General features: G+C 36.3%; 1 protein-coding gene and 1 long non-coding RNA gene across 2 annotated transcripts; both read right to left on the minus strand.

The window, feature by feature from the left end:
• Positions 1-49,665: 49,665 nt before the first annotated feature.
• LOC113339947 lies at positions 49,666-50,417 on the minus strand. The gene is made up of 3 exons (XR_003355194.1): positions 50,205-50,417; positions 50,045-50,063; positions 49,666-49,730 (listed from the first exon to the last, which is right to left on the minus strand). It is a non-coding gene; the product is annotated as an uncharacterized LOC113339947 (long non-coding RNA).
• A 4,167-nt stretch (positions 50,418-54,584) lies between these two features.
• LOC113339860 (probable WRKY transcription factor 41) lies at positions 54,585-57,355 on the minus strand. Its single transcript, XM_026585084.1, has 3 exons — positions 56,789-57,355; positions 56,546-56,674; positions 54,585-55,321 (listed from the first exon to the last, which is right to left on the minus strand). Exons 1-3 carry the CDS (start codon positions 57,121-57,123, stop codon positions 54,721-54,723), a joined length of 1,065 nt encoding a protein of 354 aa, XP_026440869.1. The 5' UTR covers positions 57,124-57,355; the 3' UTR covers positions 54,585-54,720.
• Positions 57,356-72,089: the final 14,734 nt, after the last annotated feature.

Genomic DNA, 72,089 nt, shown 5'->3' on the forward strand with positions numbered 1-72,089 from the left:
AATATTTCTACAAATATGCTTCAAATACACAAAACAACAATTGAATGTGTTGACACACTCTGTGTGCTAAATATTTACATGTAAATTTGTCAAAATAGAAAATAAGAAACCAATAAATTTCTACATAGATGAAAAAAAAGTACACATACACATGTACTGAAGATAACAAGAATTTACAACAGTACATATTTGATATGTACCGACAGAAAAAACAGTACGTATTGATATGTATCCAGCGAAAACACAGTATATATTGATATGTACCAAGTGAAAATGACCGTGTTTTCGCATAATCCAGCCGGCGATTACACAAGAATATGTCGTTAATTTTCTATGAAAGGCACACAACCTCAAGAAATTACGGGAAAGACATCCCTAATAAATAAAATGTATACTGATATGAATTTGACACCCAGCACCATTGGTACAAAATTTTAAATATCAAGTGATTCCTAATAAAATGTTGTTTCCTAATAAGATTTTAGACACCCAACACCATTGCTGATGGATGTTGTTATGGGCTTACAAGAAGATGGATGTTTTTTACATACATCATAACCATCCATCTTCTTATTTTTCCACAAGAGTGGTACTACTGCTTACAACACTTCCACCAATCCCTTGTTCCACAAGAGTGGTACTACTGCTTACGTAATACCAATCCAAAACATTTTAATTGGAGTAAATCAACAGTTATTCCAAAACCTGAAGGATGGATGGAACATTCTCTAAAATTAGCTAATTAACATTCACATTCGATAAAAACTAAAGAGATCCATGTACTGGTGATAGAGATTGTTAGGTATTTAACATACAATCTTCGGTAAACGACATAAGCAGGGAAATGTTTGATCAAATGTATAATCTTTTGGGATGAAAGAACCATAATGTGATGGCAGAAACATTATATCAATCAATTTAAGCATCCACACAGCATGAACACTAAGCATATGAAACAGAGTATTTCCATCCATAAAACAGTGCCAAATTACTAGTAAATCTTAAATTCTTTAGCCCTAAAATCTCATTCTAATTATCCGCAATTTCAACGAATCAATAATAACTCCTAACTAGAACCAATTCCAAATCATACTAACAAGTTTCTACAAATGAAAATTATCAATTTGAAAATGACCAATTTTAAGATCAAAAGTGGGTTCAAGTATCAGATTCTAAGATTCCAAAAAAAGTACAGAAAAATAAACTCTACCCAATCATAATAAATTAGGAAACAAACCAACCAAAAAAACCAAAATAAGCCCTAACCTGAAAAATGGAGGTTGAGTTTCAGGAAACAAAGGTTGTTATTTATGTGGAATCAGGAGATTTGGATCTTATATTAGGATGATACCCAAACGAACCCTAAAAAAAACCATCAGATGAAGACACTAAAGAAAAAAACATAAATTAAATCAACTTACCCATCCAATCGTTCGAACTTGAATCGAAATTCGTTGGAGCTGAAAAATGACGATTCACCATTATTGCCTCTTCTGGTTTTAGTTTGAATCGAGAGTTGGAATTCTTCGGGTTTCTTCCACCAATCGCCATTGCCAAAGCTCTCTAATTTTTGATGAACGAACGAACTGATAAAACAGAATTAGATCCGATTTAAAAAGGTGTTTTGGCCAATTAAAAAATACACTTTATAACTTCCGCACGTGTACTGGACGATCGAGTAAAAAATCTGGTCCAAAAACATGTTTTTGGACCAGCGATTAAATTTGTTTTAGGACTGGATTAACCACTAAACGGGTCTCCTAAAACTGGATTAACCAGTAATTCCTAGAATAGGAATTCTCTAGTATTAAATTCGCTAGTATTAAACCGGGTAAATCAATGCATGATGATATTAGTGATCTGGTTTCGGAATTCGCTAGTATTAAATTCTTTACCGATAAAAATATCACATGAACATAGTAAATAAATAAGAGCTCATACTAACAGATAGTAAAAGCTTGCTCACATTTTGGCTCTGCTTCCGCTTACACATATCCGGCTCTGTTCCTGCGGCTCATTGCATACTTAAAAGAAATGAAGAACTCGTCAAATCTTTTCCCGCGTCAAAGAAAGGGAACTGATTGGATGGTGACGACAAGGGGGTTACGCCATCGATTCCGCCCGCCATTGCGTACGTTGGACATTGGTAGGTCATCCTCCATGTGAACTTCTTCATTGACATTACCCCAATACTTAAGATTTAATTATCTTTTTTTGCATTCTAAACTACGATTAAAAATTAGCTCAAGTTAATAAATTACTATTTAAATTAAGCTAATCACCCGACAGAAATTAGTTTTGATGTTGAGTGACATCCCTTTTTTGTTCTTTTCATTTTAAAGCATAAGTGATATCTTGTCTTACATGTTAGAATATATTCTATGATGTTCATTTTCATAATTTTCTGTAAGTCGGGGGATCGTAATCTTCGAAAAGGAGTAAAATAAAACAATAAGAAGAGAATACTTAAAGAACATATACTACTTTACCGTGTTACCTTAAAGATCCTAGCGAGATTGGGGATACTCAAATATAAATGGACCTAGTGCCTTTGCTATGGGGTGGTTAAAATGGGTGAGTTTATTTTAATATCCTTGAACTAATTAAACTTAAAAACTAAACCCTAAAATTAAAACTTAAAACTTGTTAATCTTCTATAATCTTCCTTCTTTGCTCTTCCCTTCATCTTCTTCCATCAATCGAAAATCTTCTACTTTGATTTTCCACAAAAATGGTTGACTCTAAACGATCAAGTAGCGATACAGATTCAACAGGTAATATCAAAAGATCCAAATAAGAGGAAAGGGTAAGGGAAAAGTTGGAACCAGTGAAATCCCTGAACCCAAATATCCAATCCTTGAGCATGTTAAAAAAAAACCCTCGAAACTGTAAGTGATGTCTAAACTCAGACCCATTATTGTGTTGTGTGTTTTGATTGTTAAATTAGGTTAGAAATTGAAAATTATGATTTCTCGGTCTTTAGTCGGCAGTTTATTTTAAAAAAACTTAGATGTCGGCCTTAGGATGTAAGTAGTAGTCGGCAGGGTCGTAACATGAATAACATGCCGGATTTTCATAATTGCCATGGCGACTGTGAAACATTAACCAGGGCCAACAGGGTTATCAATAACCAACCATACCAACTTTTCTTTAGTCGTCATCTTCTTAGACTTGTAACGTCACGACTTTATGTCACATAAACTTGATTTTCCTGAGTTCAGTTTGTTAATAGTCGGCATCTTATAGGAATAGGACCTTGGTGACTTTATATTAATTAGTCGGAATTGTAGATGAATACAACCATGTCGATCAATACTAGTTGGCATTTTTCTAGATTATCGACAATGCCTACTAGGTGACCAGAACCATGTTTCGATGTGTAAAATTTTTATATCTTTTATTTGTGTAATGTTTAGGTTCCCAGAGGAAAACATAGAAGATATCCCATGTCCTACCAATGCAGCAGATCTATTAGAATGGATTGACAAGTTTTATCTTTCTTTAGAGGATCCTGGTGATGAAACTGAAGAGAAGTAACCTGTAAAAAAGTTACTTCTGACGGGTAAGAAAGATCTTGAAGAATTTATAAGTTTTATGAACAGTCTTAGCAATCCCCTCAACTATGTTGAATGCACATCATCAGAGGAAGAAGAAGAGGAATTTGATCCAAGAACTTTTTTCAAGCCATCTGACTTTTCTGGAGTGAACCACTACTACAATGAGAATGGTGACTACATAGGCAATAGCGAATCCAGAACAAAATTTAGTGGAGGCATAGTTTCTTCGATTATAATAACTAAAATCTTAATTGGAATAACGATACTAAACCTCTGTCATAATAAACCCAATATCATCAATCAATAAACAAGCGAGAACAAAAAATAAAAAATCTGAGTAACATAGAACCCTTGAAAATGGGAGTAATTAGTATTTACATTGTTCATACTTCTAAACTTAAGAAAATCAATTTATTTACAAGAATATAGGGATTTCATCTATGCATATAATACTTAGTTTTACGGTAGTTTCGTATTGCATGAAATTAATTTCGTGGAAGGCACAAAGTAATTTTGCATGAAAATTGCATACGATTTTTTCTTTCTCAAACATCTTATGGGGGGCCAGTAACCCTACTGGCCCCACTGTGGATTCGCCTCTATACATAGGTCCAATAAAGGGAAAATCAAAAATTGATGCCGGTGAAACAGTTGATGATGTGGAGGAAGATAAAAACAATGAGAAGGATCCATGACCCGTTTGTTTTATTAGGTTTCTAATATTATGTTTTGAACTCTTAGATTGTGGTTTTAGACTTGTCAGTAACTCTTAAGCTTATGTTAATTTTCAGTTTCACTTGTTTTAGAAACTATGTTTTTTTTATGCATATTTAAAAAATATTAGAGCTGTAGTAGGTCGGCATGTTTTAAAATGCACGACCTTGCCGACGGTCCCATGCTCTCTTTTACAGTGTCAGTGATATGTAGTCGGCATGTTTTGAAATGCTCGACCTTGGAGACTTACTATAACATGTTAGTATTATAAAAATATTACTTTAAATGAAAAGTACAACCCATTGAATGCTCAACTGATAGAATTTTCAAAATCAAGACATCAAGTGTGTTGCTAGAGTATATCAAAGAGAAGCAACTAGACTTTCAAGAGAATCAACCTCATCCAATATTTCGCTTAGCAATATGTATGGAATAACTCCAATATACTTTCAAGAGAATCAACTGGACTCAATCTTAATAAAGTATATCAAAGAGTTATATCTTTCTTTCTCGATTTAATTCTTACTCAAGCAAATAGAAATCTGCGAGTCTAATTGAATACAAGAGAAATCACTTGAACGGTACCAAAGACCAATGTTCACGTATCAATCAATGTAAATCAACAACCAAGGGTTGGATATTCTAATTGATTGATTCAAATGCACAACCTGTGATATTTCAATTATAACAAAATATAATGCGGAAAAGAAATAACACAGACACCAGAAGTTTTGTTAACGAGGAAACCGCAAATGCAGAAAAAACCCGGTACCTAGTCCAGATTGAACACACATTGTATTAAGTCGCTACAGACACTAGCCTACTACAAACTAACTTCGGTATGGACTGTAGTTGAACCCCAATCAATCTCACAGTGATCCAAGGTACAGTTACGCTCCTACGTCTCTGATCCCAGCAGGATGGTACGTACTTGATCCCCTTAGCTGATCTCACCCACAACTAAGAGTTTCTACGACCCAAAGTCGAGGACTTTAATAAACAAATTTGTATCATACATAAAAGTCTACGGTAATAGATAAATCTGTCTCTCACAGAAATACCTACGCATTTTGTTTCGTCTTTGATAAATCAAGGTGCACAGGAACCAATTGATAAACCAGACTTATATTCCCGAAGAACAACCCAGTATTATCGATCACCTCACAATAATCTTAATCGACGCGACGAAAGAAGATATTGTGGAATTACAGACGATGAGACGAAGATGTTTGTGATTACTTTTATATCTTGCCTATCGGAGATATAAATATCAAGCCAATCGTTACGATTGTACTCAATACGATAGAATCAACAAGATCAGTACAAGAAAGTAGTATCGGTCTGGCTTCACAATCCCAATGAAGTGTTCAAGTCGTCAACATACAGGGTCTCGGTAGAAATATAAGGTTAAAGGAGAATTGACTCTAGATTATATAACTAGTATCACACAATAGGTGTGGGTATTAGGTTTCCCAGTTGCTAGAGTTCTTCCTTATATAGTCTTTCAAATCGGGGTTTGCAATCAATATTATCTTAGTAACAAAACATTCAGTATTCACCGTTATATGAAAACCTGATTAGATATAAACTAATATATTTCAACCGTTAGATCGAAAACTTAGCTTGTTACACACAAATAAAATGCACGTTTTAGGTTTGTGTAGCCGTACCCAAACATGTACAATCGTTGGTTCAACAGTAGTTAACCAAATGGTTAGCCATATGAGCACTTTCATATCAACCATGTTTTTCTTCACTATAACTAGTTCAAATGACTCAAATGAACTAGTTAGAGAGTTGTTAAATTGCTTAGATATTATAGAAGTATACAAGACACAATCAAAGCAAAAACGATTTGATTCACTCGAATCAATACATGAACTTTATAGCCACGTTTTGCAAACTTGCATTCCTTAGTTAATATAAGTATAAGTTCACGAATAATCATTTTTAGAAATAACCAACCTAAGTACGCGGACTGAGTTCGCGGACTTAAGTACCCGGAATAAGTTTATAAAAGAATACAAACTCCAGTAGATTTTCTCGGGAAGAGAACCTCCGACAGTTCGCGGACTCTTGTTCCGGTTTTCCTGATCAAAAAAGTATGCATACTTTGGTTCAAGGAATAATGACTTATACATGTATGTTTGCCACACAATGCTTATATCCAACAATGGTTATATAATCTAAACTCTCATTTCAATTATTGAAACATTTTTAGAGGACGTTATATAGTTGTTATTCACAAATCATTTTTCGTCAAAGCCATTTTCAAGTGAATGAAACATAATACGACTTTCGTCACTACGTAAGTATGAACTTGGCCAAAGCGAAAAATTACCAACACATATTTTGAGAAACAGATAAGCGAGATAAACTCGACTCGAAATAGCAAATGTGTATAATCAAAGTCTATATAGCAAAACGACTTTTGTCTCAAGATAGGATATAGAGTAGATAGACTTTTGAGTGATAGATAAGTTCAAGTCTCCGCATACTTTTTAGTCTATGAAGTTCCACCAGTTCCTTTAGTAGTTCTCCGTCTTGTATGATGATCGCCATGGAGATCTTGAGCTCAACTACACTTTCTATCGTAGTCCTAGACTTAGCTATAGTAGACTAGAAATCAAGACTTATAGTTTTGATCACTGACATTGACAAACATGCTTGAGATAAAAAATCATGCGAGTTCGACCAAGCAGTGCTCTAACATTGTTATTATAAAAGCACTTTATCTTCAACCATGCATAAAGAATGGAAGGTTCAAGTGCAACACAACCAAATATTTGTAGTCTTCGTACACTAAGTGGTCATTTCGTAAATGATTGTTTCTTTTAAGGAATAAAATGCACCATTGATAGTTGTAAGGGGTTCTTATATCTTAAGAAAGTTGTAGTAGGAGATGTATATCAACCGTATGCTTCAAAATGCACCTACTGTGGGTTTTTCTATTGGATAGATGAGCGCCTAGCTCCGTATGAAGATGAAGTTGCTAAAATAAACCTTTTACCATGCACAGATCCATGTTTCGACGGTAAGATGAAGATAATTACCTCTCCTAAAAAATTGTGTAGCGTAAAAAGATACTATCTATGTCCCAAATGTGTTAGGGTTAAGTTTTTAAGGTTTGTATGCTCTAATTAAGTGTTGAGTGCATCTCAATGTACTAAGAATTTTACATTCGGCATGTTTTAGTTTATATAAAATGAAGACTTCCTCATAGTTTTCAAGGTTGATCCATATTATTATAAGTTATTTAATTTCAATTTAGTCGGCACTATACAAAATTCTAAGCGTACCGATGGCAGCATAGTCGACATTGTGTTTATCATACTATAATGACGACTATTGTGTGAAGAACATACATGAACAATAACATTTGTGTCCCTTTTAGTCGGCATTGTACAAAATTTTAAGCGTGCAGACAGCAGTACAGTCGGCATTGAGTTTTTATAATACAATGACGATTAGTGCGTGAAGAACATCCACGAACAATAGCATCTTTTGTCCTTTTTAGTCGGTAAGGTTTTCTTCTTCAACACTGCTTCCGATTAATTGTTAGTTAGCATTGTAGGAGGACCACGACAGTGCCGACCATCCCAGGCTTTCTTTTCCAATCCTGTCAGGCATATGTAGTCGGTAACCTGACAAAATTATAACCTGCCGACCCTGGGGAAAATTCAAACTAATTGTTTCATACTGTATGGTCGGCAAGGTCTTATCAAAATTACAGTTCCGAGTTACAATAAAACACTTAATTCAGCTGGTTAGGAAATACAAAACAATGCCGACTTATATAAATTGGAAGGAGTAAACACCAAAAAAACCCATATCCATTTCATTCATTTGTAGTACTCCAAGTACATTACACAAAACATGAATGAGATTACAAAAAGATTCTTCATTTCCTAAGCGCAATTACCCATCGTCCAAATCTATTGGAGGGAGTTCATTCAAATCTATTACACCTCCTTGAGTCAAATCTATGGGACCTTTGATAGAGTCATCTAAAGCATTCCAAAGGTTCATGCAGTCCTCATAAAATTTCACCCATTCCTTTCTTTGTTGTTTATGAACTTTTCCAAAAAACTAAACCTACAAAGAAGAGGTAATGGACATTCCTTGTTCAGTTCTAGACCAATAAAATGACTGTTATCCACCAAAGCCATAACAATTCTTCTATACTTGAGCTGCTCCACACAAACCACATGTTTCGGTGCAAATCCTACACAACATCTATTACTAAAAATATGTATTACGCCTGACCATGTATCCTCCAATAGATGGACACACTCCGACATTCTCATCCAATTCTTCCATTCAATCGGTGCATTTCCCTCCGTGCCTTTAACACTAATAAGAAATTCCTTAAAAGTCGCTTCTTTGTCCTCCATCGAACCTTCTAGCATCATTGAGATAAAAATCCTTGTCTTTTTCTAGTCGGGCTGCCATCTTCTTTCTTATGTATTGACATTGGGTGAGATTCTCCTCAACCGCTCCACCTAGATGTCCCAATTATTGGAAGGAAACGTGAAACCCACAATTTTCATCCTTTGGGATGTCGTCGGTACCAATAATGAACTCTCAAATAATTTGATGGAGTTGTACGCGATACTTTTCCAATACCGGGTTTACTACCTTCCTCGGGCGACCTCTTTTCTCCACAACATCTCCTTGACTTGCTTTACTCAATAGGTGTAATGTTTGGCTCCATGGGTTTTTCTATTGGTGTAGTTGTATTCTTCCTCGGTCTACCCATTTACTTTACAACAACTTCCACACTTGCTTGACTCTCAAGAGGTGGAGTGCAATTTGGATTCAAGTTTGAAACCGTTGGTGTACGTAGTTGTTTCTTTCCTCGGACGACCTATTTTCTTTTTAGCCGACTCCTCTTTGTATTCCACCTCAGTATATTCATGTCCAGATCGATCGCATGTTGTACTCAAATACTCTTTCAATTATTCCCTTTCTTCCGCCCTTATCTTTGTGGTAGGTGGTCGACCCGTTGGATCTTGTTTCAAGGGTTCTTGAAGTTCTTCAATAAAAGGGTAAATAATCGGCATCAACTTGTGCTTTATAGTTTGTTTATCCAACCTATTCAATGTGGGGTACTTGTCGAGGATTATTCTCCCAAGTTCCGCCAAAATCTTCACCGGGATCTTCTCTTGGAGCCGGATGAATATAGTTGCTTCGAATAAGGATCAATATCTTCAATCGGAATCAAAGTTTTAGACCTACCAAGCATATGATGACACAGAAGTCTGAAATCCTTCATTATCCTACAATTACAAGGAGTGCTTGGGTCATCATACTTTTGATACATCTTGAGATGTTTTATCATAAAATTTATTGCCCAATGCGAGACATTGAAATGTACGTATACCAACAAGCAAGCAACCATCCTCCTTATAATACTTCAACTTCTTGTACCTACTTTCTTCGAATTGCTTTCTTATCTTGTTGATATCATTATTAGTGTACTCATGGATAGCATATTGCACCGTCACAATATTTTGACTCGTGAAAAAGTAGACCTTTTAGTCTCCCATGAGATTTCTCTGCCATACTTGTGGACTCAAGTTTTAAATGTTTATAGTCGTAAGTAAAAGAATACACAAACCTCTATCCATGTGGCGTCAACCATTGTATCTTGCAATATTCCACTATTTTAGGGTAATTAGTGCCTCAATCATCCTCGAACTCTTTCAAGTTTCTCTCATATCTTTCCACACTCATCGATCAAACCAATTTATCCCACGCTTTCATGAATAACCCAAATTTAATCTCACCTTCTTTAAATTCTTCGTCTTCTTTCTTTTTCTTTTTCTCTTTCTCTCTTTTTCTCTCTACTCTTTTGTTAGTTTCTAAGACGTTCATCTTTCTCTTTTGCACGTTTAGTACCTTTCTTTGCCTTTGGATTTTGGATATGTATGTGCCACGTGCAAAACAAATTTTTTGCGTTGGGAAAAACTATCCTCACGGCGTTCGTTATTGCTTTCTCATTGTCAGTCACTGCAACCCCGGAAGTTTCTTCTTCGTGGTAGAAAAGCTTCAAAGTTTCCAATGCCCAAATATAGCTCCCATCCTTCTCATGATCCATAAAAAACCATGCCACCGTAAATGATTGCTTGTCCGAGGTTTGTCCTACAATATTTAACAAAGGCATGTTGTACTTGTAAGACGAACAACACTTGGTAGAAGCACCTTACCAATTGAACCATATCCGGATGCGCAAAAAATGTACGATCCACCCTCCCCTCCAATGACTCACATTGTCTCACCATGTAGTTGCATTTGTGGGAAAACCGTTGGGATTCTTCCATTACCTTTATTCCATCCCATTCAACTCTTTTGATAGTTGCATTGGCCGCAAAAATTGTAGACAATAAAGAAAGGTTATGCGGGTCATCCCTCCTGAGCATACTAAGGAGCTTACTTGGTTTAATTCCCCAACTTTTTCTTATTTATTCGCACTCGTGCGGTTTCAACTTGGCAACTTAGGGGTGTCCAACAAGAATTTCCGGATCTTTATGGTTATTCCAACGAACATCAACTCTATTCATTCTCCACATCTTATTGGTGTGTTTGCTCCTCCAAAAAAATAATCTTGAATTGGGATCCACACTTCTTTGACTTTGTTTTGTACACCCTAGTCGTCTTTTTATCTTACGCATAACCCTTTCTCTTATGACTTACGTCTGACCCACTACACTCGCGTACCATTTAAAACCGCGAATCTTTTTGTTGGTTGTTTTTCACTAGAACGCACATCTTCTGTTTTGATTTCTCAACAACCCAATTGATGGCTTCGTCTTTCTCCAACCATTCCAAATCATTAGCATAATGTGCGGAAGTATCAGGACCCCTAAGATTGTGAGCTTTAGGATGATCCGTCATCGGTACCAATACAATCTACAAAAACATCACAACTTAGTTGATATATACTAATATAGTCGGCAAGGTCGATATAGAAAACAACAACGACCAAAGAACAGCCGGCAGGATCGAAGAATACAACAATGACGACCAAACTATAGTCGGCAGGGTCGACATAGTTCAAACAATGCCGGCTTAAGCATGTTCCACAAGCCAGTTCTCTGTGCTGCAAAAATCATATAGTCGGCGGGGTTCGTATTTTCGACCTTGCCGACTAAAATACTGCTCATGAAAAGTCGTGGCATTTGGTAATAAAAACCATGCCGGCTCTTATAGTGGGTACGGTTCGACCATCGTCGATCTTGCCAATACTTGGAAGCAAAAGTGGAAAAAAAAATATCCATCATTTGCATGGACAAATCACAATATTCACCACGTAAGTTGTGTGCCTGATTATTTTCAGCTTCCTTTTCTTCTTTTGGGTCGTTAGATTCTACGTTTGGCTCAAGACATTCATCACTTCAATATCCGTATTGAGTTTGAGGAAAATAAAAGTGTTGATCACGCATATAATCCATTTGATCATGATTTGGTAGATCATCATATAAGTATCCATCTGTAGGAGGAAATTAGAACACTCATCTCACAAAAATCATGATTAGAATCACTCATCTCACAAAATCACAAACCCCCCCCCCCCCCCCCCCCCAAAACTTCTTCCACTACTTCGTTCTCTTTCGTACTCTCAATTATTTCCAAATACACTCATATAAATCAACTAACTAATCTAACTAATTTAACTAATCTAATCATATCAATTAAATTAATGTTAATCATCGTAGGGACAATTTAGCCATTTAGAAAATGCATGATTAAGAGATATCATGGATATACCCCATTTTGGCCACGTTAAAGATAAGTCTTTTCCCTTTTCAAAATTTTAATAATTATAACGAGTACCAGTAGTTAAAAGAAAGTGAATTCAATTTCAATGTATTTGGGCTCGTATGACGAATTTGATTATCATTTTCGAAGATACATAGTGTTGGCTGTGAAAAAAATGGGATTTTAGCATCATGATACATAAAATCTTCATGAAAAAAAAAAAAAGAAAAAAGAGGAAGAAAGTCTCCCGCGTTGTGTGCGGATAACTATTGTCTCATTTAGCATCTATCATCGTACTTTTTTGAAAGAAAATACCCTACATCAAATTTGATAATATTGTTTTAAAGATAGAAATAGTTTCCCAATAATACATACATGCACTAGCTAACGGGGCATCTAGCCAAGAAAGCAAAAGTAAAGTGCAAAGCAAAAGTAACGCAAAGACAAAGGAACTCTATGACCTTAATGAGCAATGCTCATAAAATTTGACTGGCCTTCCAATAATGGTTACACAAAATTAGGCCACGTTCTAATACTATCCGAAGAAACATGGAAAACATTTGAAATCCAAATTACTATGTCACAAAAAAGTAAATCATTTTAATACTAGAAGAAGCCAAATTTAGCCATCATTTTAATTATGTCACAAAAAAGTAAATCATTGGTGATTTTCTGATTCACACTTGTCCATCCAAAGCAGTTCCTCCTCAAGTGCAGGAAACTGTGGTTAACCACTTTAATCAACAAACCAACAGACGATTCACACTTGCACTGAAGTAAGAGGAAGACGCTAAGCACACTGAATTTGACTATCTTGTGGATATTTTTCTCAAAATGCATTCAGATTGCTAGTTAGTGATTATGCCCGCCCTTAAAGAGAGAGAAGAATATGGAGTATTATGAATAACGTAGGGACTATCTTAAGTAATGCACTGCCAAGTGCTCCTATATTCATGACATTAAAAGATTTGGGTTCAAAGGGTATTAGTGCCGCATATTGCTCACTCATAAAATCTTATAAATCAGTCCCGAAAAATAAAAAAAAATCATGACATTAAAAGATTTGGGTTCAAAAGGTATTAGTGCTGCATATTGCTCACTCATAAAATCTTATAAATCAGTCCCGAAAAATAAAAAAATAAAAAAAAGAATCCTTGGAACCCTTTGAAAGGGTTTCTAGTGGCATACACATTGAAAATAATGGTGAATGAATCAAGTCCAAGTATGTCAGTGACAAATACTAGTGTTTTTGTTCTTTTGTATACCAGTCATAGTCCAGTGACTGGTATACTGTTCACTGTTGATATAACCCAAAATGGGTCATTTGTCGAAATATTTTTAAAACATGGTTCTAATGGATGAGTAAAAATTAGTATGGGTGAAATGGACGCCAAAAAAATTGTAAGGATGAAACTGGATTCATACTGGTTTAAACTTAAAGAATATCGAGGATGAAATTGGATGCATCTTAATGTAAATTAAAAATAAGAAAAAGTATTGAAAATGGGTAGGATGAAACTGTTTACATTCTGACTATTTTTAAATCTTTGTCCATTTAAACAGTATCAAAATCAAGATGTCTTTTTTATCCATAAATTATTAATTTTTGATCGTTTTAACCAATTTTGTGTTGATATAAGTTTGCAACGACAAGAATATAACATTTTCATGATCGTATTTCCCCTTCACAAATTTGAACCTGAAAAACTAATCCATGTTTGACTTAAGTGTAAGTAGGATTCAAAAGTTCATTACACACTCTTGTATGCAGTTTTCCACTGCTCAAGCTTTTACCAAACAGAATACCATCAGCTGGGTCGATCTTCTATTAAGTATCTTTAGTAACTCGAGCCATTTTTGGTGCAGTTTTCCACTGCTGCACAAGGATCAAAGATTTACGTGTCCAACTGTTGAGTTAATCATGCACCAGCTACCATTTAAACGAGAATAAAAAATTATTATACGTAACTTCTGAGTTGCTCAAGCACTTGTTAATTTTATCAGGGAATTTCAAGGTTGTTACAGGATCGGGGAGTACCAATCCTGCATGCATCATAACTTGATGTGTACCTATTAGTTCACCCAAATGGTAAAATGTACATCCAACTCACGAACAGACAAATCTTTGGATCCACAATGGAACCCTCAACATGGAGGATTTAAATAGCTTGAGAAATCCAAAATTCCTTTCCCTCGTTGAGAGGGAATTAGACGAACCTCTCAAATAGTGTTTTGTCGAGAACAAAATTACTAGTGTTGTTCCTAGACAACTACATGATATTTCCAAAAAAAAAAACAAAAAGGACCACTATTGTTAGATTTCTAGGATCATGTTTATATATCCTGCTTTTATCAGGCCACAATATCAGATGTCACTGTGAGGAGCCATACTCACAATAATTGATCTTGTTGAGTTAAAATATGATCCAGGAGATTTTCAAAACAAGTCGATATAGTAATAAAGTAAATTGGTCTTAACAAGCTTTCAGATATAGATGGTTCTTTTGGATCTTCAAAAGACTCACAAAAGTATTACGGGGCATTTTACCTACGGCTGACTCAAAGAAGTTTGCAACATCTATATTTTCCATATGACCCATATTCTAGGGTACATTTAGTGAATGAGATGAGATGAAGTTTCATCTCAATTTTGTGAAGCTTATTCTGGAATGCATGCATATACAAAGATGCTTATTAGTGGAATGCACCCATACACAGGTGCTTCATGTGGCTTCAATTATGTTATGACATCATTAATCTTGTTCGTTGCTCAAAGATGCTTATTAGTGGAAGAATCAATTATGCTACGAAACCATTATACTTGGCCCTTACCCAAAGATGCAACATTGACAGATATTGCTTACCGAAGGAAGCATTTTGGTGCGACTGCGCTATTATATTGCGGTACTAACCCAAAGAAGCATCACTGTTACTATATACTCCCTCCGTCCAACTTTATTTGTCTGAATTGTGTTTCTTTTAGCAAAATTATACCAAAAAATTGGTATATTTTTTATTAAAATTTCCTAATTATCAAGAAAGAAACAAAATTAGGATATGAAAATTTGTATATTAAACAAACAATTTAGAAGATCGATGGTGTATGTGGGAGTAATTTGAATTTCTTTCAAATTTTTGTAAAATCCAAATTAGGCAAGTAAACTTGGACGGAGAGAGTATGAAGCTTACCCAAGGATGCTTACTCAAAGAACCATCACTATTCTGATAACCAACAACTCCCTAGTTTAACTCGTAGAAGCGGGTGGAAATTAGTATATGACCAACAACTCCCTAATTTATTTATATAGAAGCAAGAATAATAAGATATACTTCCTCAATTTCAAAAAGATCGTTCTCTATTCCATTTCTGTCAGTTTCAAAATTGTGTCCGGCTTCTATTTATAAGCGTATTATTTCAATGAACTCTCTATTATAGCCTATAATTTTTATATTCATAAATGCATATTAATGGGACCTAATCTAAAATATTAAAGAAATTTGTACAATTAAGGAAACAAATATATCCTTCATACATTTTAAAAGACAATATATTTGGCTCCAAGAATTAAATTCCCTAAAGAATTTACAGGGAGGTAGTCAATTGAGATTTATGTAGACTTTCATATATGTTATATTTGAGTGACTCCCGGAGATTCTCTAAAAGTATAGAGATTTCTAGTGATTCTATGAAAGTATACTAGAGAGTTTTTGTGACCTGTAGAGACAAAAAACTGATATTCATAAAGAGTCTCCGTGATTTGTAGAGACAAAAAAAAATGTATAATATCTAATCAAATATTAAAAACATCTACCATTTACTTTATTATGCACGGTATATCCAAAAAAAAGTACCATGAATACCTAGTAAAATACGTGTTAATTGTCAAAATAAATCTCGTTGTTGCCTTATGCCTATGTTTTCATTTTTTTTATTTCACTCATCCCACATTCATTTTATTTTTTATGGAATATCGCTACTGGTTTACTCCGCAAATAGCCCGTTAATTGGTCATCATCTCAAACAAAATAAAAATAAAATTGGTCATACTCTCAAAAACAAATATTATCCAAGTTTCCAAGTCTCCAGAAATATCTCCTCTTGAGGAGAGATTTCTACCATGCCTATTTTCCTAACAAAGTCTCTCCAAATCTCTGAAAACAATAAATCAATGACTTTCAATTCTCATTCAAATAACAGGGATGTTGGAGTGACTCTTATGAAATCCTAATCCAATAACATGGAGTTCCAGAGAATTTAAATGACTTAAAAAAATCTCTAAGCAATAACTAGAGACATCAGGAGACTCACCAAAAGTCTCAATGGACTAATAATGGATTTGAGAACTCTCTGAAAGTCATTTGAAATCTCATTTGACTAACCCCCTATTATACTCTATAAATTCGATATCTTTTAATTTTTCTTTTTTTATTTCAGAAAATGAGCTATTTGGCAAAAAGGGTAAGTCTCCTGGTTTAGATGGATGGGTAAACTTTTCCTCTGGGTCAAATGGATGGGACATATTTTTAATGGGAACAGACAGAAGTTCCCTTACAAAATATCTTCTCACTAGGAAACAACATAGAGAATATCGATCTCCCTCTCTCCACAACGTTCTTCAACTGCTTTCCACCATCTCAAGAAGAAATTGATTTCTCTACCGTCTCTTCAACATCAAACCCTATCATTCGAAATGGTTTAATCACTGTTTCTTCACCCAGAACAATATCAGAAACTTGTTTTCATCCACCGTCTCGTCGCCATCAACTAGTTGAAATGGGTTTCTCCACCGTCTACAAAACATCAACACCACTACATCAACTTGGTTTCATCATATTAAAGAGGGTTTCAATCGATCATTTCAAATTCTTCTAAGAAATTGGGGTTTCAATCGATCAGTTTCCATTCTCCTAGAACTCGTAAATTTTCAAACCCTAACTCTATTTTGAATTTATTTTCGGAATTTCATAATTTATTTGTTGAATTAGTTGATTTTTTTTTTTCATTCCACTGGATGTGTGGATGGAACTGGGTTTCATTTGGTTGTTGTATGAATTGTATGTTATGGATGAATTTTTTTTGCATCTGGTTATGCTTTGGATTGATTTAATGATATGAATTGTTATGGATGAATTTGGTTTTCATTCGGGTATCTGAATTGTATCAGCAGGTATTGTTTAGGCAGATTAAAACTATGTTGGAACTAAATTGTATCAGCAGGTATTGTTTAGGCAGATTACTACTATGGTGCAACTGGTTTCATCTAGTTTTAATCTACAATGTATATTGTTTAGGCAGATTAAAACTAGATAAAAACGGTTTCATCCAGTTTTAATCTACAATGTATATTATTTATATATAGTATGCTATACTGAGAATGTGCTTGTGTCATTATTTGTTTGGTTTCATCCTAGTATAAAAGTGGGCTGAAACCAGGATTAATCTGAAATTTCAGTAGGTTTAAACTAGGGTGAAACCAAATTAAACTGGTTTCATCCAGTTTTAATCTTTGGTGGACATGTTTGTGATTGTTTTCATTCGCCTAAGCATAAAATCTTTTGAATCTATAGAAATAATAATCGTGTACATGGTTGAAACAGTAGTACACCCTAAAATATGTATGTATTTCTTTTTCAAACTTTCGCATCTACTATGTGCTTGATTATAAGTTATGTAATTGGTTATCCGTAATACATGAAGAAATTGGTTTTCATTTAGCTTTAATATACGATGTAACTAGTTTTCATTTAGATTTACGTTAGGATGTAACTAGTTTGCATCTTTTGGTGGTCCTAATTCTAATGATTAGGTTGTAAGAAAGCTGTATTGGATGAAACTGGCGACATTCAGAATACGTCTTACTCGTCAAGAATGAAAGTTTCTGTTAAATGCTTGTGTTATATCATTGCTCGATCAAACTCGCATACATTCTCAAGCATTTTTTTCAATGTTAGTGATCAAAACTATAAGTCTTGATTTCTAGTCTACTATAGCTAAGTCTCGAACTAGGATAGAAAGTGTAGTTGAGCTCAAGAACTCCATGGCGGGTCATCATACAAGACGAAGAACTACACAAGGAACTGGTGGAACTTCATCGATAAAAAGGTATGTGGAAACTTGAACTTATCTATCACTCAAAATCTATCTACTCTATCTCCTATTTTGAGACAAAAGTCGTTTTGCTATATAGACTTTGATTATACACATTTGGTATTTCGAGCCGAGTTTATCTCGCCTATCTATTTCTCGAAATATGTGTTTGTAAGCTTTCGCTTTAACCAAGTTCATCTTTACCGAGTGACGAAAGTCATGTCATGCTTCAATCACTTTGAAAATTGCTCTGACGAAAAATGGTTTGTGAATAACAACTATATAACGTCCTTTGAGAATGTTTCAACGATTGAAATGAGAGTTCAGATTATATAGCCAATGATGGATATAAGCATTGTTGTGGAAACACATATATGTATAAGTCCTTATTCCTTGAACCGAAGTTTTCGAACTTTGTTGATCAAAAGAACCGGGACAATAACCGTGAACCCAGTCCGTGAACTGGCGGAAGTTCTCGACCCGAGAAAATCTGCTGGAGTTTGAGAACTCCTTCCGGGAACTTAAGTCTGCGAACCCAATCCGCGAACTTGATTTAGGTTATATCTAAAGACGATTGTTTGTGAACTCATGTTTATATAAACTAAGGAATGCTAATTGCAAACCGTGTCTATAAAGTTCATGAACCGATTTGAGTGAATCAAATCGTTTTTGCTTCGATTGTTTCTTGTGTAGTGGTGGGCCCGGAGATGTGTGAAAATTAAGCGTAATAAAAACGGGCCTACAGTAATACCGCAAGTGCACGGTCGTCAGTTGTAGCTCGTGCAAGTACGGGTCGATCCACAGAGACTGGGTGTGTTTTGGAGTTCTCTAGCTATTTTGGGCTCTAATTTGTTGTTGGTTAACTATGAAGCCTTTTGGGTTTTGGGCTTAGGGTACCTTTGGATTATAGGATTGTTTGATAATGAAGTGCTTTAGGCCTTGGGCCTTTGAAGTGGAATGAAATGGGTTTGGTATCAGTGAACTGAAATTAGCCTTGAAGGCACTGGGCTTTGGGTATGGTTTGAACCCGGGCTATATTGAACTGGGAACTGGGCTTTTAGCCTTTCACCTGGGCTTTGGTTAACTGTGAACTTGGGCTCAGGCTCAAACAATGAACTGGACTGGGCCTGAAGTGACTTGGGATTTTAGCCTTTGGCTATAACCTTAAGAATTTACAGTGGGCTTTTGTGACAGAAAATAGAATTGAATTTGGACAGTGAACAGAATCAAAAGTAAACAGTAACTATGAACAAAATGAACTAAACAGAACAAAAGTAAACAGATCAATGAAACTAAACAGAATGGAACAAAGTGAAACTAAACAAAAGCAAAACAGAAAACAAAAGCAAAACAGAGTGGAACAAAGTAAAAGTTAAGGTGACAATGAAAGTGACAAAATGTGAGACAATGAACAAGTAAACTAAAAAAAAAACATCAAAGAAACTACTAGGTGATGACAGTGACTGGAAACAGTTACATACCAAGGCCTAAGCCAAGGGCAGGGGTGATGGTGAAGGTGAGATGGTGAGGGTGAGCCTAGGCATACTACTAGAGTGGGAAGAGAACTAGTTTGCTCACAGTCACTAGTGAGCACTAGTTTATCCCCACTGCTCAATCAATACAATGTTCCAAAGCTTCTAGCCTAACATTCCATCACTTCACAATGAACAAACTTAACATTTGAGCATTTAAACTAACATTAACATTAAACAGAATTAACACTAACAGGATTATCATTAACAGGGGACAAACAGGAACAATGAACAATATTAACCTAAACAGGATACTAACATAACATTTGCACAAAATCAAAACAATTAAAATTAAACTGACCTAACATATAACATGAAATTAAAATTAAACATTTCTGAAAATTAAATTGATTCTAAAAAAACTTCATTGAAACTTAAAGCAAACAGAAATAACAAAAAACAATTGAGAATTAAAATTAAACTAAACCCTAATTTTACTGAGATAGAAATTGAAATTTTAAAAACTAAATTAAACCTAATTGGAGACTTGGCTAGTCCAAGCACAGTTTTCTACAACACCCCAGCGCTCAATTTATAGTTCTACACATTTTCCCCCAATTTCCCCCAAAACAGTAGAACTAGGGTTTGGTAAATTCTTACCCAAATTAATGTGATTTGACGAGTTTTTCTTCGACCCATTCTTCTCCTTGGTCCTCTGTTCCATTCCCATGCTTCAATTACTACTCTAGACTCACCTATTTGACTGATTTCTCACCTAGGGTTTCAGAGAAAAGAATGGTGAGAAATTAGTGAAATAGAGGGCTAGAGAGAGGGGTATTAGGTGGTTTAGGTAATATAGGTGGTTGTGATGATGGTATGGTGGTTGCATGATGGTTTTAGCAGGTGAAGAAGGTGGTGAAGTTGCAGAGAGGGATGAGGTCGATGGAAAGAAGGGGAGGGGCTGTTTGTTTGGGTAGTATAGGGTTTGGTGTTAGAGTGTTGATCGGGGATATCAAGTTGGATGATCTTCGAAGCTAGGCCATGGGATGTGGAGATGGTAGGTGGATCGGACGGCTAAGGAAGAAGCAGCTTGTAGCGACCGTAGGATGTAAAATAAAACGAAGTCTACGGTGCGAGATTAGGTTAGGTGTTGTAGTGTTGAGCGGAATCATCGGGATTTGATGCACAGGCATAGGAGCGATCGTTGGATTCAACTACAATCTAATCTGAAGGCTTGGAATTTAGGCACTATGGTGTTTGATAGGAGCTTCAGATTTTGATGCGCGATGAAGGAGCGACCATCGGATGATGAGATGGATCCAATCCGACGGCTGAAGATGGAGGCGGTTTTGTTTATAGAAAATGGGTTTGGGTAAGGGTTTTGGGCCTTGGGTATGCCAAGCCCATATCTTCTTTAAGAGCAATTCTTCCTTCTTGAGCCCATTTCTAGTCTTTTGGGCTTATGCGCACCATTCTTCGCGGCTTCCTTGCGTAATTTCTTCCGGATTTTCACTACTTTTCTGCTCTTTTCCGCTCCGCAAGTCATCCAGACTTTATTTATTACCTAAAAATGCAAAATTAAGTAAGAAAAATATTTATTCTTGAAAACAATGAAAATACAGAATATGGGATAAAATGTAGAATTAATGCGCAAAAGATGAGTTAAATGCCAACAAAAAGGGATAAATATATACAATATTTGGCACTCATCAAATACCCCCAAACCTGAATTTTACTTGTCCTCAAGTAAAACAAAACTAAGGAAATCCTACATATACCACTGTCGCTGGTCTCTCGAATGCATTTAGCGTATGCACTAAGCCTTTTAAACCACTAAGTGTCCCTAGTGGACGAGTTGAAGTCTCGTGAAAGTTTGCTTAGAACGTACCTACAAAGTTCTAGGTCAAAATATAAGCTCAGCTTCCATCAAATGTGACATGTGCAAAACAGTTTAAGCTCACAGCAAAATGGAGATGTCAATCTAGCTATCAAAGGCACAATCCTAGCACTGATAACAAAAAAAGACATGTGATAAGAGTGTAAAGTGTATCTACACATGTGTAAAGAAAGATCTGAAGTTATGACTACTAATCACCAAGAGATAGTTTCTCAGGCTAAGAACCAAGGTCGAAATCTAGCTAGCTGTCCGGACTTTACGAGAATTGTGAATGAGTTGGAGGTATTTCACAATTACTCGCGTTGTACATCAATGGCATACACCCTCCTTGCTTATTACAATGAAACAACAAAATGACTATTTACATGACTCTTATTTACATTGACTACTCTCTTTTATTTTTGGAACAAGAGAGATGGAATTGATAAATACTTGATTTTTTTTTTGTATTTTCTGATATTTTTTTTTTTTTTTTTTTTGATTTTTTTGAATATATACATCGTTTTTTTTTTTTTTTTTTTTTTTTTTTTTTTTTTTTTTTTAAGAAGGAAACACTTTTGATACATATACAAAAGGAAACAAAAATTACATGACACTTTGCAAGAGGTAGCCCTTTTTGATGCACCCAGTTAAATTCGATGGTTGTCTTTCTTAATGTAACCTCCACCTTCTATCCCAACCAACCAAAGAACAAGCTAGTCAAGTTTCGTTCAGTATTCTAAAGTGATTGGCAATCGTAACTTCCTATCAAACACCTTGAAGATCGAGGCCATACATGTATTGGTAGATCGTGCGCGTGCAAATTTCTTATCACTATGTGAATTGTGCTAGAATAAGGGTGCCTAAATATCTAGACTAAGACTCCTAATAATTACATATTTGCACAAGAGTCAACATTTCAAGGTAAATGAGCTCCATTTTTATGATTTTTTATTTTTTATTTTTTGATTTTTCAATTTTTTTGGAATTTTTCAATTTTTTCAAAAAGAAGAAGGAGTTCGTTTTCAATTATGGCAAATTATCATGGTATCTACTCTATACCCCCAAACCTAAACTAAACATTGTCCTCAATGTTTCAAAATATGGAAAGAATTAAAATGCAACATATGGAAAGGGACATGCTGAGTAGAGTAAAAGGAGAGAGAATACCCGATTTCGGCGAAAGCAGAATTAAAACTCCGTTATTCAAGGCAAAAATCCAACATATTTCAGCCGAGATCATATTGGATTAGCAAAATATATACAAAAGGAACAAAAGGGTTTTTAAGAAATTTTATCTACTGGATTATATACAAAAATTCACCATACACTAACAATCTAAAGAGTTGAGGATCAACCCAAAAGACAAAGTGTAGAGGTTTCAACAGCTTCACACAATAATAATATGGTAGGCATGCAAGTGAAGCTGTGAAACAAAATGAGCTACCCCCAAACCTGGATTTTACAGAAGATATAATTTTGAAAACAAAATCTCGCAGTTTTGGGGGTTCATCATGCACAAGGTCTAGCTCAAAGTGAACTGTGCTAGGGACGGGCAAACATGCAATTTCCAACTGTGGTTCCTCAAAGATATTATACTTAGAAGCAAAGTCCAAAGGACTTGGGAAGCACACAGTTCCAATCCTAGATTAGGAATTTCAGAAAAATCGGTTTGACAATATGGTACAAACCAAATCTAGGTTGGGTGGAAGGCCATCAGATTGTGACTTAGTAGAGAATAGGCATATCATTATCAATCAAATCAAATCTCCTAACTCATCTACACATGTCACATCATGCTCACAATCATCAATCAAATTGGCAAGATCACAATCAGAGTCATCAACATCATCAACAAATTTATTCTCATGCATCGGCAAATCAGGAGAAATATCACAATGTGACCTAGGTAGAGAATCAGACACATCAAATATATTTTCATGCATATTAGTGTCTACAGAAGATTCAACTATTCCTATGTCATGCTCATCTTCACAGAATAATTGTACGAATCCCATGTCAATATCAAAATCATATGAATTACAATGAGTATTAGAAAGAACAACATTCATGAAGGTCGAGGGCGAGAAGCCATATGTTATTGAACCAACAGGTTCCACAATATTTTCATGTTCTTCTAACATATCATCATAATCATCATAATCATCATCATGGTAGCATGCATATTGGTCCTCATTAACAGTGGTGGTGTCATTAGTCGATTCATGTTCCTCTAAATTAGGTTCATATTCAACATTATTTACATGAATGGGACTAGACACTTCATTAGGGACAACATACATTTCCTCATGAATTTCCTCCTTTTGTAGGTGAAGCAAAATCTGATCTAAATGTGCATGAATTCGTGATGTAGATCTATCATAGTCTTGCTTGCAGAGTCTTAAAGCTTCTGTGGTGGAGTCTAAATTCATGGGAGTACAAAATTCTTCATGTTCAAATTGTGGTGAATGGTACATGTGTGCATGGTCATTAGGGTTTACAAAATATTGATCGCAACCCTCAAAGGATTGATTATGGTCCCAATGACTACCATTCTCACAATTTATGGGCATTTCATACCTTGGATTTTCTCTAGATTGCCTAAAATTATGCAAAATATGACAATTCTCAACAGGGTGGTCTAAACTACCACATGCGGGACATGCATAGATTTCAGGTTGCCTAAGAAAATTAGATGTGACAGATTCCTCATGTGATTGCATTTCTAAAGCTGTGATTCGAGCTTCTATTTGATCCATAAGTGATGATTGTGTGAGTGAGGCACTAGCAAAATGTTCATTTTCACGTTGCGAAATGATGCATGTATGAATAGTCATTAGGGTTCATGTATTGCGGCTCGGGACTTTGAAAATGTCCATAATAATTCCTATGACTATTGACATCATGGTCCGTGGAAGGTTCATAACGTGGCACATGCCCATAAGCAAGTTCTCTAAGAGTTTTATTTCCATCCCCAGGAGCAGACCAAAATCCAGACATGATTGGCTCAAAAGCTAAGTAACTATGTTACAAAGCCCAAAATTTGGTTTTTTAAAGGGTTTGGATTTTTGGGAAAAATTTGGTTTTGGTGGGAGACATTTGAAAATTTGGTTTTGAAATGGGAGTAAAATAAAACTTTTGGTTTAAGATGGGATAAAGAAGAAAAAATTTGGTTTAAAATGGGAGCAAGTAAAATTTGGTTTTTTTTTTTTTTTTTTTTTTAAAAAAAAAAATAAATTTGGTTTTTGAATGGGAGCAAGCCCACTGTTGGTTTTGTGTTTGCTTTGGCTCCGCTTGGTTGAAAACTTTTGGTGGAACTGAGTCCAAAATCTCGGCCTAGAATTTGGGTACTCGGCCCACTAACGAGTTCAACTAGCGTGATCGGTTACAAGCTCAGCTAGGTTTAAAAACCCAGAATACAAAATACAAGTCCAAATTAAACAAGCTCACAAAAATTAAATACAAGCCCACAAATTAAACAAACAAGCCCACAAATAAATTATTACAAACCCAACAGAAAATAAGAGAAGCCCAAAAATTGGCTTTAATATTACAAGCCCACAATTAAAAATTGGAAGCCCACAATTCGGGTTCTCTTAAATGGGTTACCTTTTAAGCACAGCCCAGCTGCTCTGATATTGTTGCAAAAACCCAGTTGGGCTTTGGTTCTTTTCCTTGGTGGCGTCCCAGCAGAGGAAAAACAGGTTCAGAACAGCAGGTCCAACAGCAAATGAAGTGAAGCAGATGCAGATGCAAATGCTATGCAGTGAAATGCAAAAATAGCTAATAAAACAACAAGAAAAACACAGCACCAATCCCCGGCAACGGCGCCAAAAACTTGGTGGGCCCTCTAAAAGAGTCACAAACTATCCCCGGCAATGGCGCCAAAAACTTGGTCGGCCCGGGAAGGCGTGTAATTTTAAGCGAAATGAAAACGGGCCTACAGTAATACCGCAAGTGCACGGTCGTCAGTTGTAGCTCGTGCAAGTACGGGTCGATCCACAGAGACTGGGTGTGTTTTGGAGTGTTTAGCTATTTTGGGCTCTAAAATGCTATTGGGCCTTGAAATGGGCTATGGTCTTAAGGTTGAGAACATGAAAATATGGTCTATTGGTCTCAAAACCTTATGTTGGGCTTATGAACTCTTAGCCTAACCCAAGAAGTAAATGTGGACTGGGCCCTTAACCTACTAAACTTTTAAACAATAAACTGGGCTTGGGCCTCAGTTAATAGAACTCTAGCTGGACCTCAGACTTGGAGTTGGGCTTGACTAGGCTTGGACTGAACTGGGCCTCAGAGGCTTTTGGGAGCTAGGCCTCAGTTATGTACACAGTAGACTGGGCTTAACTTCACCCAATGATGAAATGGGCTTCAACTTTTGGTTCAAACCTGGGCTTGGTCTTGAACTGAGAACTGAGCTTGGGCTTTTGGATTGCTGTGAGCCAAGCTCAGTTGCAGCAGCAGCAGCAGTGGAAGGAAAGCAGCATCAGCAGGGTTGCAAGGCAAGGAGAAAACAGCAGCAGGGGGAGACAAGGCAGCAGAACAAGGCAAGGAAGAAAGAAGAGATGGCAGTGAAGCAAAGACAGTGTGAACAAGATAATGAGTAACAAAACAGTGAACAAAAACAAAACAAAATGGAACAAAGTGAAAGTGACACAAAGGCAATTAGACTAAGGCAAAGAGTGAAGAAAGAACAGGGCACAAAAATGACATGGCAAGATCCTAGGCAAACAATTAGAGTGGGAAGAAAACCAGTTTGCTCACAGTCACTAGTGAGCACTAGTTTCTCCCCAATGCTCAATCAACACAATGCTCTAAAGGCTTTAGCCTAACATTCACACAAAACAGTAAACATGAGTGATGAAAGAACACTAGGATGTTGAATCCACCATTAACCTAGGGGATATTCTACTCACAGCTAAAACAGTTACCAAAGTACTAATTATCTGATTAAAGTACAACTAGTCTAAGGGCTTAACAACATTGGACAAGAGCTGCACATGATGAAGACTATCTTATTGATTCATGGTTTCATCTAGTCCTAGCATTTGAGGCTTAGAACATACATAACAAGAACACTACAAGACATGATACAAATATTACATAAACATAACATAACAGAAATATGGGAGTGACAGCAAAGAACAAACATAACACAACAGTGGAGTTCATAACAGGAACAACACATAACAACATCACAGTGACATAAAATGGAGAAAATCAAAACATTAAAATGGATAAACAGTGAACAGCAAAATGAACATTTAACAGAACTAAGTTCTGGACACTGGCTATTCCAGCATAACCTTTACATCACACCCACAGTCCCCTTTTTATAGTTACAATCAATTCCCCCAAAACAGGACCAAAACAGTCTCCATTAGGGTTTGGTGAAAATCAAAATTAAATCACAATAATCCTACCTAATGTTGATAACAACCCTAATAGACTAACCCATACCTCAATTTAACATTCAATTGATTTCCCCCAAAAAAATTCCCAAATCAGAAAAATTAGGGTTTTAGAAATTAAAATTAGAAATTTACCTAATCTCTGACTCCAATCAAACTTCAACCCATGCTTAGAATTAGTCTTCTCTTGCTTCCCATACCTCCAATTGCTCTCCTAACTCACCTAATTTACCAATTTTTCACACGTTAGGGTTTTGAGAAAAACGTGTATAAAAATGGGAAATTAGGTGGCTAGATAGGTTGTAATGATGGTAGTGGAGATGGGTTATGGTGTTTGGTTGATTTGAGAGGAGATGGTGGTGGTTGAGCGGGGCAGGGTAAGGTGGCGGACATGGCAGGAGCAGAGCTCGACTGCTCGAAGGAGGAAGATGAGAATTTGGGTAAGGTCTGTTTGGTTTGATGGGTATAGGGTTAGGTTGTTCGAGTGTGAGGCGGGCTCATCAGATTTCGATGTCTTGCGATGCTTAGCCGTGGGGTGTGGAGATGAAGATTGATCTAACGGATAAAAGTGAAGATGCTGGCAGCGACCGTTGGATGCAGATATACAACGAAACTAACGGCGCCAGATGGAGTTAGGTGTTGTAGTGTTAAGCGGAAGTATCTGGGTTTGATGCGCAAGAAAAGAAGCGATCGTTGGATTCAACTACAATCTAATCTGAAGGCTTGGAATTTAGGCACTATGGTGTTTGATAGGAGCTTCAGATTTTGATGCGCGATGAAGGAGCGACCATCGGATGATGAGATGGATCCAATCCGACGGTTGAAGATGGAGGAGGTTTTGGTTATAGAAAATGGGTTTGGGTAAGGGTTTTGGGCCTTGGGTATGCCAAGCCCATATCTTCTTTAAGAACAATTCTTCCTTCTTGAGCTCATTCCTAGCTTTTTGGACGTGCGCTCCATTCTTTGTGGCTTCCTTGCGTAATTTCTTCCGGCTTTTCACCACTCTTCAGCTCTTTTCCGCTCCGCAAGTCATCCAGACTTTATTTATTACCTAAAAATACAAAATTAAGTAAGAAAAATATTTATTCTTGAAAACAATGAAAATACAGAATATGGGATAAAATGTAGAATTACTGCACAAAAGATGAGTTAAATGCCAACAAAAAGGGATAAATATATACAATATTTGGCACTCATCATGTAGTTACATAAAATTTCCTTGGAATTGAAAAACTCTCTAACTAGTTCATTTGAGTCACTTGAACTAGTTATGGTGAAGAAGAATATGGTTGATATGAATGCTCATATGGCTAACCATTTGGTTAACTATTTTTGACGGTTACACAAACCTAGAAACGTGCATTTCATTTGTGTGTAACAAGATAAGTTTTCGATCTAATGGTTCAAAGATATTAGCTTCAATCTAATCAGGTTTTCATCTAACGATGAATATTGAATTCTTTGTTACCAAGCTAACATTGATTGCAAACCCTAATTTGAAAGACTATATAAGAGAGAACTCTAGCAACTGGGAAACCTAATCCCAACACCTTACGTGTGATACTAGTTGTGTAAGCTAGAGTCGATTCTACTTTAACCTTTGGTTTCTTCTTCTAAACCAGGTTAACGACTTAAAGACTTCATTGGGATTGTGAAGCCAGACCGATACTACTTTCTCGTAGTTGTGTGATCTGATCTTGTATATTCTATCGTACGAGTACAATCATAAGGATTGGATTGAGATTGATATTTCTGATAGGAAAGATATAAAACTAGTCACAAATATCGTCGTCTCTTCGTTTGTGATTCCACAATATCTTCTTTCGCCGCGTCGATTAAGATTATTGTGAGGTGATTGATAATATTAAGCCGTCCTTCGGGTATATAAGTCCAGGTTATCAATTGATTCTTGTTCACCTTGATTTATCAAAAGACGGAACAAAACTTGTAGGTATATCTGTGGGAGACGGATTTATCTATCATTATAGACTTTTCTGTGTAATACAAATTTGTTTATTAAAGTCTTCGACTTTGGGTCGTAGCAACTCTTAGTTGTGGATGAGATCAGCTAAGGGAATCAAGTGCGTAGGATCCTTTTGGGATCAGAGACGTATGAGCATGATTGTACCTTGGATCAGTGTTAGATTGATTTGGGTTCAACAACAGTCCAGACCGAAGTTATTTTTTAGTAGGATAGTGTCTGTAGCGGCTTAACACAGTGTGTGTTCAATCTGGACTAGGTCCATGGGTTTTTTTGCATTTGCGGTTTCCTCGTTAACAAAACTTCTGGTGTCTGTGTTATTTCTTTTCCGCATTATATTTTGTTATATAATTGAAATATCACAGGTTGTGTGTTTCCATCAATCAATTAGAATATCCAACCTTTGTTGTTGATTTACATTGATTGATACTTGAACATTGATCTTTGGTACCGTTCAAGTGATTTATCTTGTATTCAATTAGACTCGCAGATTTCTATTTGCTTGAGTAAGTATTGAATCGAGAAAGATAGATATTAAACTCTTTGATATACTTTATTAAGATTGAGTCTAGTTGATTCTCTTGAAAGTATATTGGAGTTAGTCCATACATATTGTTAATCGAAATCTTGGGTGTGGTTGTTATACCCCCGCTTTTTCAATTGGTATCAGAGAAGGAAAACACGTTTAAGACCTCATAAGTATGTGTTTGTAGCGATCCGATTATAGACGAGTCTATCTCTAATAACGTACATGTTCATAAATTACCAGATGATTTTCAAAGATTGGATTCACCGGAGAGGACTGTCACATCTAGGTCAGTATCTAAACATTCTCTTACTGTAAAACCTGTTGAAGTATGGGAAACACGCCTAGAAGAACAGTTGGATGAACTTAATTTCTGATGAAGGTGATTCAGATATTGATAGAGATGTTGATGAGGAAGAGTATATGAAGGTTTTAAATTCGTTATAAAAGAAGAAGATGAAAACTTCTCATGTCACTCCTCTTCTGACTCCTCTCTGTCGAGAAAACAAGAAATTGAGAAGATGTTACGAAGGTGTTTATGTTTCGAATCGTTCTAACGAATCGATCCTCAAGGATTCTAAGGAAAACCTACTTATGAAGTCACTTGAATGTGATAATCTCCATCAAAAGTATTTTTTTTTTGGAAGAGAAACTTGCAGAAATGAAGCAAGGATTAACTCCCAGCAAACAAGTTTTGACGACAGAGAAAGCGCTTATCTCGCTCGAGAAAATCGCCTTGAGGCTGATTTAACTGCTGCTCTTGATAAAATCAAGATGTTGGAAGATGACTTGAAAAATTTCAATACTAGTTCAAACAAATTAACCACTATGCTAGGAGCAAGTAAAAATCATCGTGATACACGAGGATTGGGCTATAAGGGAATATATGCTCCAAGTACTAGCAAAGAGGTAAAATTTGTCAAGGCTAGTGATTCTTCTCAACAAAAGGTTTCCACTGATGGAAAAATTGAAATACCTTCACCGGCAGTTAAGGTTCGAAAGAGCAAAGTATATCAACCTCCAAAGTCAGCACATACGTATCGAGGTAAGAGCATTCCTCATGTTTGCCAATATTGCAGAAATAAAGGTCACTTGGAAAGGAGATGTCGTTTCCATATAAGGAATGAGAAACTTCATGATGTTCTTGTTTGGGAATCACAAGAATTTGTGAAATCCAGATCATATGTTAAGGCTAATCCCCTTAATGCTACAGGTTGTAACTTTCTTACCTTTGGGCAAAGGAATCAGTGTTGTGATAAACCTATTTTTTCCTATAAGAATCCTTTTCACAACCGTTATGATTATCAAAAGGATAAATTTGTAAAGACGAAGACAAGATCCGATGTTCCCAGTTGGAGAAAGACTAACTTGCAAAAGAATAGTCAATCCAATCCTCTTTCGAGAAATATTGAAGAGAGTAACGGGAAGAAGGTTCATCTTGTTTCTAAACGCACTCATAAGTGGGTTCCAAAGAAAGTTAATGACGCTTTGAGTGTGAAAAGGAATGATCTCCCAGAAAAATCCATGACTATGGCGAAAGCAGTATCCATGATGTTGGAACTTGAAGAGTTCTTTGGAAATATGGATTTGGATGTGAAAGGTTCTAAAAGAGATCTATTTCATGATAATCCAAAATTCACTTGTGGTGATCAAGACATTGTTCACCTCAACACAAATTAAGTGTGTTGTAAGTGTATCCTCACCAAGGAATGCCCTGTTATGTATACGGTGAGGGAATCACGAAAATTGGGGCGCACATATTATGTTTGGTAAGGATGTAGAATTTGATTGGATTCTTCTAAAAATGTATGTCTATAAACTTGAGCAATATTTTTTTTTAATTTCTTAGATTACTTATAATGATCCATGTACCTTTCTTATCATTCATTTCTACCTACCTTAATCTGTATTTAAGGTTCTTAAATGTTTAGGTTTGAAAATAATAGTTCGGGATGTTTGAACTACATGGTACACATACCAGGTATGCATAACATCATTTAAAATCAAAATCCAGTGTTTTAAGTACGCATACCCGTTTGCATACTGCTCCAGGATACGAAAATTCATTTGCGAACCCGTATGCATACTTGTAGTCGATATTCGATATATTTTTGTTGGACGTAACTTCTTCTTCCGAACTCGGAATTACCTCATTCCTTTTGCATTCTCTTCCTCTTTGAATTATTTTCAAAATGGGGATGAGAAATCCTAAATGTGAATGCGTTGAGGTTGGTCTTTGTCCCGTATCTTGTTTTTGAGTGTTTTGCTCCGTTTCGTCGCACTTCATCTACTGGACTTGGGAACTTGGATTCTTGGAGTAATTATCTTCTAAGATCATTTGTAGATTTTACAAGAATGATGTTGGTGAATCACAAAGAAGGAAATTCAAGAATGGGCAGTAGTATGCATTGCTATGGGACTCTTGAATGTTCCCAATCATCTTATGTGGACTTGGGCATCTTCATCTTAATGATTTTGTATGTTCTTACTTGTTAAGAAAATATTTTTATACGCCTTTGGTAATCGCTCTTGGTGAATCCGTGTGAAAAAGATTGATTTTACTTTCTAAGGACAAAGATTGATTTTTGCAGTATTAATTGTTATGGATTTATATATTGCAATATGTTATGGGATATGTGTGTTTGTATCCGTGAACTATGATTGTCCCATATCCTGTCAAAAGTTATGTCTTTCATATGTTGATATGCATGTATTGATAAGAGAATAAATGAACTTTTGACATCTCAAAAGTTTGAAGCCTATTATGTCATTATTGATGGAACATAGGATGAACTTTTGTTTACGAGGATTATGTCTATTGTATGTCATTGTGAAAATAGTGATGGAAAATAGAATGAATCCTTGTCTATTCCGAAGTATTGATCTTCCCTGATCCATATTTTATGTATATACTGTGCGGCTCCGTAAGTTCTCTTATGTTGAGCATTTCCGATTAAATTAATTATAGGTTCCCTTTTGGTTAATTTAATTGTATATTTTTGGATTCAAATTCATATTCGTATGTGAGTTGATATGTCCAAAGAAATCCTTCTTTTCTTTTGAAATTAAGGTCGCTCTTGTTGTTCGTTCGGGAATGACATTTTATGGGGGAGAGTTCTTAATTGAACTTGTGCTTAATTGTCAAATCTCCATGGGGAGTGCGGATGTGGAATATTATAGGGGTTATCTTGTATCTTTAAACACCTTGATGAATGCCTTTAGCTCATGTTTTATGATTGCATCTAAACAAGATGATATATGCTTACTTTTGGTCATGAAACATCTCTTTTGAAAATTTCATTAGGATCCCGTTCTTGTACCTTTGCCAATTTTATTGACAAAAAGAGGGAGAATTAATATGTAGTTCACACTACAAATACATATGATTTTCGGATCATTATGTAAGGGGGAGTTGTTTCCATGTGAGATGGAGTATTGACTAAGAGGGAGTGATACATATCACCATAGTATTGTTGTCAAAGTTGTGGTACAATTGAACTTTGATGATGTATAATGATACTATGACACTGTATAACAATGATCGAGAATTATGTTTTCTCATTGTTATAGCTACAGATTTTCAACAACGATTATGCTGAACTTACAACCTTTGAGATCATTGGAGTACTTGGAAGTGACGAAGATTTCAATTAATGTTGAAGATTAGACATGTGGAAGAGGAGCTACTTAAGTTTTTTTTTATCTTTTTTGTATTCCATATGTATTGATAGTTTTGTCATTAAAATTGACAAAGGGGGAGATTGTTAGAGCATTGCTCGGTCGAACTCGCATGCGTTTCTATCTCAAACATGTTTGTCAATATTAGTGATCAAAACTATAAGTCTTGATTTCTAGTCTATTATAGATAAGTCTCGGACTAGGATAGAAAGTGTAGTTTAGTTCAAGAACTCCATGGCGGATCATCATACAAGACGAAGAACTACTCAAGAAATTGGTGGAACTTCATCGACAAAAAGGTATGTGGAGACTTGAACTTATCTATCACTCAAAAGTCTATCTACTCTATCTCCTATCTTGAGACAAAAGTCGTTTTGCTATATAGACTTTGATTATACACATTTGGTATTCCGAGCCGAGTTTATCTTTCCTATCTATTTCTCGAAATATGTGTTGGTAAGCTTTCGCTTTAACCAAGTTCATCTTTACCTAGTGACGAAAGTCATGTCATGTTTCAATCACTTTGAAAATTGCTCTGAAGAAAAATGGTTTGTGAATAACAACTATATAATGTCCTCTGAGAATGTTTCAATGATTGAAATGAGAGTTTAGACTATATAACCAATGATGGATATAAGCATTGTTGTGGAAACACATATATGTATAAGTCCTTATTTCTTAAACTGAAGTTTGCGAACTTTGTTAATCAAGAGAACCGAAACAAGAGTCGTGAACCCAGTCCGCGAACTGGGGGAAGTTCTCGACCCGAGAAAATCTGCTGGAGTTTGAGAACTCCTCCTGGGAACTTAAGTCCGCGAACCCATTCCACGAACTTGAGTTAGGTTATATCTAATGACGATTGTGTTGTGAACTCATGTTTATATAAACTAAGGAATGCTAATTGAAAAAAACCGTGGCTATAAAGTTCATGAATCGATTCTAGTGAATCAAATCGTTTTTTCTTCGATTGTGTCTTGTGTAGTTACATAAGATTTCCTTGCAATTGAACAAATCTCTAACTAGTTCATTTGAGTCACTTGAACTAGTTATGGTGAAGTAGAATATGGTTGATATGAATGCTCATATGGCGAACCATTTGGTTAACTATTGTTGAACCAACAAATGCACATGTTTGGGTACGGTTATACAAACCTAGAAACGTGCATTTCATTTGTGTGTAACATGCTAAGTTTTCAATCTAACGGTTGAAAGATATTAGCTTGAATCTAATTAGGTTTTCATCTAACGGTGAACATTGAATGCTTTGTTACCAAGCTAACATTGATTGCAAACCCTGATTTGAAAGACTATATAAAGAAGAACTCTAGCAACTGGGAAACCTAATCCCCACACCTTACGTGTGATACTAGTTGTGTAAGCTAGAGTCGATTCTCCTTTAACCTTTGGTTTCTTCTTCTAAACCAGGTTAACGACTTAAAGACTTCATTGGGATTGTGAATCCAGACCGATACTACTTTCTCGTAGTTGTGTGATCTGATCTTGCATATTCTATCGTACGAGTACAATCGTAAGGATTGGCTTGAGATTGATATATCCTATAGGCAAGATATGAAAGTAGTCACAAACATCTTTGTCTCATCTTTTGTGTTCCACAATCTCTTCTTTCGCCGTGTCGATTAAGATTATTGTGAGGTGATTGATAATACTAGGTTGTTCTTCAGGAATATAAGTCTGGGTTATCAGTTGGTGCTTGTTCACCTTGATTTATCAAAAGACGAAACAAAACTTGTAGGTATATCTGTGGGAGACGGATTTATCTATCATTATAGACTTTTCTGCGTGATACAGATTTGTTTATTAAAATCTCCGACTTTGGGTCGTAGAAACTCTTAGTTGTGGGTGAGATCAACTAAGGGAATCAAGTGCGTAGAATCCTGCTGGGATCAAAGACGTAGGAGCATAACTGTACCTTGGATCAGTGTGAGATTGATTGGGGTTCAACTACAGTCCAGACCGAAGTTAGTTTGTAGTAGGCTAGTGTTTGTAGCGGCTTAATACAATGTGTGTTCAATCTGGACTAGGTCCCGGAGTTTTTCTGCATTTGCGGTTTCCTCGTTATTAAAACTTCTGGTGTCTATGTTATTTCTTTTCCGCATTATATTTTGTTATATAATCGAAATATCACAGGTTGTGCATTTGAATCAATCAATTAGAATATCCAACCTTTGGTTGTTGATTTACATTGATTGATACTTGAACATTGGTCTTTGGTACCGTTCAACTGATTTCTCTTGTATTCAATTAGACTCGTAGATTTCTATTTACTTGAGTAAGTATTGAATCGAGAAAGACATATATTAAACTCTTTGATATACTTTATTAAGATTGAGTCTAGTTAATTCTCTTGAAAGTATATTGGAGTTAGTCCATACAGATTGCTAATCGAAATATTGGGTGTGGTTGTTGTACCCCTGCTTTTTCAGCTTTTATGTGTTTCATTCTATACAACTTATTTGTATAGATTATATGTACTAGTCTGGGTCAGTAAATGCTTTAGAGATACCTATTTAGTCCATGCATGAGAGAATAGAGATAAAGCATCAAATCACTCGCATATGCTGAATGAATAACTTCTTTTGTTAGATATGAACTTCTTTTGTATTATTACACAAATGATTATAGGATTACGTTAGTATCTGTTCTATAGTTGATGGGCTTACTGCTAACAAGCCAAATAAATTTCATCCGATAATCTATACAACACCAATATGACCGATTGAGAAAGATGATACCTGCAGAAACTGATTCTCATCTACATTTAAAATAGGATGTAACTGATTTTCATCTACTTTTAAAATAGGATGTAACTGATTTCAAATTAAATTGTTGCACGAATCAATAGCAAGAAGAGTGCTGAAGTAAGAACCAATAACATGCATGACGTGAATTGGTTGCTGAAGTAAGAACCAAGAATAAGCATGATGCAAACGTGGCTGGTGAATTAAGCATAAGGAAACTAAATGAAGTTTACAACATATGAAGTTGCTGGAAGTTGAACGATAATTAAAATTGTTGATGTCATTAGGTTTTTTAGCAAATAGGTCGCTACAAAAACCTATAATGATATAGTTTGAACTTGAATTTTTTGTTTAGTAAAACTTTCGATACGCATGGATTTATGAATCAGGATTCGTCTATGAATCTTTGTATCTTAATTGCAAGTCAGTTAAATATGACACTATCGGATACTTTGAGTTGTCAATAATTTCAAATGATTTTGTCTCAAAATGCCCAGTTATTTTTTTACCAGAATATACATGATGAAACTGGTTTCATCCTGGCAAAAATCGTTTTTGTGAGTCTGTGCAGGATGGATATGTTCTTTTTTCGAGAAAATGCAGGATGAAACCAATTTCACCCTGACCAAAAATTCAGTTTTTTCAGAATATGCAGGATGAAACCAGTTTCATCCAATATATTCTTTGTGATACCTGAATTCATTCAAGTCTTTACATAAAAATTGAAAGGAATCTACAATTAAACAACCAACAAAAGTCATTAAGATACAATTTTTGAATGTCTCGAAACAAATGCTAGTTACAATACTGAAATGCTGATTAATGTACTCATAAACATTGAGGTTCGTTGAAGCCATACAAACAATAGCGTGATCATAAGGAAACTGATCCATATGCCGAAGCCTACACCTTCAGTATAACTTTCCAATAATAATAGCATTCAAAACCAATTTTCAATTCACGTTCAACCATCACCTGTACCTTAACCTATTTGCTCCATCAACCAAAAACATCAATTGTTCCAACCAATTCAAACTGAACTCAATTAATACAGCAAACCCCAGTTCTATCCTCACCATTAAGCCAGTTCTCCCTTAACATATTCGCATAACCACCAACTGCAATTTCTATTCTGACCATCTCACCACTGCTCCTTCCCGGACTGACCACAAAACATGTTACATTGCCTACTATCGGTCCAAAATTTTTGCTGCAACAATACACGAATTGAACTTTTAATGTTTCGTGGCTATGAAAAGAATCATCAGGAATCATACCATGGTGTGTTTGCAACTATCTTCAACTCACAATCAATTTCAGCCAAATCTTTCATATACATCCATAATTCTTATTCAACCCGTAGCTTATTCTAGCAAAACCCATTTTCAGGCTCACACCGAGAACCAAATATTCTCCTCACTGCCGACTTCTTTTTCGATCAAATATCAATCCAAACTCGAACCAAAATCAGCATCACCAACTTTGTAATTATCATGCACTCAAGTTTAAGAAATTCTGAGTTGGTTGTTTCAAAAATCATTTGAGAAAGCCTGAATATGATTCGAGATATAACAATAGGTAAAATCGATCAATATTGTAAGCACAAAAATCAGATTATTAGTAAAAACCTGGACTAGAAAATCACCAACTAATTAAACTAAGCCAGGAATCAAAATTGAATGTAATAATCATAATCAGTTAAAATACTAATCAAATTGAAACTTAAACTCACTGGTTTGAACGTATGAGAAGATATTAACTTAAAATTCGTCTCCACCTACGTTCATCAACATCTCAGATCTGGAAGAAAAAAAAGAGGTAAAAATCAAAACTTCGTCGACTGTTTATGAAAGTTTCTGACAAGATGGAGTTTCAAAATCAATTTTCTTATGAACAACTTTGTTTACATGTTATTTTAAGTAAACTGTATTTTTTATTCCTGGGTAGATTGACCAAATTGGTTAATAGAACACTATATTTTTCAATCCCGTCCATCTAAACAGTATCAAAATCTAGATGTCTTTTTCACCCAGGAATTGTGGTTTTTGGTTTACTTGACCAATTTTGTGTTTTTATTTCCTATTTACAATCCTCTTAACAATTTAGGCAGTTTTTAATACTTGCATTTTTATTAACATAAATTAAGTAAATAATTAAGGGTAGTCAAGTAAAGTATTATGGTCTCCTTAATATTTTGACAAAGTTAAAGCGGACTTTCTTTTTGAAACAGAGAGAGTATATATGGGAGGATTGTTGGTTAAAGGTGCATAAAGCGGGAATCCATCTTAAGTTATAAAGCTTACAAGATAAAATATATATGATGCATAGCATCATTATGCTGTGTAGCCTTCTCAATGGAGCATGAATGATGCAAAAAAGTATCATTTTGTTATGATGTTTACTCAAGAAAGCATCATTGTTCCTATGAAGTTTACCAAATGAAGCATAAATGCACCATTGTGCTTCGATGGTTACCTAAGGAAGCATCACCACCCCTATGAAGATTACTGGAGAAAACATTACGATGTTATCGTATCGTCATGCTTGTCGCGTATGTAAGCGGTACTTGCCATGTGACCAACAATTCTCCATATATTTGTAAAAATGTCTATGAGACATATATAGGGTAAGGGTGTTGGTTGAAGATGCATAAAGCGTAAATGCATCTCTAATCTATAAAGCTTAGCCGGTTGTGTTGCTTACCTGATGAATCCCGGTAAAGCATAATTGGTTTGAAAACATCAATAGCCATGTTGGTTACTCAAGGAAGATTCAGTAGTGGATCTTTTGAGAAATATCCTTTGTTTATACTGACTAGGATTTGTTTGACCATTGGCATTGCAACACGCGTTTGTTTTAACAGGTAGCTCTGGATTAAAATGATGAACTAGTGTATGTGCTTAATCCCTTCATGGTAAGGGTTGGGTGCATAATAAGATGTAATAACTGCATTTGTGATAGCACCTTGTCGTTCATATCATCTAACCAGAAGAAGATTGCGACACATTTATTTCTCATATCATCTAAGATTGGCGTAGAAACCATGTATAAAGTGCCATCCTTACAAAGCATGTTTGCAAAGGAGAATCAACGTACATTTACCTTGTGAATGACGGAGGTTTAGGGCCTAATTTCTCAATATTGAGTGGCGCATCAGGAAATTTCGGTTTTTCGAGCATGGCACTAAAGGAAACTTTTCAGCGGCTTCACACACTTCCTCTAATATTGTATAGCCATGAAAATTGTAGGACTATTACAAGAAATTACTGATCCATCGTATCCAGTAGTGGAGATTTGCTTTATTTTAAATAAATTTAATGACTTTTCTTGGAGTTTGATAAACGCGTGCAGGAACCTTGGAAGACCTTATATCTCTCAAGTTTCCTTAATGGGGTGGAGTGTGTTGGTATTTTCTTTGATAAAATCTCCCTTCATGGGGTGTGAGTGTATGTAATCCGAGTTGTCGCTTTCGTGGTGTCCAAATATATATATATAGTCTATTAGAAGAATAAAAGTTCTTTAATTAGTATGTGTGTCACCAAAGACGGAGTTTGCAACCTACATAAATCAGTGTTACAACCATGTAGAAGTGATATCTCACGATTTAGTTTAAGATTTCTTCTTTTAGGATAAATCTAATTATTAGAATATTGCTTGGTCAAACTCACAAGTTAAAACTAGTTGTCAAGTTTCGTTGATTAAAACTACATCCAGATTTATAGTAAACTTAGTTTCGGGTTAGAAAAAAAGCATATTACTTGATTATCAGAATTTACCAATGACCTTAAAGATTGAAGACTGAAGAACAACGGAGACGTCTACGAGGACTTCATCAACAAAGGTATGTGAAGACTAACTATGTAATTTATTTTTTCAACTATTTTATCTACTGAGGAAATGTTATATGACTTCAGTATTACGATGAATATTGCAAATTATGTTCAAGATAGTGCTTGATAAATCCTGAATTTTAATTCAAGCAATAAAAGTTCTATAAGAATTTATCGTATTATAGGTTGAAAACAATAAATTATTCAACATATTGTAATTGCCTGAAAAATTTATGGGAGACATCAAATTATGTTCATATTCACGAACTCATTTAGCCAGTATACAAATTTGGAACATATTGGTAATATATTTGATGAATTAAATCTCTTATTAGTTCACATGCACAATTTGAATTTGGCTCTTTCGCGAGCTAGTTGATTTTGTATTGTTCCTGGAAACTTTTAAATCCTCAAGTACACTAACTGATTTGGTCATTATGTAAACTAGTTGATTTTAATAGGTTCATGATACTTTTCGTAACTTAAGTACACAAATCGATTTGGACAATTCACGAACTTATGGATATGAAAAAATCCTCAGCTCCGAGAAGACAATTTGTTCATAAATTATTTTAAACAATTCACAAACCGATTCAGTATTTGAGAGTTATTGAACTCCATGATTTCTTGATGGTTTTACAGACAACTTAAGCATTATCCTTGACCTAAACATTTGGTGCACAGAGCTAATTATGATGACAAATATGCAAATGCACGGTCTTTTTTGTAATTTAAGGAAAACTTCTCACATCCTTACATGAAAAATATATATTGAGAAGTTGACCTTACTTGGTGTAAAAGTAATTCATAAAGATGGAAACTAGTTTAAGCTGCCTACACTTGTTTATTATTATAAGTATAGGATGGAAATTAAAATCCTGATCCTGCCACGTTTGTGTCCTAGTTACGACTAGAAATGCCCACCAAAGACCTAGGTTTCCTTGTGTAACTGTGTAATAGGTCATGACTTTTGAAGTCTTTAATGGGGTTCGTGAAACCCAGATCAAATTATTTTTTACCTGACAATTCTTGATATATATAATATTATCTTGAACATCGTAATTATTGTCTATTTTAAGGTCCGTCTTTTCAAACATACAACCACTTGAGAAATTATTGATCAAAAAATAAGATTAATAGAAATTATCAATTTCTCTTCATTTTAGACTTTACAATTCCACGGGTTTATAGGTTTTAATGGTGTGCTTGTTACCTTCTTGTTTTCACCAACGCAAGCGATTTATAGAGAAAAATAAAAAATAGAGGGAAATGTAAATAATGGCAAATTTAGAACAAAATTTTTAACACAAAATTGGTTAAAAAGACCAAAATCAACAATTCCTGGGTGAAAATGACATTTAGATTATGATACTGTTTAAATGGACAAAAATGTCAAAATAGCCAAGATGTAAACAGTTTCATCCTACCTATTTTTAATTTACATCAGGATGCATCCAGTTTTATCCTTGCTATATTTTAAATTTAAGTCAGGATGAATCCAGTTTCATCCTTGCTATTTTTTTGGTGTCCATTTCACCCATAATAATTTTTACTCGTCCATTTGAATCATGTTTTAAAAATATTTGGACAAATGATCCATTTTCCGGATTTTTAAAGGCCGTCACACTTAATTCTTGCAAATGATCATAACTAACACCAATACAACAGCAACAACAACCAAGCTTTAGTTCAAGAAATTGGGGTAGGCTAGAAAATGAAACCCATATAAAAGTTACCAAAACAAAAAGAACAATCAAGTAAAGCAAAAAGTAGTGCCAAAAAAAAATGCTAGTAGAAATCCATATGTAAACTAACCATACTAACAAAATCTAAAATTCAAAGTTCTAATCTCTAGATCCTTGATTTTGATTTTGTACAATTTTTATTATCTCCTTTATATTTGAGGTCTTTCAAACCCCATCAGTTTGCAGACACGTACTTTTTCCGTTCATCTTGGTAGAATTTTCCTATTCACATAATCAAAATAGACATAGCAAGATGAAATTCATGCAGATGTACAGCATTCCGAATTATTACATTTAGAATTTAATTTCATGTATACACACATCTAGATGACTAACTAGATGTATCTACCTCATTTTGGAGTGATCGGCTATGAGATAGGATTCGTAACCTCTACTTGGACTTCCGGTAACGGAATGCGACGGCGACTCCGTCTGAGTGATTGGTGTCAACCCGGTCATTATTTGGGGTTGATCATCCCTTCCCTCTGGCTTGATTCCATTTAACATGAAAAGAGAATTATCCACAAAAGATAAGATTTTAGTTATCAACAGCTTCCCACTTGTAATAGCAGAAGGTTCAAGATGCATTTCAAGTTGTTTTACTTGCTCTTTTGCTAGGGTTAGCTCCTTGATTATGAATGTCTTTTTTTCCCAAGATATCATGGTGGTACTATTGTTCTCCATTCTTACAAAGTGTGCCGAAAGAAAAGATATGACAAGCTCTAAGGTGAGAAATGAAAGAGTTGGTGTTGACCCAAAGAAGAATAGAAGTGTTGAGGAAGGATGGAGTGAGGAGGGTTCACTATTTATGGGAGAATCCTAATTGGGCAGGTAATTGAGTGAATGGATGAAAATTTTTGACGAAAACTTTGGATGGTGACGACTTAGGGGTTACGTCATGGACTCCCTCCCCATGGTACGTTGGACATGGTACGTCATCCTTCCTCAATGTGAACTTCTTCATTGACATAATGCCCGAATTAGTAAGATCGAATTTGCATTTTAATTATGATTAAAAATTGGGTTAAGTTAACAAATTATTACTATTTAAATTAAGCTAATCACCCTTGAACAATTAGCTTCTATGTTGAGTGACATCTTGTCTTACCTGTTCGAATAAAGTGATGTTCGTACAGTTCGTTTCCATGGATTTCTTTTAAGTGGCGGATCATAATCTTCGAAAAGGAGATTATTATTTAATAACAGCCGGGCGTTCTTTCTCTTCACCATTTGGGTGACATTCTCTTCATCGTTTTGAATGATTTCTTTGATTCTTGGGTACTTCTTATATTCTTTTTAGGTTTTTACACAGCTGCTCCTAAAGTCTAGATTTTTGGTTTGATCAGATTATGGCTTCCAGAAGAGCGCAACCTAATCAAACAGATGTGGAAGACATCACAAAGCGATTTGAAGGGTTGTTGGAAGAAGACAATATAACTGTTGAGATTCCGTCGGATTTCATTGAAGAATCGCAAGATTCTAAATACTTTCTGGTAACGAAGGTAGTGAACAACAAGCAATATAGTCTAAAAGTTCTCTATGAAATTCTGGTTAAAGCATGGAAGCCTTCCGGATGGATCCTAGTTTCTGAAATGGAACCAGGCATCAGGGCCGGGCCTGATAGTCAAGCAGGGAAAGCCCAACTTGCAGGCAACAAAGGCCCAGGGGCAAAAAAAAAGCCATGTTCTCATGTGGGGTTTTCATTAAAAAATGGAAACATGTGGACTGGATTGTTGCTCATATACATGCAAAGGCAGAAAATGAATTATGTAAATAGTTTTAATTTTAACTTTAGAAATGTTTTTAGTTTCTGTTTCATCCCTTTCTTTGAACTCGCGATTGGGGATATAAAAACCAATGGGAGATACAAATTACTTCCTCCAACCAATGGTGTCCGCTAAGAGGTGTTTTTGGGACAAAAATACTGAAATATCCTTTCCTTAAAATAAAAAACAAAAAACTTATAATCAAAAAATAAAATCATATCCCCCATTTCCATCTTCACCTCTTATTAATCTCTTTTAGGGTTAGGGGCTTTGAAACCTAAATATTCTCCACTCCCTTTCAAATTCGAAATTTTCCCCACTCCCTTTCAAATTCTCTTCTCCTTCTCTGTCGGCTCCTCAGTTTGAAAACAACTTTTTTTTCTTTTACATTCAGAAGAGATGAAGACCATGACGGTAGTGATGAAGACCATGCCGGAATTAGTGAAGACCATGCCGGAATTGGTGAAGACCATGACGGAAAATGGTGTCGGCATGCTTGGTAACTTACATTCAATGCCGTAACTAAGTGCCGGCATGCTCGATAGAAATATTTCAAAGCCGGTAGTCAAGTGAAAAAAAATTTAAGTTTCCTGGATACTTTACAGTGTGCCGTCAGAGAAATCTAAGCAATATACTATGTCAGTATCTGTACCGGCATGCTCGTGAATTAACTAACTGTGCCGGGAGACTGATTAAAACCTGGAAAAAAAAATCAAAACGGAGTAGGTTATGAATTTCAAAACCAGAAAAAATTTCTACGAGACGCTGTCTCGCACTCTGCTAGGGGGCGCTACTCCGTAAACCCCGGCGACCTGACCTGTCAGGTCGAACACAGCCGAGAGCCCCCCCCCCCCCCCCCCCCCCCCCCCCCCCCCCCCCCGGACTCCCTGGATAACGGGCTTGAATTTCAAAATGGGGGATAAGCTCGGTGTCGGCATGGATGTGGTATGAATACCATGCGGTATGGCTGCTTCCGGCATGGTATTCATACCACGTCCATGCCGGCACCAAGCTTTTGCAGCTGCAAAAATGGAGGATTCAAAGAAAAAAAAACAAAGTTTCAACCTTTTAGCAGCAATAATTCTCTCTTCACAATCATCCTCCATTTTCACCAAAATAATTTCCCTCTCAAATTTTATTTCCCTCATTCTACTCCCACCTCACTCACCCAAACACAAATAATAACACACACTAATCATTTATCAAAAATCAAGATTTTATTAATTATTATTAATCAATAATCCTGATTAATGAGGGGTAGATTAGGAATTACATAAAATACTTAGATAAGGGGTGACCTTGATTTGATATTTGGAACCCGTTTTTGTCCTTTTCCTATATTCCTCAATTGTTTTTTATATTCCCCAATCCCAATCGTGCCTTCCTTTCTTTCGTCTTCTCCTGCCTCCTCCTTTTTCCGCCTCACTCCAGACCACCATTTGCTAGTCTAATAGTAACCATCATCAGAAGGCTTTTTATTTAATAACAAAAGATTATTTTTTTGCTACTCAAAATATCCTCCTTCGGTAAACTATAGATTTTGTTGATTTTTCATTTCATAGTACTCTAATTGTAAATCAGAACTACGCACTAACAACACCATTCGCTCAAAAAATTTCGCCGTGACCTCCGGCCGCTTTGCATATTAATGGGAATCCAGCTCTACCTAAGAAAATATCCTGAATGACGTTGCATAGGGGCAACAAAAATTTAGTTCACTTCGGGGAAAATTCTTTTCAGGAACGGCCATGCCAGGCATGTATATGGTAAATTTCGAGCTAAGATGTGATATGTGCGTGGCTCTAGAAGGATCCCCCTGGAGCGTTAATGATGATCTGTTATTGATGGAAGTTGGTGATCATGGTAAGCTTCCTAAAGATTACCTTTTAAATTTGCTGATTTCAATGTCCAGATCCATGGTTTGTCCTTGTCAGCACTAAACGAGAAGTCTGTCACATTTTTGGCGAAACAATTTAGTACACCATATCCCATTCCTAAATGAACAACTGAAATAGGAAAAGTATGCAAGAGTAAGAGTCAAAATCGACATCACAAAAAAACTTCCCAAAAGCATCAAGGTTACTGTCCCTTCCATGAAGGACACTGAAGCGCAGCTTAGGTATGAAAAATTGCCTAAGTTGTGCTACTTCCGTGGGTTTTTCTGGGCATCTCATGAAGCAGTGTCTAGTCCTTAGTAGGCGCCAATGTTTGTACCCAAAATTACGTTTAGACACTAAACACGATGATTTGATGATGATTATGCGAATTAGGGCTAGGAACCGAATTGAAGAATAAATAAAAGAGACAATGATCTAACGTGGTTCGGCAAGTGTTGCCTACATCCACGGAGGAACAGAGAAATATATTATTGATTGTAGGATACAAGAGTTTTCTCCGGGTTATCTAACCTAAAATTCCATATCCTCTTAGGGTTTAGGATACATGTATTTATATAGATTATCTAATCCTAATTCTGATAAAAACTTGATGTGCAAAAAATAGGGAAACAAGACTTCTGGAAACTTTTGGAATCTTCTTTAACGAGTTAGAAGGACTTGATTAATGAGCCTTCCATGTATTTTTTTATACACGGTATAAATACTCGGGACAAAAACAAAATTACCAGTACTTTTTATGTCAAATCAAATTTGTACAAATTCTGATGGTCCGTAAGGAAAAAAGAATTTTTTTGAGTTTTTCTGTGGTTTCCTGGATATGGAAATATGGAATTCACTATTCATAAACGGTCCGCGAGTTATAATCTTAAAAGTGTCACTATCCATCCACAAAAAACACATCAAAACAAAAGTAACACAAAAACCCCATCAAAACAAAGTTAACACAAAAACCCCAATTTTCAATTTTGGTTGGTTTCATCAAAATTTTTGGAGTTTTTTTATCAATTTTGTTTTGATGGGGTTTTTGTATCGATTTTGTTTAAGATGGAGTTTTAATGGTTCCCAACATTTGAGTGAGGTTTTTGTATCACAAGTTTGGTCACCACCTAGGTTTTTTGTCACTAGTTTTGATTCAGAAAAGAGAAATGAATTCATGTTCTCTTTAGAAAGTTTAGTTGCGTAGACTGGGCTTAAGGGAGCACAAATATTCTGTGGGCTTGGAAAACTAAGAGGCTTATTGGAGATTTGTAAAAGCAAGGGGTCATAACTGTACGAACCCTGATTTTGGGCATACCTAAATCTTTCTAGGCATACAAAACAATAGTACCATCTTGGGTGACCTTATAAAGGGTACCTTATGGGTAGTTCAATTACCTATATACCCGATACAAAAATCTAAAATCAGTTTTCTAAAAAATCAAAATCAGTTTAACATCTCTTCTTCTTCCTCCTCCTCTAGCCGAACTCTTCCCCCTCTTGCGAAAAAAAAATTCATCATCGTGATTAATTGTCGACTCGTATAAATTTGATCGTCGACTAAACTCAACCACATAATGACTCGTACAAAGAAAAGCAGGGACTAGGCAAAACAAATTGTCTTCTAATACATCAATTGTAGAAGAAGAACCAATTGAAGATGAAGGTGTAGAAACTGAAAATCAACCACCAATTGAACTAGAAATTGAACCAACTGCATCTCCAACTCCGGAAATGAGGATAAGAAAGTAAGTTTACAAACCCAATCTCCTATTCGCTGTTTTTCATCGATTAAATGACGGTTACAGTGTTGGGTTCGACTCAAAATTGAGTTGCGTTTTTAGCCGAACTTTTCTGCACAAAATCTTCCTGTAAGTGTATATGAACAGTTCAGCATGAAATTTCAAGCCGAACCATGTCACAGATAGAGATGCATAGGGGTTCGGCGTATTCGATAATCATAATATGTGCCGAACCTAGCACATTTACGAGGTTCGGCTATTACGATATTCTCAATATTTGTCGAACCAATAACAATATTTTAACCCAAAAAATAACAAATTGATGTTCGGCTCATACGATTTTCGAAATATAAGCCGAACCAGTAATTATTTTTTTTTCGGGCAATTCAGGATGTTGTTCGGCTTAGTATGAAACTTTTATATAAGCCGAACTAGTGTCTAGAAAAATGGTTGGAATTGAAAATTATAGGTTCGGCGCATGCAGTAAACAGATACAGTGAGCCGAACCATTCATCAATTGGTAGATTCGGCTCATAGATGTGAGCCGAACCTCAACTTGTTTCGCCGAACCATGATCCAAAAAATCATCTAAATAACCTTTATAATTCTGATAATTATCTTAATTACTAAACAAAATATTTAATCACTAATCAATATTTCTAACACTAATACGTAAAGGGAAGATTTGTCATTAAAAATTTTTTGGGTTAAGGGGTAATCTGATTTTGCTATTTCACAACCTTTTTTTGTCTTTATGCAATATACCTAGTAAGATTTCAGTATGCCCAAAATCAGGATTCAACTATACACCCTTACTTCACGGTTGATCCGTCACTAGTGATGGGTTTTTAGATTAGGTATGATTTTTAAAGTTGGGAATATACTAAAATTCAAAACAGTGAAGATTTTGGTTGATATTTATCGAGAAATTTTTGGATGGGGGATTTTCCGAAGGTGGTATGGGGACCAATAAGGAACCGCCACATGTCTTTGTTTTTCTAACGAATTTAAGGATCTGTTTTTTTTTGAGGAAGGGTATTTTCGGAGTTGCAAGAGCAATAACATTTTTGTTGACCGGGCCAGGAAAATAACTACGGTCTCTTCCTCCTCCTTCTCCTCCTTTCTTTTTCCCCTGTTAACGCCTCCACCAAACACCTCCATCATTCATACGCAAATCAAGTCCCAACTGTTTATGCATTCGTCTTATCAGATGTAGCCTTTTCTGGACTATCTAACTCTTCTACGCTTGAAAAGTAAACTTAGGTTCTATAGAGAAGACCAGAATCAGATTTCTGGAACCCACGTCCACCCCGTCGATTCAATACATCCGATTAATCATTGGAAAAATGTCGCATCCGTATTTTTATAGGTTAATTATTCTAGACATGTGAATCGAGATAGTTTCTATAGTAAGATGTCTTTGGTCGCGGATGTACGATATATCCTTGAGCATAGAAACTTAGAAATTAAAAAGTATGAGCAATTCTCTGAAAAGAGTCCAGTTATCATGACCAGTGAAGAAAAACCCACACATATTTGAGATCAAAAAGAAATCACTAACAGGTGTACTTGGGTTTGGTGGCCCAACTTTTAGATTGAGGCATCTAATCTAATTTTTCGATCAGAAATCCTTTGCACAAGGATCCTGTTTGTTGATTTTACTCAGCATCCATGTTAGAGAAATCAACCATGTACCCATGTCCTAACAGGGGAAAAAGAAAGGAGAAGAAGAAGAGAAGGAGGAGGACGAGAACGAAAATAATGGTGGATGGTAGTTATTTTGCCTATGAGTAGTGCAAGGTTTGGTCAAGCGGTCGTAAAACCTATGACCTATAATTGGGAGCTATTATCTCCTACCATGACCCGGTACTTGTTTCGGTTATCGGTAGTTATTTTCCCGACCCGGTCAACAACAAGAATGTTATTGATTAGGGCTGTCAACGGATAAATATCCGTCGGATATTAGACAATCCGATAAGGTTAAGGTTAAGAATTATCGGATATCCGATATCCGTTAACATCCGGCGGATATCAAAAATACAAACCGATATCGTTAACGTTAATCTATCGGATAACGGATATTTATCCGTTAAAATCCGATAACGCCTGTCACAGAAGCAAATGCAGAAATGCTGAAAATTAAGGTTGTTCTTCAAGTTTTTTGACAGTCTTTTTTGTTCAGGTGTAAGAAATACAAACCACGCAAACACCTCAGTCACATCACACATGAAAAAACAAACAACAACAGAGTCTGCAACTACAAACAAAAAACTACACTCAAACAGGCTAGATCTTCTTTGCTGGTTTCATTTTGCATCAACTTCAGTCGACGACTTCCATATCTGCATTCACAATCACAAAAACCTGGTTAGGGTAGCTCAATACTTGGACACTATATTAGCTCATCTACTAGCGTATGAGATCTAATATGCTTTTACATGTTACAGTTCTAATTACAGTTCTGGAACAAGTGCAATATGGTAGCTCATCTAATGTTACAGTTCTAATATGGTAGCTCATCTAATATGGTAGCTCATCTAATATTAATATTGTTACAGTTCTAATATGGAAAAGAATTAAGTAAAGGAAAAGAAACGAAGATTTACCTGCATCAAAGAAGTCTGGCAGCCAATCACTTAAGCATAGCAATGCTTGGACTGCCTGAAGTTCCAACTCTGTTGGATGCTTTATGACTTTCAGACATTCTGAGAACAACATGAATAAAGTATTAGTAAAACACAGAACATGAAAGTCATAAAGCATAAAGCATGTTGTTCAAGAAATAGAAAAACTCTGTTGGATGTTATCGATTTCAACCAATAATAAAACTCTAATCCTTTACCTAAACTCATACAAGTTATACTCACTCACACAGACACACTGACCTTGGTATTTCCAAACTCCGTGTTTGCAGATCCTGCTGCAGAGTTACAAGCACCAGTCTTCAGCCCTGCAAGCAAGTAAAACATCAGTTTACCTATATATCTCCAAGAAATCCAGAAAATACAACAAATCAAACGTTGAAGACAAATTCTATCACAACATAAGATGTTTTAACTTCCCAAAATCTCAAATCGAACTAGAGGTTAAATGAAGTTTTAACCCAAAATACACCCAACATTTAACTGAAGAATCAATAATTGGAACTTAGCATATCATTTCACACGCACAAAATGAACTAAACCGGTAACCCCTAAATCGAAGTTGAAGCTGCTTCATACAAGAATGAAAACATCAAAACAATTGAAAGAAACCCTAGCTTACCTTGAGGATTTTCGCACAGCTGATTCAAACAACACAAAAAACTAAATCAGTAATCCCTAATCGAACTATTCAAAATCCAACTATTCAATCTCACTTTCAATTACCTAAATCCACAGAGAAACAAAGAAAATAAACAAAAAACTTACAAAATCATACTCACCAAGATCCACACCGACCTCTGTTCAACTTCTTCAAATCTCCTTATCCCTCCTCGAGTCCTCGTTTTCTCCTCCAAAAATTCCCACTGCCAAAATATCTAGAACTCAGAAGATTAGATTACGATTAGGTTCTCCCTGTCGGCAGCGGGCAACATATATCTAGGGGTAGAAAATTACAAGTACACCCCTAGACTATCGGATATCGGATATTAACCTAACGGAAAGGCCTATTCCAATATCGTTATCGTTAAGAGAAAATATCCGATAAAATATCCGATTCTGATATCCGATATCCGATATGTCGGATAAAATCCTATAGGATGTCGGATTTCGGAAATGGATATCGGATATCGGTTATCCGTTGCCAGCCCTATTATTGATCTTGCTACTCCCGGAATGCCCTTCCTCAACAAATCAGACAATTAAATTAATTAGAGAAACAAAGACATGTGGCAGTTTCTGATGATACACCAACTGGACCAAGTTATTTATATTCAAAAATGATTAACCTACCTAACATGTGCACCGCGAGATGTACCGTGCAGCAACGTGTGAGAGGTGGGGTGGGGCCCATTTCTGCCCCACTCCCTATCCAATGTTTAGAGCCGCTGTAGACCGTTGGATCCGACCGAAGTACACTTTGGGGTGCAGTTTGGGTGGGCGTATCATCGATGATTTATATTCTGTAGATGATAATTTGATGGTGACAGCAAGGGTATTCATAAATGGAATAAGAATTTGATAAAATTGGTATTCAAAATTCAAAGATGTTGCCTAAATGATCGTGAATAAGGATACGATAAAATAATTGATAAACACTTGTTGCCATTAATTTTTATGGATGAATATATAGCTACCATGGTTGAGTACTTTAGAGTCCTCTATGATTATGAAACTTGGATTCTTATCATAACTCGATTTGCAGGTAGAAGAGATACAAAAGAAGTTAAAAATACAGCAGGAAATTCGCATCCGGAAAGACGCACAGACGGTAATTGACGATAGTGCAGAACACCACCAACGCCAATCGTATCCAAGCCATAAGATCAAATTGATTTGGTCACATTTTTTTTAAAGTCAGGTGATAACGGCAACTTAGTGATGTGAAATAAATAATACTATTTATTAATTCTTAATTTTTTAAGTAACAGATGGGATGGTCAACCGGTTTACTTGACAGTCAACTCTAATTAAATAGCCTTTTTCAAATTGCTACAATAAGAAGGCAACAGGTTCTCCAAGAGAACAAAAAAGAGAAGATCCTAATACAAACTAGTAATTCTTCTTGGAAGGGGTAGGAAGTCTTTTCCCACGCCCCAGATTCTCATTGTTTGACACTCCATCCCAAGACAATTTAGCTGCTTCCTTGTATGATTTCGAAGGTTTGAATCTGTCTACAGTGTCATTACAAATGGTCCTTGCTTCGGTATGATTCTTTCCATAAGAAACACCCAATAAGTTGGTGACTTGCAATAGTTTTTCCTTATGAACTCATTTTCCATAGGCTTAAACGTAGAGACTTCTTATAAAGACTTCAATTTCTCTACAACCCTCTCCTTTTTATACGCAAGACTCATGCTTTCATTGTCTGCCTCATATTCTGATTCACCAGAAGAATCATCCCAAGTATCCATAGAAACTCCTTGATCTTGATCTTTATCCTTATCATCTTCGTTTGTAACTTCATCATCACTTGTTCGAGTTAACCCGTTATCGTTCTCTGAATATTATTCCAGTACAGTGTGAGGGTTCACATAGCAAGTAGGAATACTATTACTTTGCTTTTTTGGCTTACTCTTTCTTTTAGAGTAGACTGTCCAGACTACATTTGAAGATTGAGAGATTTCAAATTGTCCCTCCTGCTGGATGTCTATTCCTAGCTTCTCAACTGTGTCCCCTGCTCCGTCTTCCGAAGCTTCAGCCGAAGTAATCGGTGTTGCAACAATAGTTTCTGAGGGAATATCGTGTGCATTCTCCATGAGGTTTTCAGTAGTATCCTTCACATTAACCAATGCATCCGAAGTAACACTTTTGGCTTTAGGAACCCACTTTCTCTTGTATTTTGGAGCAGGATTTGAGCCACATTTCTCATTAGGATGGCCAAAACTCTTGCAATAACAACAGGTAGTAGGTTTCCATGGGTATATATTCATCCCTAACTTCAGTCTTATTATCCTCAATTTGGAAGGAAAGTATAGCAGGGTAAGAGGAATTAGCATCAACTTCCACGCGCACCCTTGCATATGACATTCTAGTCTTCATAGCTGTTGGAGAATCCGTCATAATCGGCTTGCATACAAGACTAGCAATCCTAGGAAAACCCATTTCGTTCCAAAGATGAATTGGCACATCCTTGGGAACTATCCAAATTGGTATAGTACTAATTGAACTAATTGGTTGTTCAATGAAGGGAGACCAGGGTAAACAATCTACTGCCAATGTAAACTGACCCTAATTTTAATACCCTAGTTCTATCGTCTTCTTGAAAAAATTTGAACAGGAAGACTTGCTCACGATGAATATTATGGTCATTGTAAAATCTTCTCGAGTCTTCCGTAGGAGAAGTAAGACTTTCTTTCACATATGGAAAAACAAGTTTCTTACCTACAAAATAACCTACCACTAATGATTCACAACTATCAATAGAGGGTTAAATCTCATCTGCAGAGAACAAAGTTCTCTATTCTCCATCATAACTGATGGTGAATGTTAGAATAATCTTAACACGCCCCCTCGCATGTAGACTCATTGGGCCTAACACGTGGACAATTAAATCAGGTGACACGGAGTAAAAGGCGCGGTCAATGACTCGTTGCAAATAGCCTGCTCTGATACCATGTTAGAATACGTGCATCCAACTCAAATCAATTGGCAATGAGTGGAGACGCCCTAAAGATTATAAACAGCAGAATCTTAGATTTTCCAGACAATGTGGGACTAGTAATCTCAACAACGATCAAAAAGAAGCTCTCAAAGTGGGAACTCTTCGGACCCAAGATTCAAATCATCTCGAGAAGAAGGATTAAATGTATTCCCTCTTTGATTTTTGCTTGTTACAGGGATTAAAGGGGTGAAATGCCTCCAATCACGGTGAAAAATGGGGAAAATTAAGCCTTAGAGAGTTGCCCTTTTTTCCTTTGACATGTCATGATTTTGGGAGAGAAATAAAAAAATAAAAAATTATAGAGCGTCGATTTGTTGTGGTGATAGCTTTTGGAATGTTTAATTTTTGTTAATTTTATTGCATTGGGCTACAGCACTAATTTAGATCGGCTGAAGACCAACCTATTTATTGGGCTGGGGTTACGTGGAGTTGTATCTAGGGGTGAGTATTTGGCCCGTCATTCACGGATTTAACTCCGTTTTTCTGCGGATAGATGCCCGAATCGTTCGTTAATGAGTTGGATGCGGATGGAATTTTTGGAATCCAATGGATTATGGATGGCCCGAATATAAAATTGAAAATTCGTCGGACATCCATATCCGTTAAATTAAGAACATTTACATAGTTCTAGAAAATACTATCAATCATTTAGGAATTCTTAAGATGTTTGTTTGGGGTGTTGTACATGACAGTTTTATATTTTTATACATATATAGAATATGTAGGTTTTATAAGGAGTCATTTGTGTTGGCTTTATTTTTCTTATTATAAATTTTAATAACTAAAACAAATCGATTGGATTATCCACATTTAATCCATTCGTGCATCCATTGGATGTTGGGTTGGACGCGGAAACCAAATTTGAAATCCGTAATGTACTGGATTGGATGCGGATGAGGTGAAAACGGTCCATACCGGCCCATGCTCACCCCTAGCTGTATCTAGTAACGGATGGGCTTTTATTAAACTTAAAGAAGGCACAGAATCTTGGTGATGGAACTGAACACATGATCGTTAAACAATTGCAAATGTTTCCTAGACACTCATTAAACCGGTTCCTCGGCATCTTCTTCCGCATTTCCTTTTAATTTGTTTGATTGGAAAAGAATGGATTGTGTTGGTAGTATCACTGTGAATACTGTCCATGGTCTTTAACGAATATTCAGATAAAATAGAATTCAATCTTGTGAAAATGTATTACAACGGGGCACACATTGTAATATCCTGTCTCATTTTATTTTCACGACAATTTTACATTTGATCGTAAGTTGAATTTTCAATGTTCCCAACTTCTTGTTGCCGTTTTCTTTTACCTTCCTATAGTTAAAACTGTATTATGTCGCTGTCATTGCTTTTCCTTTTGGAGTAGTGAAGCATGAAGATATGGTGTATGCTCGTTGAGTTGTGCCAATGGCTTTGCACGGACTTGCTCTAAAAGCTTCTACAGATCTTTTCACTTTGACAAAAATAATGAATATATTAGTAAATGAATAATGAATTACAGAAATGCAAAAACTAGATCTTTTGCAATTAATCTTATTAATCTTAATCCTAACTCTCAGTAGTTTCCACCTCAAAAGCTTCCAAGCATCAGCCTTTACTGTTACAAGTTTCTTAAGTAGTGTCGATGCAAGTCAACCGAAATAGCTCGAAATATCAATCGGGTAATGTGAACCAGATCGTATAGGTTCCATAGGGATATCCAAGTCTAAATCTTGAAATGGAGAACACATATCTAAAGTTGCAGCTGAAATGAGCTCATTAACATCATATTCTGATGTTTGTAGAGTATGACCGTAAGTAGATAAGTTATTGGATTCTGAAGCTGTTGGAGAAAAGAACTGAGAGGCAAAAAGACTACCCATGAAGTGATTATCAGGTGTCAATGAGCAGAAAATGTTGTTGTTGTTGTTTTCTTTCTCCATACATGGAATGGGTGTTGAAGCAGAAGGAAATGAGAATGAAGATGTTCTGAATACTACTTCTTGTGTCGTACCGAAATTTTCTGCTTTAACATGACAACTTGTTTGATAATTAATGGGTGCTTCTTTCGATTTATTTTGTTTTTGATCATGTTTCTTGTGTTGTTGCCCTGGTATTAGATGTGAAGCTTGAATACAAGTGTGTCTTCCTCGGTATGTAATGTTAAACGTTGATGGGTCTTCGTCGAGTCGTTGAACTTGTTTCATTGCTGAACATCCTTGAACATTTCTATGTGTGCATCTGTAATACCCCCTGAAAAAAATAGGATTTACATAGAATTAGATAATGCAAAAACTAGTTTCCAGTAATGTTTTAAAACTGCTTTTGTCGAGCGGTACCATTATAACATCCATCGACGACTGTTACCATTATAACGGTGGCCATTATACACGTTATAACGGCAGTTGGTTTCCTCTGATCTTATCAGCATCAATATCTCATGTACATCTACATTTGTGGTTCTAAGAGCAACCACAGTCACGGCCAAATTTGGGGACTAAACTCAAATTTGGTCTCAAAATATGCCGCAACGGAAGGGACCAAACCCAAATTTGATCGCTAAAATTAGGGTTTGAGACCAAATGTGGTCGTTAACCCAGACTAAACGAAATATAGTGGGACGGAAGTATTAATAGCGTATGAAAGCAGACGAGATTTTAGTGACCGTATGAAATCAGACGGAAGTATAATTAACGTATGAATCAGGCGCATCTATAAACTCCGCCTAACCAAACGCATGTAATACATACGCCCCAACACAGACGTAGTTATATTGTACGCCCCAATGGGACGTTGGTATATTTTACGTCCCAATGGGACGTTGCTTTAATGTACGCCCCAATGGGACGTTGGTATATTCACTCGTTTAGTGGGCTAATACGTTATTAGAAGAAGATTAGTGGGCTAATACGTTATTAGAAGAAGATTAGTGGCTAATATTTATGTAAATTCACTAATCAGGCGGTCATTAAAAGTGCGCATGAATCAGGCGGTCATTGAAAGTGCGCCTGAAATCAGGCGATCATTAAAAGTGCGCCTGAATTAGACGGACATTAAAAGTGCGCCTGAATCAGGCGCACATTAAAAATGCGCCTGATATCAGACGGTCATTAAAAGTGCGCCTGAATGAGGCGGACATTAAAAATGCGCCTGAATGAGACGGTCATTAAAAGCGCGCCTGAACTGGGACGGTCATTAAAAGTGCGCCTGAACTGGGGCGTTTGTTATACTTCCGCCTGACTAAAAATAGTCTTCCACGACTGTGGTTGCTCAGTGTAAAATGCCAATTTTTTTTAGCTTTTGGTCTGCTATTTGGCATTTGGTCGACTCCATGACTGTGGATGCTCTAAGAAAATGCTTCTTGTTAGGGGAAACATAAATTCAATTTTTTCATAGGATGTGTAACTCATGGTCCCCTGGCTTTTCAATAATTAAGCTCAAAAGTGAACACCTTGTAGGATGTGTTCTAATGCTCACCTTGGATAGTTTGCATTAAGAATGTCTTTCTGTCCGTACTTTCGCCAACTGTATCCGTCATCCGGAGGTCCTTCGAGTCCCATCTGTTCGCAGACACGTACTTTTTCCGTCCATCTTGGTAGAGTTTTTCTATTCATCATCACATAATCAAAATAGACATATAAGATGAAATTCATACGTATAGCGGCTCCGAATTATATTCAGAATTGAACTTTATGTATATAGACATCTACATATATCTACCTCTTTTTGGAGTAGTCGGCCATGAGATCGGAGTCGTAGTCACTACGTGGGCTTCCGGTAACGGAACATGGTGGCGACTCATTCTGAGTGATTGGTGTCAGAGTAATTGGTGCCATTTGAGGTTGATCGCTTCTACCTTCTGGCTTGATTCCACTCAGCATGAAAAGAGAACTTTCAACAGAAGATAAGATTTTGGTTATCAGTAGCTTCCCATTTGTAATAGCAGATGGATCAAGATGCATATCTAGTTGTTTCAGGTGATCTTTTGCATGGGTTAGCTCATTGATTATGAAAGTTTTCTTCTCCCAAGATATGATGGTACTATGTTTCTCCATTCTTACCGAGCTAGTGGCTTAGTGATTAAAAGAAATGGAAGTAGATGATGACAAGCTGTAAACTGAGAAATGAAAAGAACATTCAGTGAAATATAGGTTGGTTTGAAATGAGGAGTTGTTTTCTTTGTTAGTTACTGCTTGCCTTTGCGTACATAAAGAGAAAAGAAGAACAAAATCTAGAGATAGAGAGACTTGAAGATGAAGAAGGAGGAGGGAAGTGTTGAGGAAGGAGGGAGTGAGGAAGGTTCGATATTTATGGGAAAATCCTAATTTGATAAATTGAGTGAGTGAAATGAATGAAAAAGTTATGCAGAAGTTTGACTAAAAATGAAAGATATGGAAAATCTAGTGTAAAGTTTTTCAAGAGAAGAATTGGTCTTTGGTCAAGTTTAGGACCTTCGGTTGGTTGTAGTGTATTAGTGTACTACTGCTACAACTTAAAGATGGGTGGAGCCGCAGCAGGGGAGGTAACTACTCTAGGAGCTTGGATGGTTGTGCAATATGTGATATTGCATATGAGATTGAAGGTAAAAAGGGAACAAGTAAATAGATACTTAGAGGTATTTATCGCCATTTCTTAAAGATAGTAAATAATTTGTGAGTGCAGTAAGAAAACTTAGCCACTGTGACAATTCTTATATAAAAACAGGATCTGTTAGAGAGTCCTGTGAAAGTATACGTACATATATGTTTCTAGAGCCAGTTAGCAAGAACCGGCGGATGTATATCCGACTCCGCATCCGGAGCCCATTTGAAACGATTCTGAACAAGCTGCTTGTATTTGTATTTGATTTTGGATTTGTATTTAATTTTGGACTTCTTAGAAAGTAAGAAAGAAAAAAACATACAGAATAAATGGTAAGAAATATTTGTGACTGTTTTTCTTTTGTCGTATGTAGATGAAGAACTCGTCAAATCTTCTTCCGCGTTGAAGAAAGAAAATGGTGACGACAAGGGGGGTACGTCATTGACTCCCCATGAGTACGTTTGACAAATGGTAGGTCACTCCCCATGTGAACTTCTTCATTGACATTACCACCCCAATAATTAAGATCCCAACGTGTAAAATCTGCATTTACTTATCATGTAAATTATGATTAGGAATTTGGTTATAATACAGTTAGTGAATTATTGGTGAAATGACAAAAGTGACGATGTTACTTTGCTCATCACCCCGACATATAGCAATTGGTTTTGCTATTCATTTCTCGTCTTACCCATGAGAATAGTCTCTGATGTTCATTGTCATGAATTTCTTAAGAGGTTGATCAATTCTAAGAAGAAAAAAGAGATTATTTTAAAAGAAAGAAGAATCTAATCATCTAATCATAGTCACATTGTCAAGGAAAAATAATAATTCAAACAGTATATATTTTGACTCGCTAGTGAATTTGATTGTTGTTTTACCACATTCTTTGTCCAACGAATTCGCCATAAAATTACACTAGACTTTTCAAATTTGTTTCCAAGCGGCAAACATAAACGTTCTAGAAGAAAAGAGCAGTGAATTTGGGATTGTGTATGACTGAGATTTGCAACTTCGAAGCTAAACTGAACATTTATGTATTCAAAATGATTAATCTCTCGGAGACAAATATGATCGTCGACTTTAAGAAGTTGGGATTTCTTAAACATAATATTTACACTCAATTTAAAATTATGTTCCAGAAAGTATCCTTAATAAAAAAAATCCATCCAATCCTACATGTTCAAATAAAAAGGTTTTTCGGGGTGTAACTTGCATATAAACTATTCCCTCCGTCCTAATTTACTTGTCAAAATAGGATCTTGCAAAAACTTGAAACAAATTCAGATTATTTACAGATACACCATCAATCTTTCAAATCACTTGTTTAATATACAAGTTTCTGTATCCTAATTTTTATTTCTTTTTTGATAATTAGATAATTTTAGTGAGAAATAGTAATTTTTTGGTACACTTTTAATAAAAGAAACTAGAATAGAATAACACATGAAGATGAAGTCACAACAACATGCTACTCAAAAAAAAGATAGTTACTTTATGAATGGTGTTTGTCGAATAACTGCAGAATCTTAGAAGTAGAAGATGCCAAAATTCACCGCCTTCTTAGTTTTTAAACGCTATAAGCCCTGAGAAATGTGAAAAATATTGGAAATTAATCCAAATACAACGCTCTTTCACAAAGAAAAGTAAACCATATTGATTTTCTGCTTCACACTTGTCCATCCAAAGCAACAGACTTCTCACCGTTTAATGGATATTTCGATGCAAGTTAGAGGAAGATGTATCCACATTGTGGGTTAGCCATTGAAGTGCCAAGTTCTCCTACCGCGTATAACAAGTAATGGAAACTGTAAGATGAAATTTAGCTTATATAAAGACAATTCTCTTTATTGATGTTTAGAAAATCTCTCAAAACTAAACACAAGCTCTAATCTTGCTCATATGATCAACCATAACTTTGGTGATCATATATATATAGAACTATGAATTCCTTTTCCTAGTCCTATTACCTTATTACATGTATTTCCTTTTCTAACTAGTTGACTTCTAATTCCCTTAGGATTACATCAATTTTCTAATCTTGTCCTAACCAGCTTGTTAGTGACTTCTATGTTGAAGTTAATCCAACATTCTCCCCCTTGAGCTTCAACTGTGCTTGTGAAAAATCTTGTACTCCTATTAATTTCCTCATCTCTTCAAACTTGATCCGAGTCAATGCCTTTGTCAATATATCGGCTTTCTGCTCAGTTCCTGGTATGTGTTCAACATTGATGATCTCCTTCTCGATACATTCTCGTATGAAATGATACCTTTTGTGAATGTGTTTCGTCTTCCCATGAAACACTGGATTTTTAGTGAGTACAATTGCAGACTTATTATCAATCTTGATGAGAACTTTTTCAGGTTCTCTTCCTTTGATTTCACCCAACAGTTCTTGAAGCCATATTGATTGTTTAGATGCTTCTGTTGCAGCCATAAACTCAGCTTCACAGGATGAGAGGGCAACAATGTCTTGCTTCTGTGAACACCATGTAATAGGTGATTCTCCTAGATAAAATATATGACCAGTTGTACATTTTCCATCATCTTGGTCAATATTATGACTGCTATCACTATACCCAACAATTCCTTTTGATCCTCCTCGACCACACTTCAATCCACAACTGATTGTTTCTCTTAGATATCTCAATATCTGCTTTATTACATCACCATGAGACTTGCGTGGACTCTGCATATAACGGCTTGCTACTCCCACAGAGAAAGCCAAATCTGGTCTTGTGTGTAATAAGTATCTTACGCATCCAACATTTCTTCTATAACTCGTTGGATCAATCTCTGCTTCTTCTTGTGCCTTTGAAACTTTAAGTCCAAACTCCATTGGTATCTTAGTTGGATTACAAGTTTCAAGTCCTGCTTCTTTCAGAATTCTCCTTGCATAAGCTTCTTGTTTGATCTGAATCCCATCTACTCCTTGATGGACTTCTATGCCAAGGTAATAAGTGAGTTTTCCGAGATCTGACATCTCAAACTTTGATGACATTTCTTTCTTGAACTCATTGATCACCTTAAGGGAGTTTCCAGTCAAAAATAGATCATCTACATAGACTGCAATCACACGAAGCGTTCCCTTTTCTTCTTTTCTGTATACGAAGGTTTCTTTTGAACACTTGACAAATCTAATTCCCTTTAAGATTTGATCTAACTTTGTATTCCAAGCTCGAGGAGCTTGTCTTAGACCATATAGAGCTTTTGATAACTTGTAAACTTTATGCTCTTGTCCCTTTACTTTAAAACCTTCTGGTTGTTCAACATACACATCTTCTCGCAATTCACCATGTAAGAATGCTGTCATAACATCTAAGTGGTGAATTTCCCATAAGTTTGATGCAGCTTCTGCTATTAAGAGACGAATTGTGTCTAGTCTAGCAAGTGGTGCGAAAACTTCATCAAAGTCTATGCATGATTCTTGAACGTATCCCTTAGCTACAAGTCTTACCTTATATTTTTTAATAGTTCCATCGGCATTTCTTTTAACCTTGAAGATCCACTTAAGACAAATCACTTTTACCCCACCTGGCTTATAAACTAGAAACCAAGTCTTGTTTCTGTTGATTGAAATAATTTCTTCTCTATATGCTTGTGTCCATTTAGTCGAGACCTTTGCTTCCTGAAAGTTCCTTGGTTCATTATTAACAGAAAGTAGCATAATATCACATTCTTCTGCAGCTTGAAGAACATAATCCTCCAGATATTGTGGCTTTTGTATCTGTCTTGTTGATTTTCGCAGTGGAATGGGTTGATTTATTTTATCGATCTCCTCTTCTTCTTATTCTTCTTCTACGTCTTCGTTATTCTCAGTATTTTCATTATTCTCTTCTTCTTCTTGATTAACATCATTGTTTCCATTGGTATTGATGATTATGGGTCCTTCTCCTTCATCAATTACTTGACCCCATCTCATGTGAAACATTCCTGGATCCCTACTTGGTTCATCATTAGTTTCTTTCCAGTTCCAGTTTGCTTTTTCATCGAATACCACATCTCGACTCACTATTACTCTTTTCGTTGTTGGATTGAATAATCTGTAAGCTTTGGATCCACGCTCAATTCCTAGATGCACAAGAGTCTGAGATCGATCATCTAGTTTCTTAAGAGTTGCAGAATCAACTTTTGCGTATGCTTTGCAACCAAACACTCTTAAATGATCTATGTTTGGTTTTCTCTTTCGCAAACATTCATATGGAGTCATGTCTTTCAGAGCTTTCGTAGGTATCATGTTTATTAGGTATGTGAAGTGTCGTACAACTTCTCCCCATAGATAATTAGGTACCTGCATAGCCTTTAAAGAACTTCTTGTCATATCCATTAGAGTCATGTTTCTCCTCTCCACCACTCCGTTTTGTTGTGGTGTATATGGTGCTGTGAGTTTCCTTTTGATTCCATTTGACTCACAGAACTTGTTGAACTCTAAGGAAGTGAACTCTCCTCCTCTATTAGTTCTAAGCATTTTTACCTCCTCTTTTAAGGTTCTGAAACTTATGTGTCCTAACCTTGCGTTCCACTTCCATGTCTGATCTTCCAGTCTCATATTCAGACACAATGGCCTTCCAATCATGAGACTTATCTTGTAGAGTCTATTCTGTGAGCGTGAGACTCTAACTAAAAGTCTTCCACTTGGGTCATGAACTGTTAGATAATCTTGTCGCATTCTAACATCACATCCAACTTCTGTAGCTTGTCCTAAACTTAGATTGTTGCTTTGTAAGTTTGGGATGAAGTAGATGTTTTTGACAAGCTTCTGATCTCCGGTCTTGCTCTGAAATAGAATTGATCCTTTCCCTTCAATTTCTACAGAAGATCCATCCCCAAACTTCACTTGTCCTTTGATTTTCTCATTGAGTTCAGAAAAGTAGTGTCTCTTACCAGTCACGTGATTGCTGGCTCCATTATCTAAATACCAGATTCCTTATTCTCCATCCTTTGATTCGTAAGTCTTTGGTATTAGTTTCCCTTCGTTTAAGAATACAACTTCGTGCATGAAAAGAACTGTATCTGCTTCCCTTGTTTCATTCTTGTTTGCTTCTTCCATCTTTTGTATTCTTTCAGGGCATACAGAGGAGAAGTGTCCTGGTTTATCACATCTGTAACAAATAATGTTTGATTTATCCTTCTTTTCTTTCCCTTGGTTTTGATCATTCTGACTTGTTGTTCTATCTTGTGAGTTAAACCTTCCTCCCCTTCTTCGTCCTCTGTTTACTCTACCACCTCTTCCACGACCTCTTCCTCTTGTCGTAGAGTTTTGTTTGTAAGAGTTTGTGTACAAGAGTTTTCCTTGAGTTTCTCCATTGTTTTCTTCATCAAGGATTCTCTCTTCATATGCTTTCAATCTTCCAATTATATCTTCATAGCTAGTCTTCTTTAAATCTAAGACTCGTTCGAGAGAAGCTATGATATGAATATACTTGGATCTTGGTAAACTATTGAGAAACTTTTTTACCTGTCTATCTTCATCAATGGATTGTCCAAGTGACGCAGCTTTTGAGGCTATCTCTGATAGCTTTCCTGCAAAGCTATCAATAGTATCAGTGTCTTTCATCTTCACTCTTTCAAATTCAGACATTAGGGTTTGCAGACGGGCTTCTTTAACTCGATCAACTCCGAGATTACGTGCCTTTATTGCATCCCAAATTTTCTTTGAAGTTTTCTGTTCACCAACTTGTAGAACAAGACATTCTGGTATTGCTTGAAAGAGTAATCCAATGGCATCATTGTTTTTGTCTGGGTCCAATGTACCAGGATCAATTGGTTCCCAAACTTTGTAGTTTTCATCAGTACCTTCATTCTCATGGCCCATACTGTGTAGTTTGTGGCGTTGAGGATTGGACATTGGATTGGAGGTGGTGTGAAATCTTTTGCACGTATGATGGTGCTCTCGTCTCCCATGGCTCGGTGTAGAAAAGCTCTGATACCAATTAATGGCAAATTCAAGATGAAACTTAGCTTATATAAAGACAACTCTCTTTATTGATGTTTAGAAATCTCTCAAAACTAAACACAAGCTCTAATCTTGCTCATATGATCAACCACAACTTTGGTGATCATATTTATATAGAACTATGAATTCCTTTTCCTAGTCCTATTACCTTATTACATGTCTTTCCTTTTCATTGAACTAGATGACTTCTAATTCCCTTAGGATTACATCAATTTAATCTTGTCCTAACCAGCTTGTTAGTGACTTCTATGTTGAAGTTAATCCAACAAGAAGTATGTGGAGATAATCTAAGCAACTCACTGCCAAGTTCTCCGACCGCGTTAAGGTCACTCTGTTCAAAGGGTATTAATAATGGAGTGTATAGCTCACTCATAAATTCTTGCGAATGTCAAAAGAAATATCCTTGGAACGGACCCTTGATGAAATTTGGAATGGTCTGCAGTAGCAGCAGTACGTTCTAATTAATTGTCTTTTTCTCACTTCAAAAACTATAGGAAATTTGTAGTCCAAGTATGTCAGTGTCTATAGAGTTTTTTTTTTCAAGTCATAAATTCAAGAATTATTCAAAGTCCAGTGACTGGTAGTACTGTTCACTGTTGCTAAACGCGGATCACTGATGTGTATGAGCGGAATAGAAGAACATAATTTTCACACTCGCATGAAACTGTTCACTGTCCGGTCGTTTGAGGCCTGTATCTAGCTTGGATTGTTGTTGTAGATCATCTCCCTACTAAGGTAAAAGGTTAAAACAATTAGTCAAAGGATAAAAAATTGAAAAATAAAATGAAGTCAAAGAGTAAAATGGTAAATCCAAACTTTTGACTAAAGAAAACACAAAATTGGTCAATTAACCCAATAACAACAATTTATGAGTGAAAAAGACATGTAAAATTTGATACTGTTTAAACGGACGAGAATGTAAAAATAGTCATGATGTAAACAGTTTCATCCTACCCATTTTCAAATACTCTTTCTTATTTTTAATTTACATCAGGATGCATCCAGTTTCACCCTCGCTATTTTTTAAATTTAAGCCAAGATGAATCCAAATTCATTCTTGCTGTTTTTTTGGTGTCCATTTTATCCATACTAATTTTTACTCGTCCATTAGAACCATGTTTTAAGTATATTTGGGCAATTGACTCAATTTTTCGGAAAAAAAAGTTCTACGTTGAAAAGTCTTTTGGAATAATATTTAATGGAACTCTCCACTTCAAGGGTCTGTCCGTATGTTTGGTTTTCCCTCTTCCAAAGGGAATTACTTGATAAATCCAAAATTGTTTTCCCTCATTAAGAGGGAGTTGGACGAAATCCAAATACTTCAAATAGTGTTTTGTCGAGAAAAATAAATCACTTGTTCCTAGACCGATCATTGAAGATGGAATCGAAGAACACTACAAATTTCCATATTCTTAATTTCTTTTCATTCCTTTCCAAATATAAAAAACAAAATGTTGTTGGATTTATAGAATCATGTGTATCCTATTTTATCAGCCAACACTATTACATGTCCCTGCAAGTAGTCAAGCTCAAAATAGTTGATCTTCTTGATGTAAAATAAAGATCCAGGACCAGTTCAAACTAGTTGAGAAAGATAAAATTGGTCTCCACAAGCTTTTTCAGATAGAGATGGTTCTTTCAAATCGTCAAAGTAGTATCAGTAGGTATGTGCTTATTTTTTATTCTACGGTAATTACACTTTCTACAACAGTAGAAAAAGAAAATTTGCATGGGAGATTTTTGACCAGTTTTCCATATCAGGCTTAAGCTAAAATTTTAAACATGTTCTCCAACCCAAGTTAGAATGGGTGGCGAAAGAGAAGAGTTCTAAGCTGTAGGTTCGTTGTTGCTCTAACGATTTTAGGGACCATGGTTTTTTTGAGGGGACCATAATGTTATTAGGACACCATCCCTAATGTTATAAAGGGTGTCCTAAATTTAGGAAATGACTAATTTATCTTTTATTCTTGTTTAAATTATGATTAACCTAATAACTTCCCTCCTAAACCTACTAACTTAACCAAAACTCTAATTCATAAATACAACAACACAACTTTTTTCTACAAACTAAATATATAGGTGGCAGGGAGAAGAATTGGAAATCTAGGCGGCTAGAAAAAATAAGATAAAGGAAGTGGCAATGAAAGCTAAACAAATACAAAGGAAGAAAGAGGTGATAATTCCAATCGAGAAAACTATTTCTGCAGAAAGGTGGGTGAAGATTAGAGGCTTGGCTCACAACTTATGGAGCTCAATTTTTTTTACAACAATCTGTACTGGATTGGGGGGAATGGTGAGAGTAAGTGCTGAAACTTTAACCCTACAACCTGAGTCGAAAGCTCATTATTTCCGTGTATCTATTGGTGGAGATATTCATAACATACCAGCAGTTGTGGTTACTGAGATTGATGGAGTGCAGGTGGTTTTGACGGTGCAATGGGATTACGATTACTCTCCTTCAGTTAATTTATCTTCACAGGAATATTCCCAGGAGATAGTAAAGTTTGATGGCAGACTTTTGAAAGTAGCTGAAAGGATTAATTCTCACACAGTTAACGACTCACACAAGGAAAGGGAATCGGAAAACTCGAAAAATAATAAAAGTAATGACTCCAAAAGAACTGGGCGATCTGTCAACGGTTTTAACGAGGAAGATGGTAGTTGGGTTTTCGTTCCAAGGGGGAGTAGAATGATCAGTTTGAATAATTCCTTTACTTCACAAAGTCAAGAGATTGGAAATAGAATCATCCAATACAACATGTGCTCCTTGAAGGGAGTTTGGGAGATACTGATGACAAGGAAACTGAATCACAGTATTCTGGTACTGTCTCCATAAGGAATGCGATGGAGGATGAAGTGGTGAAGAACCTAGAGGAGGTGCAGCAAAGAAATAGAGATGATGAGGATGAATCGGTTAACAAAACAGTGGAGTCTTTGATGCAGGTTGCATGCAGCTTCGGAAGTATAAGTCAAGAGCATAGACGAATTTTGAAGAAAAACATGACTAGACTAGTACTGAGCTACAAAAGACGCCACCGGAACCAAGAAGAAGTTGTCGAAGACAGTAACACAGGAGGTAGGAATGATGTGGAGGAGGATAATGCCTCAGAGAATGAACAAGAGGGAAATTTTTTAAATAATGAAGAAGCAGAAGATGATAACAACGTGGAGCACATCAGGGAAGCTAGGGAAGAAGCCATATTAAATGGATTTAAGATCTTGTGATGGAACATAAGAGGAATGAATGACTTCGACAAACAAATTTCAGTCAGGAATTTGGTGGCGACACAGAGATGCGCAATCTGTCTATTATAGGTGTTAACCATACAACAGAGAGTCTTCCTTAAGACTCTCTGCTCGGTTAGTCAGTAAGTTAGCGCTAGTCTACAGGCAAGTTAGTCGTTCCTTTTTGTTAGCAATAAACTCGTTCTAAGAGTCGGTAACAATATTTGTGTTTTATCAAAACTCTGTAACCTTATCTTTTGTATAAATAAGAGTTTAATCTCCACAAGGTTGGTGTGGGAGATATTCTACCAAAAACAGTGTTCTAAGTTGGTATCAGCTTGTCGATCCAACGCTTCCGCAGAAACAAAAACAAAAACACCTACCCAACAAAACCCTACAACATCACTAATGGCTTCAACATCTAGCCTTAGACAAATCATGATTCATCACCTGGTAACTCTCAAACACACAGAAACCAATCATCTCCTTTGGAAGACACAGTTCAAACCTATTCTAAAAGGTTATGGTCTCACTGGTTTTATTGATGGAACCAAAGTAAAACCTGCTAGAACCTTACTTGATAGTGACGAAATCAACCCAGATTTTACAGAACATGAGGCTTGTGATTCCCTGTTGGTTGGATGGCTGAACTCGACTCTAACACCTGAAGTGCTAGCTGAGGTTGGTGGACTGGATACGGCTAAACAAGTTTTGGATAAGCTAGAGAGCCATTTTACGCCAAAAACACTTGCACATCAGGTGAATCTAAAAAGACAACTTCATTCACTACAGAAAGGTAACAAAACTCTTAAACAATTTTTGCAAGAAGCTAAGAGTTTATTTGAGCAGCTTACTGCATCTGGATGCACAGTATCAGATGATGAGAAGAAACAGGCCATAAGTAATGGTCTAAATCAATCATATGACCCAATTGTAACTTCATTGAGTACTGCTGAAAATCTAACTATAAATAGCTTCTATACTCATTTACTAACCTTTGATATGCGGTTAGAACAACAGTTACAGTCTTTGGAGCAACCTTTGGCTAATGTTGCTATTACCAGTAGCAAGCCTGATCAAAGACGTTTCAACAACAATGGCAATCAATATCAGTACCATAACAATCAGAACAACAGGAGGAACAACAACAACAACCCAAGAAACAACAATTCTCAGCTGCAGTCAAGAGGTAATCAGGGAGATCCAGTCTGTCAAATATGTAAGAAGAGGAATCACACGGCAAATCGGTGTTGGTTTCGTTATGATAAAAGTAATGACAATCAACGTCAGTCTGCTGCTTACATTGCTTTACCAGGTGGTCAGAATGATAATGGTTGGTTCACAGACACGGGGGCTACTCATCATCTTACTGCAGATTTGAGGAATCTCACTATTCCTCATGAGTATGATGGAACTGAGAAAGTTCACGTTGGTAATGGTAATGCACTCAACATTGCCAATGTTGGTAATGCCTCTTTCCTCTATAAGTCAAGATCTTTTGCTTTGAACAACATTTATCATGTTCCAGAAATAAAAACAAACCTACTGTCAGTTACTCAATTCTGCAAGGATAATGATGTATTTTTTGAGTTTCACACTTCTTACTTTATTTTGAAGGACAAGCAAACGGGGGCAACACTGCTGCGAGGGCTGAATAGGAATGGTCTCTACGTTTTCTCGGGTATAAACATGCTAGCACCTTCAATAAAGCCGCAAGCACATGTCTCTTCTACTCTACCACTGTGGCACCAACGTCTAGGTCATCCTATGTTGCGTACGGTCTCCAAAGTTTGTCAGCAATATTCAATTCCAGTTTTAAGTAATAAATTTGATTTCTGTCACTCCTGTCATGTTAGTAAGAGCAGGAAACTACCATTCTCCCTTAGCAAAACTTTTTATGACAAGCCGTTAAGCTTGATAGTCTCTGATATCTGGTTTTCACCCAAGTTATCTAGACTTGGATTTCGTTATTATATTCTTTTTATGGATGTTTATTCACATTTTACATGGATTTATCCTCTTGTCCAACGTTCTGATGCTTTACAAACATTTATTTTCTTTCGAAAACAAATTGAAAATCTTACTGAACTAAGAATTAAGGTTTTTCAATCTGATAATGCTCTTGAATACCAAAAATTCACTTCTTATCTGAATGACTCTGGAATCCAACATAGGTTTTCTCGCCGACATACTTCTCCTCAGAATGGACTTGCAGAACGTCGTATACGTCATGTAACTGAGTCTGGTTTGGCTCTTTTGTTTCATGCACACATGCCACAGACCTTTTGGGCTGATGCATTCTCTACAGCTTGTTATCTCATTAACAGGCTCCCTAAATCCAAAACTGAGAAAACATCTCCTCTTCAACTCCTATTTAATAAGCAACCAGATTACACCTTTCTAAGAGTTTTTGGGTGCTTAGCATATCCCTGCCTTCGTCATTACAACAAAAATAAACTTGAGCCACGTTCTCTTCCGTGCGTTTTTATAGGTTATAGCAGTGCTCACAAAGGTTACATGTGTCTGCATCGTGAAACAAATAGAATCTATATTAGTCGTCATGTTCGTTTTGAAGAGAGATCATTCCCTTTTATGCCTATTCCACAGCATCTGCCGCCGTCTTGTTCAGGTATAAAACCCTCTTGTACTAGTGTATTGTTTTCTCATCCTTTTAGAAACACAAATATCTCAGCAGCTCAAGAAACTGGTACTCTGCAGTCACCTATTCATAGGGCTTCACCTACTAACTCAGAACTTGCATTGTCTACTTCATCACCAACTGCTCATCAAAGTTCTCAGTTGTCCTCAGGCAGCTCTTTAAACCAAGCTCAGCAGATACAACCCAATGTTCAGCAGGAAGTTGAACATCCCATGCAGCAAGTTGCAGTTGCTCATCCCATGGTTACAAGAGCTAAGGAAGGAATCTCAAAGCCTATTCAAAAATTGTGCTTAAAAGCAACAAAGCATCCTCTTCCTGAGTCTGACTTCCTGGAGCCAACATGCTTTTCTGCTGCGAACAAAGATCCAAAGTGGAGGAAACCTATGGATGATCAGATCAATGCTCTTATTCAAAATGGTACGTACTCGTTGGTTAAATATGAGCCTGGCATGAATGTAGTGGGTTCGAAATGGGTTTTTCTTGTTAAGCAAAACCCGGATGGGAGTATCGAAAGACGCAAAGCACGCTTGGTGGCAAAAGGCTTCAATCAACAGGCAGGTGTTGATTACGGTGAAACTTTCAGTCCTGTTGTCAAACCATGTACTATTCGACTTGTGTTATCACTTGCTGTGATGAATCGTTGGCAGCTGAAACAATTAGATGTTGAGAATGCCTTTTTACATGGCCATTTGGAGGAAGAGGTTTTCACGAAGCAACCACCAGGATATGTAGACCAGAATTATCCTAATCATGTTTGTAAGTTGCACAAGTCGCTTTACGGCCTTAAACAAGCTCCCCATGCTTGGTTTTCGAAACTCACCAATCAATTGCTGACAGTTCTTTGTTTGTGATGTTGTCTGCATCTTGGGTTTAAGGCCTCAATTGCTGACAGTTCTTTGTTTGTGATGTTGTCTGCATCTTACACTATTTATGTCTTGGTATATGTTGATGATATAATAGTTACAGGGTCGGATCCAAATATGCTTACCAAGATGATTGCAGACCTTGGTAAAGCCTTTGCAATTAAGGACATGGGTGATTTGTCTTTCTTTTTGGGAGTTGAGGTTCTCAGGCAAGGATCAGATATTGTTTTAACTCAGCGCAAATATATGACTGATCTTCTGTGTAGAACCAAGTTGGATGGTGTTAAACCAGTGAATACATCATTAGCTTCAAATTCCAAGGTTCAGAAGCTTGGTACAGAAAGGTTTGCAGATCCATCATTGTATCGCAGTGTTGTTGGTGCACTTCAATATTTGCATCTGACGCGGCCTGACATTTCAGTTGCAGTTAATAAAGTTTGTCAGTATATGCATGAGCCGTTTGTGGAGCATTGGGAGCTGGTAAAAAGGATCATTCGTTATCTGAAGCATATTGTTGACTATGGTTTACATCTGAGGTCCTCTGGAGATTTCTCTTTGCATGCTTATTCTGATGCGGACTGGGCAGGCAGTTTGGATGACCGCAGGTCTACAAGTGGATATTGTGTATTCTTTGGTGGGAATTTAATTTCTTGGAGTGCCAAAAAGCAAAAGACTGTCTCTAGGTCTAGCACAGAGGTTGAGTATAGGGGAGTTGCAATTGCTGCTTCTGAGGTAATGTGGATTCAGTCGTTACTCAAAGAGCTTGGAATTGGTACAGCCACTCCAACGTTATGGTGTGATAATCTTGGTGCGACTTATCTCACTGCAAACCCGGTTTTTCATGCACGTACTAAACACATAGAGATCGACTATCATTTTGTGCGGGAAAGGGTGGCTGAAAAGAAGTTACAGGTGCGGTTCATTTGTTCTAAGATCAACTGGCTGATATATTTACGAAGGGTCTCTCTTCTCCAAGGTTTCACTACATTCGAAGCAAGTTGCACATTCGTCAACTGAAGTACAACTTGAGGGGGGGTGTTAACCATACAACAGAGAGTCTTCCTTAAGACTCTCTGCTCGGTTAGTCAGTAAGTTAGCGCTAGTATATAGGCAAGTTAGTCGTTCCTTTTTGTTAGCAATAAACTCGTTCTAAGAGTCAGTAATAATATTTGTGTTTTATCAAAACTCTGTAACCTTATCTTTTGTATAAATAAGAGTTTAATCTTCACAAGGTTGGTGTGGGAGATATTCTACCAAAAACAGTGTTCTAAGTATAGGAAACTAAAACTCAGAGTATGAATGATAGTTTTGTTCTACAATTGTGGTACGATGATAACTTCGAGTGAGCTTATATTCCCTCAGTAGGTAGCAGTGGAGGCTTACTGTCTATATGGGATAGCGCCAGATATGAGAAAATAGATGAAAGACTTGGAGTTAACAATATAATGCTGGTCTACAATACTCGTCTTAATGGCTTCAAATGGGCATTAACCAACATTTACAGTCCGTGTGAGTATAATGCTCGAACTGAATCTGGGCTGATATGACTGAAGTTACTAGCTGGTGGAATGGCGCTCATTGTTTTGCAGGCGACATGAATGCAGTTAGGTCGAATGCTGAGAGAAATAAAGGTGACGGGGACAGTAGAAACAATGTGTTGTTAAACAACATCGTTATGGATAATGAGCTGATTGATCAACCTCTCTTTGGGGGATCGTACACTTTTTCAAATAAACA

This window comes from Papaver somniferum, unplaced genomic scaffold (assembly GCF_003573695.1).
Source record: "Papaver somniferum cultivar HN1 unplaced genomic scaffold, ASM357369v1 unplaced-scaffold_21, whole genome shotgun sequence".
Lineage (NCBI taxonomy): Eukaryota > Viridiplantae > Streptophyta > Magnoliopsida > Ranunculales > Papaveraceae > Papaver > Papaver somniferum.

Excerpts from the sequence above, each read along its gene's own strand:
- LOC113339860 (XM_026585084.1), bottom strand. The coding sequence starts at position 57,123 with ATGGAGAAACATAGTACCATCATATCTTGGGAGAAGAAAACTTTCATA. Across the intron at positions 56,675-56,788 it reads GCCGACTACTCCAAAAAGAG|AAAAACTCTACCAAGATGGA; the intron begins GTAGATATATGT and ends GATGATGAATAG. Across the intron at positions 55,322-56,545 it reads CTTAATGCAAACTATCCAAG|GGGGTATTACAGATGCACAC; the intron begins GTGAGCATTAGA and ends TATTTTTTTCAG.